The following is a 72,089-nucleotide window of genomic DNA, read 5'->3' as shown; positions in this document are numbered from 1 at the left end:
TCGATAGAGCCTGGAACTAGACGGGACACGTAATAAAACTAGATACAGGGCAGGGGACATTGCATTCACATACCATGGGGGAATCAAAATAATAATCACATTTTAGCTACATATAAGTTGCCTAATTTTAAATTTAGGTAAGTTGATTTTCCATTGTTGATTCTTTTGTTCGGATTTATGTTTTTTGCTTCTTAAACCGATTTTTGACTTGCCCTTGTTTTGGGGTAAGTCGATTTTTCTTAGGCTGAATTTTTGACTTGCCCCTTACACATTGCTTTTTTAGGCGTTTTTGCTTTTGCTTTTCATTTTCAGGGGGATTTTTCGTAATGGGTATTTTTGGATTTGGATGAGTAGAATTGTATGTACGCAAGTATTATACAATATGCGTGTAAATTATACTATTATATACTTATTCTTTGCATATTAAAAAAGTGTAATTTCAGTGCAATATTGTGTGTAATTTTTTTATATGTTGTTTATTTATACCCGCAAAAAACACTTCTTAAAGGGTAATATCAATGCAATCGGCTCATTCTTTCTTATAAAACTTTATTATTTCGATCATTAAGGGTAATACTAATGCCACTAATTCATTTTTATATGAAACTTTTTTTTTGTAAAATTTCACTATTATATGCTTATTCTTGCATTATAAAAAATATGCAATTTCTATGTAAATTATGTGCAATTTTTTCCATTATTTGTTTCTAATTTTTCCATTTTCTTTCATCTGAAAGAGTAATACCAATGCAACTAATTCATTCTTCCTTAGAAACCTTTCTTATTTTAATCTTATTTCCTTTCTCCTTTAAGAGTAATACAAATGCCACTAATTCATTCCGTTACAAAACTTCTTTTTGCAAAGAATCCACTTTTATATGCTTGTTCTTGAATATGATAAAAAGTTTAATTTCTACGTAAATGGAGTGCAAATTTTGTCATTATTTGTTTTAGTTTTTTCATATTCTTCCTCTTAAAGGGTAATACCAATGCCACTGATTTTTTTCTTAAAAAACTTTTTTATTTTGATTTGATTTGATTTTTTATTTAATTTTATTTGCATAGAATACCAATGCTACCAATTCATTTATTCTTTGGAAACTTCTTTTTTTGTGTGTAAATTCCATTATTATATGCTTATTCCTGCATATTGGGAAAGCCCAATTTCGATGTAAATTTTGTCATTATTTGTTTCATTTTTTCTTCTTCTTAAAGTGTAATACAAATGCCACTAATTCATTCTTACTTAGAAATTTTTATTATTTTGATTTTATTTTAGTATTCCTTTCATTTTCCCCGTTTAGAAAACTACACATATTATAGGCCTACCTACGCATTTGATCATCATCCTCATGTGAAGACTAATTGAACTCTGAGTTCGTATCCTATAGAAGACTCAGTTTGTGATGATGGTGTGTCTGGCATCCGTCAATTCAGACCATCCGATCTGCATCTAACGCATGTGAAGTAAGTGGCATTTTTGCAACAAGACCCCACCTCTATTCTCCAATCTAGAAAATCTATTCAAACCAACCACATCTCTCACCTCATCCAAATAGCCACAAATAATACATTTTTAGTGAAACCTAACATATTTTTTAGTGATATATACCAAAGCTAGAGTGTTTCTTCTTTCAAGTTTGTGAACATGTATTATTATACTTTGATCCGTTGCAATGCACGAGCACATTGCTAGTATACCTAAATAGTTGATCCTCACTAACTCAATTACATTAACATGCAACTATGCCAACTCATCATGTCACCATGCATGCTTCAGTAACTTTAATTCTCTCAACATGCAACTATACCAAATCATCATGCCACCATACATGGAAAATTTATCACACCTTAACATGCACCATGCATGCTATTCATATATTCAAGAAATATTATGTAAGTATATAATGATAAAATATAATAAATTTTAATTCCTAATATTGTAATCCAAATACTAAAGTTTCATACTGGCAAATCTCATATGAATAACCGCATCCAATTCTCACAGCAACACGCGGGATATCATCTCTAGTGTATACACAAACCTCGTATCGTAATTAAGCTCCACTGCATTGGTCGATCAAAACTTACACATGGAAGATATATCTATGAACTCAAACAAAATATAATACTATAGCTAGCTAGCTTGTGTTCTGAGCCAAGGAAGACATGTGTCCAAAGCATGCACCCTCATGCCGGTCGCCGCCGGCTAGTACGTAGGCACCCCCTCTTGTCAAAGAAGAAAAATTGACTGGCCGAAATTCTAAATTCATCATTTCTTAGAAAACTACATCTCTATTCCTCTTTATTTATAGCCGTTTTTGTCTTGCGTCTTACCAAGTATCATATCAGTTTCTATTATGTTTCAGACAAAGCCCAAGTACCCGATGGCCTTTTGTTTTGTGGTTCCAAAGGGCCGAGTGCTCCTCCAAAACAATTTACTCACCCAAAATAAAAATAAAAATCAACTTGCATCAATTTGGGTACTCGTCCCTAGCTGAGCCCTAATATTCAGGTGCTTAGAGTGCCAAACAAACTCCGCAACTGTCTCCGGCTCTGCCTGACAGTGCGACGCTGTCGAGTTTTGTCTTCCAATTAAGACCTTGAACTTATATTAAAAACTTCCAATGATGCAAAAATCTCAGAGAACCAGGAAATAACTCTCAAGCACGAGCCACCCACTGCCAATGCTCCACTGCTCGAGCCAGCCTAACATTGTATCATGTGGCCAGAAAGTCATTGTGTTAAGGTTCATTTTGACCAAAGTTTCAGAGAAGAAGCTACCATCGTACTAGCCTTGCTTGCATTTGGAATCTCAGAGCCGAACCATTTCCCGAACAGAACTTTTGCCAGCTTCCGGCGAAGACAATGCCGCTAAATCAAGGAAGAAACACGAACCCCTATCGAACGATCTATTGCATCAGGGAAACACCAAGGGGTGAAAATGAGGCACACCGACGCCGCTTGCACAAAAATGTCCGGGGAACATTTCGCTGACCCCCAACGCGTACTAGGGCAATGTTTCATTGATGTCTCTGACTGCTCACAACACGACCATTGTAAGGAGCAAGACAGTGAGGGCCATCTTGATGCCAACACCATGACACATAGTGCACCCGTCCAGATCTAAAGGACGCCATCACATACCCCCTCCCAAAGATCCGATACTAATAGCGGCAAGATCCATCGCTTTGAAGGGAGATCTAGAGGACACCTATTCACGGCCGCCATCACCACAGCTGGAGCCGAAACTATACATAGTCAAAACCCTAACTAAGAATCCCTAGACTACTTGATGCACGCGGAACACGGTTCCAGGTTTTCCCTTCCTCCCGTCGCCGCCGGAGCAACCCATGGAGGTGAGGAACCTGAATGATGTCGGTGACCGGGTCGCGTTCTCCCTCTCTCTAGATCCATTCTTGGTAGCTAGGGTTTAAGGGCATCTACAACCACAATGGGCAAATTTGGCTACAGAGCTATGCCCCCACTTTCCCCTATATGTTGGGTCACACACAAATAATTGATGAAGAGAGAGAGAAGGAAGAAAGAATAAAGAAATAGAAAACGTGGTCCGTAGTGGGCCAAATACTATGTGACACACTGCACGAACATGACCGGACATCCCCATACACTTTTCATATTGGGCTGGATACAGAGATATGTGGATAACCTAGACATACAAGGACAAAGTGAAGGCGTCCGGTTGGATGATTTTTTTTTTCTTATCGAGCATTGACCGGACCTTCCCCCTGGATGTCCGAGGACCGTTTGAGAGGACCGATTGTAGATGCACTGGTAGCTGCGACACTGTCGACTTTGCAGAACATTAACTCCAAATGATGTGGGCTGCCTGAATAAGTTGTGTAAGACTTGGTTTTCTATTTCCCCACTACTTTGTATTCGTGACATTATCGCGGCCGGGGCTGCTTAGTTTAATAAAGGGCAGCATTTTCCAAAATAAAAAAACTCCAAATGATATTATTGGACACTGCCGAGTTTGCAGAACATTAACTCCAAATGAATCTGTACACGTATTCACAAAAATCGAGGGTGATCGTGCGAGCAAAACAAAGAAAGAATGAACACGTACATATACATGTGATCGATCGATGCATTAAGTGAACATCATATCTGTCTAGAAAAATGCCAAGAAGAGAGTCGATGATCAGGCCATCATCATGACCTGGAACTCATCGAACGAGAGGGCACCGTCGCCGTCGAGGTCGAATCTGCAGATCATTGCCCTGCAGTCGTCCACGCCCAGCTTGTGAGAGCCCAGCCTGCTCAGCGTTCGCCTCAGGCTCGCCGGCGTAATCATCGTCGTCGTCGTGGCTTCCGTGGATGATGACGCGTACATCCCGAACGCCTCCCTCAGACAACGTTGCCTCACGTCGACGTCGTCCTCTTCGTGGGTACCGGCGGCTAGCCTCGAGAACTCTTCTTGGCTCAGCAGCCCGTCGCCGTCGGCGTCCACAGCGGCCAGGATCACCGCCGCCTCCTCCCCCGATACGTCCTCGCCCAGGATCGCCGCCATGCCGCACCGCAGGTCGGACGCTGACACCTTGCCGTCGCCGTCCTTGTCGAAGGCGGCGAACACCGACGGCACCACCATGGCCACCATGATCGAGTGAGTATTCGTCGGTCTTGCTTCCTTATCACTGAGTTTTGCAGCTGACTAGCTAGTTGGGATCTGGCAGCTTGATTTGTGTGCCTTGATGCGGTTGATGATAATATGGAGCGCGTGGCGGGGTATATATATAGAACGCACGCGAACATAAATCAACATGAAGCATGAAGTTGGTTAGCTAGACAGCTGAGTTTCCGTGTCATTCTTCTACAGCACATATATGCGTGTTTTTGTACTCCGTACGCGTATAATTGCCTTGACCAAATTTATGATCGACGATGGAAACAATGCGTTAGCAAGGACACCTTAATTTCCTTATCATTCTGGTAGTAGTTCACGCGTACACCATGATGATAGATCATGGAGTATCGTGGCGTCGTGCGTCGGCCTCTAAATTCCCAGGAAAATATATTAATAACCCAGGGTCAAATGCTTGCTCATGTGTCGAAAAAAAGAAAGAAGAACACAGCATGGATACGTAGACCATAATGGTGTTGAACATGTGGATTGATTGATATGAGGTGGTATTGGTAATGAGGCTGGCAACGCGGACATCAACGGTCGGCACCGCCGTGGGCGCTTTCACTATTGACGCAGGTGAGGTGTGCACGGCGCAAAAATGCTACACCTATATAATTCATCTACAAAATCCTACGTAACCTGCCTAATTAATTCTATAGGCCCATGATTTTTACGGGTGTGGGCCCCTCCCACCCCTTCAATCAAATCCTAAGTCTCCACGTTTACTATCACGTAAAAATTGTACATTACTAAGTTGGTCTAGCATTAGGCTCGTAATTAGAGTATCATAGGTAGTATCATGCATGTCAACTAGGCAAATTTGATGAGATGATATAGAATTAAATGAAGAAAGAGAGAGTTGACTATCATATCATAATACCGTATCATATTAAATGTTATATTACTATGTGTCATGCATGCTAATAAATAAAGTCATCTATGATACTAGCATATGATACTATGCACTACGGATGTAGTATCATATGCATGATACTAGTATATGATACTTGCCATTACGACCAGCCTTACTCGTGCACTGCGTGCGGCAGCGGTATGTAGCTCCCTAGAGCTTAATTGCACGTCAACTGCCTAATAATTTCGGTCAACAGGAACCGGATTCAGATAGAAGAAAAAGAGCCCTCACCACCGCGTCACCTACCCTAGCGGCACGGAGGAACCCTAGCCGCGGCCGATACCGCTATGCCCTCCCCCTCCTCTCATCTTGTCTTGTCGTCACTCGAGGGCTACCGACAAAGCCCGAGTAGGCGCCAGGGAAGGTGGGGGCGAGGCATTTCTTGCGGGCGGCTTGCGGGGAGGCTTGCCTGGTGATGTAAGGGCGGCAGCGGTGTGCGACTCTCAAGAGAGTGGCGCGAGCGGATGTCAGGCGCAGAGGTGCGGTGGCGTGGTGCCGCGCCAGGATGCTTGTGGATGCGATGGGGTGCATTCATGGTGGCGGCGACCGTTGGATGAGAGTGTGGCCCAAATCTGGCGGTGCTGTAACGGTTGGCGGCGCGATGGCTCCTCTCGTCGGCGTGGTACTTGGGGTTGTTGCGGCTGCGCTGATCGCCTGGTCCGGCATTTGGTGGCGTTACTCCGGACGTGCGATATATGAACGACGACTTGAGTTGGAGGGCATGGATGTGCAACCGTGACGACGATTTTTCTGTCCGGGTCGACGGTCTCTAGGGGTGAGACGTCGGTGACCACGATTCCATTAGCAGGTACACAGGCTGACAGAGGCGTCGTCCCACCATGTTCTAATATGGGGGTTCACTGTTCAGGCGCGCATGTGATGACAATGGTCCTGCGCTACTAGGTGATTGCCGTGACGGGATGGGGGATCTTAGATCTTCAGATCCAGCGACAAAGACGAGTGTTTTGCCGACTAATTTTGCCGCCATGGACAAGAAGGACGGAGCATGAGGATGGTGTGGGATTGCCAGAGCGTCCCGAATTGGGATTTGGCTGTGCCGGTGACATTCCTCCCCACTCTCCGTCGCAATATGCGACATCGACATTCGTTGTTGGAGTCTTTGGTGGTGACTGACTCTTGTCAAAGATCAATTGTCTAGTTGTGCGAGTAGGGTATTTACTTGCGTGACATCTCACGTCAATACAATGTTATGCACATAGCTGCTGCGATTGCAGGAAGTGATGGCGAAAACATATCTTGATTAATTTGGTGGTGCTTCTCAAGTACCAGTCTCGAGTTCGGGGTGAAAACCTGAGGTTGGACCCTATTTGGTTATATCTGGCAATGGTGATGTTGTTGGGGATCGTTGCAGAAAATAAAAAAATTCTACGCATCACCAAGATCAATCTATGGAGTTATCTAGCAATGAGAGAGAGATGATTGCATCTACATACCCTTGTAGATCGCGAGCGGAAGCGTTCAAGAGAACGGGGTTGATGGAGTCGTACTCGTCGTGATTCAAATCACCGATGATCCTAGCGCCGAACGGACGGCACCTCCGCGTTCAACACATATACGGAGCAGAGACGTCTCCCACGCCTTGATCCAGCAAGGAGGAGGGAGAGGATGAGGAAGAGAGCTCCAACAGCAGCACGACGGCGTGGTGGTGATGGAGCGGCAGTACTCCGGCAGGGCTTCGCCAAGCTCTTAGGAGGAGGAGAGGTGTTGGGGAGGGGAGGGGCTGCGCCTTTGGTGTGGTGTGCAGCCCTCCCCTCACCCCTCTATTTATAGGGGAAGGGGGAAGGGGGCCGACCCCCTCTAGATGAGATCTAGAGGGAAGGGGGCTTGCCCCCCAAGCAAGGGGGGCGCCCCCTCTAGGGTTTCCCCCCCCCCAACCCTGGGCGCATGGGCCCAAGGGGGGATGCGCCCAGCCCTCCAAGGGATGGTTTCCTTTCCTCTACGGCCCACGAGGCCCTCCGAGAGAGGTGGCCCCTCTCGGTGGACCCCCGGAACCCCTCCGGTGGCCCCGGTATAATATCGACATGCCCCCGAACTTTTCCGCTGATCGTATGACAACTTCCCATATATAAATCTTCACCTCCGGACAATTCCGGAACTCCTCGTGACGTCTGGGATCTCATTCGGGACTCTAAACAACATTCGGTAATCACATACAAGTCTTCCTAATAACCCTAGCGTCATCGAACCTTAAGTGTGTAGACCCTACGGGTTCGGGAATCATGCAGACATGACCGAGACAGCTCTCCGGCCAATAACCAACATCGGGATCTGGATACCCATGTTGGCTCCCACATGTTCCACGATGATCTCATCGGATGAACCACGATGTCGAGGATTCAAGTAATCCCGTATACAATTCCCTTTGTCAATCGGTACGTTACTTGCCCGGGATTCGATCATCGGTATCCCAATACCTCGTTCAATCTCGTTACCGGCAAGTCACTTTACTCGTTCCATAATGCATGATCCCGTGACCAAACACTTGGTCACATTGAGCTCATTATGATGATGCATTACCGAGTGGGCCCAGAGATACCTCTCCGTCATACGGAGTGACAAATCCCAGTCTCGATTCGTGCCAACCCAACAGACACTTTCGGAGATACCTGTAGTGTACCTTTATAGCCACCCAGTTATGTTGTGACGTTTGGTACACCCAAAGCACTCCTACAGTATCCGGGAGTTGCACGATCTCATGGTCTAAGGAAATGATACTTGACATTAGAAAAGCTCTAGCAGACGAACTACATGATCTTGTGCTATGCTTAGGATTGGGTCTTGTCCATCACATCATTCTCCCAATGATGTGATCCCGTTATCCATGACATCTAATGTGCATGGTCAGGAAACCATAACCATCCATTGATCAACGAGCTAGTCAACTAGAGGCTCACTAGGGACATGTTGTGGTCTATGCATTCACACATGTATTACGATTTCCGGATAACACAATTATAGCATGAATGATAGACAATTATCATGAAGAAGGAAATATAATAATAACCATTTTATTATTGCCTCTAGGGCATATTTCCAACAGTCTCCCACTTGCACTAGAGTCAATAATCTAGTTACATTGTGATGAATCGAACACCCATAGAGTTCTGGTGTTGATCATGTTTTGCTCGCGGAAGAGGTTTAGTCAACAGATCTGCGACATTCAGATTCGTATGCACTTTACAAATATCTATGTCTCCATCTTGAACATTTTCACGAATGGAGTTGAAGCTACGCTTGATGTGTCTGGTCTTCTTGTGAAACCTGGGCTCCTTGATAAGGGCAATAGCTCCAGTGTTGTCACAGAAGAGAGTTATCGGGCCCGACGCGTTGGGAATAACTCCTAGGTCGGTAATGAACTCCTTCATCCAGATTGCTTCATGTGCTGCCTCCGAGGCTGCCATGTACTCCGCTTCACATGTAGATCCCGCCATGATGCTTTGCTTGCAACTGCACCAGCTTATTGTCCCACCATTCAAAATATACACGTATACGATTTGTGACTTGGAGTCATCCAGATCTGTGTCGAAGCTAGCATCGACGTAACCCTTTACGACGAGCTCTTCGTCACCTCCATAAACGAGAAACATATCCTTAGTCCTTTTTAGGTACTTAAGGATATTCTTGACCGATGTCCAGTGTTCCATGCCGGGATTACTTTGGTACATTCCTACCAAACTTACGTCAAGGTTTACATTAGGTCTGGTACACAGCATGGCATACATAATAGACCCTATGGCCGAGGCATAGGGGATGACACTCATCTTTTCTCTATCTTCTGCCGTGGTCGGGCATTAAGCCGAGCTCAATCTCACACCTTGCAACACAGGCAAGAACCCTTTCTTGGACTGATCCATATTGAACTTCTTCAATATTTTATCAAGGTATGTGCTTTGTGAAAGACCTATGAGGCGTCTCGATCTATCCCTATAGATCTTGATGCCTAATATGTAAGCAGCTTCTCCAAGGTCCTTCATTGAAAAACACTTATTCAAGTAGGCCTTAATGCTATCCAAAAGTTCTATATCATTTCCCATCAAAAGTATGTCATCTACATATAATATGAGAAATGCTACAGAGCTCCCACTCACTTTCTTGTAAACGCAGGCTTCTCCATAAGTCTGCATAAACCCAAACGCTTTGATCATTTCATCAAAGCGAATGTTCCAAATCCGAGATGCTTGCACCAGCCCATAGATGGAGCGCTGGAGCTTGCATACCTTGTTAGCATTCTTAGGATCGACAAAACCTTTTCGGCTGCATCATATACAATTCTTCCTTAAGATAGCCGTTAAGGAATGCCGTTTGGACGTCCATTTGCCATATCTCATAATCATAGTATGCGGTAATTGCTAACATGATTCGGACGGATTTCAGCTTCGCTACGAGTGAGAAGGTCTCATCGTAGTCAACCCCTTGAACTTGTCAATAACCCTTAGCGACAAGTCGAGCTTTATAGATGGTAACATTACCATCTCAGTCTGTCTTCTTCTTAAAGATCCATTTATTTTCTATCTCTCGCCGATCATCGGGCAAGTCTGTCAAAGTCCATACTTTATTTTCATACATGGATCCTATCTCGGATTTCATGGCCTCAAGCCATTTGTTGGAATTGGGCCCGCCATTGCTTCTTCATAGTTTGAAGGTTCACCGTTGTCTAACAACATGATTTCCAGGACAGGGTTGCCATACCATTCTGGTGTGGAACGTGTCCTTGTGGACCTACGAAGTTTAATAGCAACTTGATCCGAAGTACCATGATCATCATCATTAACTTCCTCTCTATCCGGTGCAGGCACCACAGAAACATTTTCCTGAGCTGTGCTGCTTTCCGGTTCAAGAGGCAGTACTTCATCAAGTTCTATTTTCCTCCCACTTACTTCTCTTGAGAGAAACTATTTCTCCAAAAAGGACCCGTTCTTGGCAACAAAGATCTTGCCTTCGAATCTGAGGTAGAAGGTATACCCAATGGTTTCCTTAGGGTATCCTATGAAGACGCATTTTTCCGACTTGGGTTCGAGCTTTTCAGGTTGAAGTTTCTTGACATAAGCATCACATCCCCAAACTTTTAGAAACGACAGCTTACGTTTCTTCCCAAACCATAATTCATACGGTGTTGTCTCAACGGATTTAGACGGAAAGTGAATGTAGCTGTCTCTAGAGCGTATCCCCAAAATGATAGTGGTAAATCGGTGAGTGACATCATAGATTGCACCATATCCAATAGAGTGCGATTACGATGTTCGGACACACCGTTACGCTGAGGTGTTCCAGGCGGCGTGAGTTGTGAAACGATTCCACATTTCCTTAAGTGTGTACCAAATTCGTGACTTAAATATTCTTCCTCACGATCTGATCGTAAGAACTTTATTCGTCGGTCACGTTGATTCTCTACCTCATTCTGAAATTCCTTGAACTTTTCAAAGGTCTCAAACTTGTGTTTCATCAAGTAGACATACCCATATCTACTTAAGTCATCAATGAGAGTGAGAACATAACGATAGCCTCCACGAGCCTCAACGCTCATTGGACCGCACACATCAGTATGTATGATTTCTAATAAGTTGGTTGCTCGCTTCATTGTTCCGGAGAACGGAATCTTGGTCATTTTGCCCATGAGGCATGGTTTGCATGTGTCAAATGATTCATAATCAAGAGACTCCAAAAGTCCATCTGCATGGAGCTTCTTCATGCGCTTGACACCAATGTGACCAAGGCGGCAGTGCCACAAGTATATGGGACTATCGTTATCAACCTTACATCTTTTGGTATTCATACTATGAATATGTGTAACATCACGTTCGAGATTCATTAAGAATAAACCATTGACCAGCGGGGCATGACCATAAACATATCTCTCATACAAATAGAACAACCATTATTCTCCGATTTAAATGAGTAGCCATCTCGTATTAAACGAGATCCAGATACAATGTTCATGCTCAAAGCTGGCACTAAATAACAATTATTGAGGTTTAAAACTAATCCCGTAGGTAAGTGTAGAGGTAGCGTGCCGACGGCGATCACATCGACCTTGGAACCATTCCCGATGCGCATCGTCACCTCATCCTTCGCCAGTCTCCGCTTATTCCGCAGCTCCTATTTTGAGTTACAAATATGAGCAACCGCACTGATATCAAATATCCAGGAGCTACTACGAGTACTGGTAAGGTACACATCAATTACATGTATATCACATATACCTTTGGTGTTGCCGGCCTTCTTGTCCGCTAAGTACTTGGGACAGTTCTGCTTCCAATGTCTGCTTCCCTTGCAAAAAAAGCACTCAGTCTCAGGTTTGGGTCCATGCTTTGGCTTCTTCCCGGCAACTGGCTTACCAGGCGCGGCAACTCCCTTGCCGTTCTTCTTGAAGTTCTTCTTACCCTTGCCTTTCTTGAAACTAGTGGTTTTATTGACCATCAACACTTGATGTTCCTTTTTGATCTCCACCTCCGCTGATTTCAGCATTGAAAATATCTCAGGAATGGTTTTCACCATCCCCTGCATATTGTAGTTCATCACAAAGCTTTTGTAGCTAGGTGGGAGCGACTGGAGGATTCTGTCAATGACCGCGTCATCCGGGAGATTAACTCCCAGCTGAGATAAGCGGTTGTGCAACCCAGACATTTTGAGTATGTGCTCGCTGACAGAACCATTCTCCTCCATCTTACAACTGTAGAACTTGTCGGAGACTTCATATCTCTCGACCCGGGCATGAGCTTGGAAAACCATTTTTAGCTCTTGGAACATCTCATATGCTCTGTGCTGCTCAAAACGCTTTTGGAGCCCCGGTTCTAAGCTGTAAAGCATGCCGCACTGAACCAGGGAGTAATCATCACTACGCGACTGCTAGGTGTTTATAATGTCTTGAGTTGCTGGGAAAACGGGTGCTTCACCTAGCGGTGCATCTAGAACATATGCTTTCTTGGCAGCTATGAGGATGATCCTCAAGTTCCGGACCCAGTCCGTATAGTTGCTGACATCATCTTTCAGCTTGGTTTTCTCTAGGAACGCGTTGAAGTTGAGGGCAACATTAGCATGGGCCATTTGATCTACAAGACATATTGTAAATATTTAAGACTAAGTTCATGATAATTAAGTTCATCTAATCAAATTTTATAATGAACTCTCACTCAGATAGACATCCCTCTAGTCATCTAAGTGATACATGATCTGAGTCAACTAGGCCATGTCCGATCATCACCTGAGATGGACTAGTCATCATCGGTGAACATCTTCATGTTGATCGTATCTTCTATACGACTCATGTTCGACTTTTCGGTCTCTTGTGTTCCGAGGCCATGACTGTACATGCTAGGCTCGTCAAGTTAACCTAAGTGTTTTGCATGTGTAAATCTAGCTTACACCTGTTGTATGTGAATGTTAGAATCTATCACACCCGATCATCACGTGGTGCTTCGAGACAACGAACTTTTGCAACGATGCACAGTTAGGGGGAACACTTTCTTGAAATTATTATGAGGTATCATCTTATTTATGCTACTGTCGTTCTAAGCAAATAAGATGTAAAACATGATAAACATCACATGCAATCAAATAGTGACATGATATGGCCAATATCATTTTGCTCCTTTTGATCTCCATCTTCGGGGCGCCATGATCATAATCGTCACGGGCATGACACCATGATCTCCATCATCATGATCTCCATCATCGTGTCTTCATGAAGTTGTCACGCCAACGGTTACTTCTACTACTATGGCTAACGGTTTAGCAATAAAGTAAAATAATTACATGGCGTTATTCAATGACTCGCAGGTCATACAATAAATAAAAACAACTCCTATGGCTCCTGCCGGTTGTCATACTCATCGACATGCAAGTCGTGATTCCTATTACAAGAACATGATCAATCTCATACATCACATATATTTCATTCATCACATCCTTTTGGCCATATCACATCACAAGGCATATGCTACAAAAACAAGTTAGACGTCCTCTAATTGTTGTTGCATGTTTTTACATGGCTGCAATAGGGTTCTAGTAAGAACGTTTCTTACCTACGCCAAAACCAAAACATGATATGCCAATTTCTATTTACCCTTCATAAGGACCCTTTTCATCGAATCCGATCCGACTAAAGTGGGAGAGACAGACACCCGCTAGCCACCTTATGCAACTAGTGCATGTCAGTCGATGGAACCTGTCTCACGTAAGCGTACGTGTAAGGTCGGTCCGGACCGCTTCATCCCACGATGTCGCCGAAACAAGATAAGACTAGTAGTGGCAAGTAAATTAACAAAATCGACACCCACAACAATCTTCTGCTCTACTCGTGCATAGAAATTACGCATAGACCTAGCCCATGATGCCACTGTTAGGGATCATTGCAAAAAATAATTTTTTTCTACGCATCACCAAGATCAATCTATGGAGTCATCTAGCAACGAGAGAGAGAGATGATTGCATCTACATACCCTTGTAGATCGCGAGTGGAAGCGTTCAAGAGAACGGGATTGATGGAGTCGTACTCGTCGTGATTCAAATCACCGATGATCCTAGCGCCAAACAGACGACACCTCCGCGTTCAACACACGTACAAAGCGGAGACGTCTCCCGCGCCTTGATCCAACAAGGAGGAGGGAGAGGTTGAGGAAAAGAGCTCCAACAGCAGCACGACGGCGTGGTGGTGATGGAGCGGCAGTACTCCGGCAGGGCTTCGCCAAGCTCTTAACGAAGGAGGAGAGGTGTTGGGAAGGGGAGGGGCTACGCCTTTGGTGTGGTGTGCAGCCCTCCCCTTGCCCCTCTATTTATAGGGGAAGGGGGAAGGGGGCCGGCCCCCTCTAGATGAGATCTAGAGGGGGGGCCAAGGGGAGGGGGCTTGCCCCCCAAGCAAGGGGGGCGCCCCCTCTAGGGTTCCCCCCCCCCCAACCCTAGGCACATGGGCCCAAGGGGGGGATGCGCCCAACCCTCCAAGGGCTGGTTCCCTTTCCTCTACAGCCCATGAGGCCCTCCGAGAGAGGTGGCCCCTCCCGGTGGACCCCCGGAACCCCTTCGGTGGCCCCGGTACAATACCGACATGCCTCCAAACTTTTCCAGTGACCGTATGACCCTAGCGTCATCGAACCTTAAGTGTGTAGATCCTACGGGTTCGGAAATCATGCAGACATGACCGAGACAGCTCTCCGGCCAATAACCAACATCGGGATCTGGATACCCATGTTGGCTCCCACATGTTCCACGATGATCTCATCGGATGAACCACGATGTCGAGGATTCAAGTAATCCCGTATACAATTCCCTTTGTCAATCGGTACGTTACTTGCCCGGGATTCGATCGTCGGTATCCCAATACCTCATTCAATCTCGTTACCGGCAAGTCACTTTACTCGTTCCATAATGCATGATCCTGTGACCAAACACTTGGTCACATTGAGCTCATTATGATGATGCATTACCGAGTGGGCCCAGAGATACCTCTCCGTCATACGGAGTGACAAATCCTAGTCTCGATTCGTGCCAACCCAACAGACACTTTCGGAGATACCTGTAGTGTACCTTTATAGCCACCCAGTTACGTTGTGATGTTTGGTACATCCAAAGCACTCCTGCGGTATCCGGGAGTTGCACGATCTCATGGTCTAAGGAAATGATACTTGACATTAGAAAAGCTCTAGCAAACGAACTACACGATCTTGTGCTATGCTTAGGATTGGGTCTTGTCCATCACATCATTCTCCCAATGATGTGATCCCCTTATCAATGACATCCAATGTCCATGCTCAGGAAACCGTAACCATCCATTGATCAAAGAGCTAGTCAACTAGAGGCTCACTAGGGACATGTTGTGGTCTATGCATTCACACATGTATTACGATTTCCGGATAACACAATTATAGCATGAACGATAGACAATTATCATGAAGAAGGAAATATAATAATAACCATTTTATTATTGCCTCTAGGGCATATTTCCAACAGTCTCCCACTTACACTAGAGTCAATAATCTAGTTACATTGTGATGAATCGAACACCCATAGAGTTCTGGTGTTGATCATGTTTTGCTCGCGAAAGAGGTTTAGTCAACGGATCTGCGACATTCAAATCCGTATGCACTTTACAAATATCTATGTCTCCATCTTGAACATTTTCACGAATGGAGTTGAAGCGACGCTTGATGTGTCTGGTCTTCTTGTGAAACCTGGGCTCTTTGGCAAGGGCAATAGCTCCAGTACTGTCACAGAAGAGAGTCATCGGGCCCGACGCATTGGGAATAACTCCTAGGCCGGTAATGAACTCCTTCATCCAGATTGCTTCATGTGCTTCCTCCGAGGCTGCCATGTACTCTGCTTCACATTTAGATCCCGCCACGATGCTTTGCTTGCAACTGCACCAGCTTATTGCCCCACCATTCAAAATATACATGTATCCGGTTTGTGACTTGGAGTCATTCAGATCTGTTCGAAGCTAGCATTGACGTAACCCTTTACGACGAGCTCTTCGTCACCTCCATAAACGAAAAACATATCCTTAGTCCTTTTCAGGTACTTAAGGATATTCTTGACCGTTGTCCAGTGTTCCATGCCGGGATTACTTTGGTACCTTCCTACCAAACATACGGCAAGGTTTACATTAGGTCTGATAAACAGCATGGCATACATAATAGACCCTATGGCCGAGGCATAGGGGATGACACTCATCTTTTCTCTATCTTCTGCCGTGGTCGGGCATTGAGCCGAGCTCAATCTCACACCTTGCAACATAGGCAAGAACCCTTTCTTGGACTGATCCATATTGAACTTCTTCAATATCTTATCAAGGTATGTGCTTTGTGAAAGACCTATGAGACGTCTCGATCTATCCCTATAGATCTTGATGCCTAATATGTAAGCAGCTTCTCCAAGGTCCTTCATTGAAAAATACTTATTCAAGTAGGCGTTAATGTTGTATAAAAGTTCTATATCATTTCCCATCTAAAGTATGTCATCTACATATAATATGAGAAATGCTACAGAGCTCCACTCACTTTCTTGTAAACGCAGGCTTCTCTATAAGTCTGCATAAACCCAAACGCTTTGATCATCTCATCAAAGCGAATGTTCCAACTCTGAGATGCTTGCACCAGCCCATAAATGGATCGTTGGAGCTTGCACACCTTGTTAACATTCTTAGGATCGACAAAACCTTCCGGTTGCATCATATACAGTTCTTCCTTAAGATGTCCGTTAACGAATGCTGTTTTGACGTCCATCTGCCATATCTCATAATCATAGTATGCGGCAATTGCTAACATGATTCGGACGGACTTTAGCTTTGCTACGGGAGAGAAAGTCTTCATCGTAGTCAACCCCTTGAACTTGCCGATAACCCTTAGCGACAAGTCGAGCTTTATAGATGGTAACATTACCATCCGCGTCCTTAAAAGTCCATTTATTTTCTATCTCTCGCCGATCATCGGGCAAGTCTGTCAAAGTCCATGCTTTGTTTTCATACATGAATTCTATCTCGGATTGCATGGCTTCAAGCCATTTGTTGGAATCTGGGCCCGCCATCGCTTCTTCATAGTTCGAAGGTTCACCATTGTCTAACAACATGATTTCCAAGACAGGGTTGCCATACCATTCTGATGTGGAACGTGTCCTTGTGGGCCTTCGAAGTTCAGTAACAACTTGATCCAAAGTACCTTGATCATCATCATTAATTTCCTCTCTATCCGATGCAGGCACCACAGGAACATTTTCCTGAGCTGCACTACTTTCCTGTTCAAGAGGTAGTACTTCATCGAGTTCTACTTTCCTCCCACTTCTCTCGAGAGAAACTCTTTCTTCAAAAAGGACCCGTTCTTGGCAACAAAAAGGACCCGTACTGAGTTGAATGAAGTTGGCACCATGGGTGCCTTTCCCCATTCAAAAAAAAAGCAACTTCTACATAAGAACGTACTCGTATCATCTTTGTCTAGTTTAAGCTTACTTGAGACATCATCGCCACCGTCATAAATATTTTCATCAGACGTCCAAATGGAGCAAAAGATACAAGTTTGCTCAGGCGAACTACTGACCATCAACAAAATACAAATACAAATACACCGTGTCGTTCAACAAAAGCATTCTTCCAGGTACAAAACCCAAACCTCTGAACACAGTGTAACATATAACATACAGGCAGTGTTTATGTTCACGGGTGGCAACACCAACACGGAGGAGTGTACACCCAAAATGTCTAGTCTTTTTATCACACAAGCTATACAAATGGTACCAGTCTTCCACCTCTCACTCTTCAGCCGGAACCTAATCTCATCCTCATCCTACCCGATCATAATATATAGCAACCAGTAAATTTACTCTACCTCGGCTAGAGATATTGCTCGCCAAAATTGCCCTGGTACCAAAAGAATATTAACTGAAACAACCAATAGCCCAAATCAATCTACAACTTGAAAGATACCTTTGGGATCCTCATGCTCCCTCTGTAAAAAAAGACTGAAACAATCGACATCATCTATGTTCTTCAAAAGCCAACTCAGTAGTTTCCCATTGGAGGCATCCCATATGCCGGCATCGGTCCAGGACCCATCGGAGGCATACCCATCCCACCCATCGGAGGCATACCCATCCCACCCATCGGAGGCATACCCATCCCGCCCATTGGAGGCATACCCATCCCGCCCATCGGAGGTGGACCCCCCATACCAGGCGGAGCAGGCAAGGCGAGAGGGAGCAATTGAGCGTACATGTTCTGTATAACAAAACACAACTTGTTATGCTGACTGCTTAAGAACGAATAACAGGACACTGAACAAAAAGAAGAGCCCTTCAGATTACCTGCTGAGCAACGACGTCCTTCTCTTCCTGCTCTTTGGCTTTTTCTTCTTTCTGCAATTCAATCCTGTCCTTCACCAGGTCATCTACCTTGCTTGTGTACTCACGGATGAACTGCATACATAGCAAGAATGCTATTATAACAAAACTGTACGTTTCTGAACATTTCCAAACATGCAAACGGACTTAATATACCTGTAATAGGTAGGGGAAAGCAAAGTCCAGCATGTTGTTTGTCCATGCAAGCTCGAGAGCAACATCCACACGAATCAAGTCGTAACAGATGAAGAGGCAAGAAGCAAAACATTCTTTCTTTCCCTGCAATAGTCAGAGATGCTTAATGATTAGAAATGCAATACTGCACAGACAACACTGGTCTACCAAAACAATAAAGGTCAGATTAGTTCTTAATTTGCATGTTTCCTGGATTTATCTACTCTTAGCTAGTTGATATGCACTGGATGCAACAGTCAGAATTGGGAATCTTAGAAAGGTGATCACGGCACTAAAACCAGCACGAAAGAAAATATCTGCTGCAATTATCTAAGAAGGAAACAATATTAGCACAGTTTGCATACTCATGACTTGATTCAAAAAAAGAAATCCAATCATAAAATATATTTTTACACTAACCTGCTCGATAAAATAGACAAGTAAATCCTCCGACAGCTCACGGTCACCAGACTGTGAGCATGTTTCCATGCAATCCTTGTACATGTTGTCTATCTTCGATAGGGCAATAGATTGCTTCCATCTGCCAGCTTTCTTGTAAATGTAAGCAGCAATCCTCCTCATCTCAAGCAATTCATGTTTCTCAAGCTGATCAAGAGTTAAGCAACTGATTATAAAAACAATAACACCATTAACAAGCATTACATATTCATCTATTTATTTACTGTACCTTCTGGGCAAGACCTATCTGATCAAAGTTATCATGCATGTCAACCGACTCACGGAGCCTCTCATAGTCCTCCTCCTCAACATAAAGCTCATTCAATGCTTCATTGACAGCAGAGACATTGTTGCTCTGAACAGCAACCATGTATGGTTTCACAAGATGCAACTGACCAGCCTGTAGAAGGAATAAAAATAGTTCAGACTTCTAGATTAGAACATAAAACGGAGACATCAATAGAGACCCTTCCCATAATCCCATATACGACATTAAATATTCATTTTGAGGCAAACCTTGCGCATTATGTCTACAACTCTTGTGTGATCCAAGCGAAGCGCAAGCACATTGAGAAGATCATTGATGAGATCAGGGTGTTCTTGCAAATAGAAGTGCACAGCCTTGTAATATATCTCAACATTTGCAACCTTAACAGCAACATCCTTAAATTGCATATGATCCCATGCATCTGGAGAATGGTTCATAATAGTGGTAGCAGCATTGTCAAATTCATCATATTGGATGTATAGGTACGTAAGCTCTTTCCAGTGTTGTTGTTCATCACAAGCACGGATAAGCTTAGGAATATTCAGCCGAGTGGAGAAAAGCTTGATGTGTTCCATGAGCTTCTCAGGGCGGTATCTGGCATAAAGGACTCCAAGTTCTGTAAAGATGCCCATGTGCGCGCGCTCAAGTCCAAGACCACTCTCCATGAGAGAAATAAGTTCATTGAAGCATCCTCTGTTCTGATAGTATTCACTCACTTCTTCCAAGTCATCAACCTAAACAAAACAAGGCATATCAGAAAGAACTATATAAAAGTGCCTCAGGACTCTGAAGATTTTTTATAGAACTAAAAACATGTGTTGAAGCATAATTTTGTTGCTTCACAGAAATTTTTCCAGCTTATATATACCTGAATGATGATATTGAGACCGCATATTTGTGCTAGACGGAACTCCTCAGCATCAACACAAGCAAAGCAGACCTCCTTCCATGTTTTAGCGCTGTTAGCCTTGCGAGCAGCATCTACAGCGCCTTGGAACTGCTTCAGCTTGACCAGGGTGACAGCCAACTTAGCCCAGTTTGAGATGAAGGCATAGATGATCTTTGCAGCTTCACAAAGTTCTTCATCGTAAAGCCGGTCACCAACATTTTGGAGATTAGCAACATTTGGCATAAGAATAAACTCTTCAATGTCGCTGAGCCTATCAATCTTCGCATATGCAAAGATGAGCTCTCCATCGACTTTGGGCTCCCTTGCCTTTTGCCTTACCATAAGCAAGTACTTGACAAGATCATGGTATACATCAGCTTCCTCAGCAGCACGGATGACATCAAGGAAATGTGTTGCATCATCTGCACGGATGAATGACTCAATTGCTTCACTGACTAGACCTTCACGCAACTGGGCCTTGGCAACCTGGCTCCAAACAGCATCTTCTTCAACACGGAATGCAAACTCTTCAGCTCTTTCTATGCTTCGGATGTTATCTAACAGAACATCGACAGCCTGAACATTTAAGTTGAACTTCTTAAATATGGCAAAAGCCTCCTCATACAGTTGTGCCTCGACAGCTACTTCTCCGACAGCAGGGCCATCAAAGTTGTCCAGTCTGTTAACATAGTCCATGACCCTGGATGGGTCTGCCTTAATGGCTGTCAAGATGAGCAGGTTCTGAAGATTAAAGTTTCCACTGAATGCAGAATTCTGGAGGACAATCTTTTCAAGAAGTTCAATCAGCTCATGCGGGAGGTCAGCTTCCATGAAAGCCTTAACAGCAGCAGAAACTTGCTCAGGGCTCTTGCTTTCAGGCAGTGCGGTAGAAACAACTTGGTCGATGAACTGCCTTCTGTATTCATTTTCAGGCAGTAGAACTTTATCCCAAAGATCACCATCCATTCTTTCAACCACATACCTGACAACTCAAAACATTGGACTGAACGTGTAAGCAATGACGCAACAGATATAATGATTCAGAAAAATAACATATTTACATGGCATCAAAAGGACAATAAACCATAAACATACCTAGCTTGCAGCTTGAAAAGTGAGTTTTTGTTAGTGACGTTAATAAGTTCATCATCACATTGTCCACGCCTGTAAGCAACAACGGCAAGTGTAGGATCCCGCTTTTCACAGTATTTACCAACCACACGAGAGTCATAAAATGGATTGGTAGTAAGGAAATGCTCTGGGTTGTTGTTGCTATCGATGATAATTTTCCCAAGAGCATTATGGACATGCACATCTTGGCTACCCTCGCTCACTAAGTGCTCCAAGAATTGTGTAAGCAGACGTAAGCGGTTCCTGATTAAAAGACCAAAGAATGAGACCAGCTAAAAAGGCAGGCATGTGCAAAATGTACAGAGACAATGATTAGAATGAAACCTCTTCTCGCACTCGTCTACTAGTGGCTCAACAGGAAGGAGAGAGCGGACAGATAGAATCAAACCCTTAATGAAATCTTCAGGGCATTCATCATCAAGTAGCTGCCCCACTACCAATGGAGCATTCCCAGGGTTAACCTACAAACCAGATAAATGGAAACAGCCATTAGTATAATGAGTATATCAGAAGAAGTACTAAGATAAACTAAGTTTGAAGAGTTACATACCTTCTGTACATAGCCTTCAATATACCTGAGCATGTTATTTGTGTACAGATAGTGAGTCAGATCTGGAACAAAACCAAAGCGGTCACAAACATTAATCAGTGGGCGGGCATCAGGTAGTTTTGCTTCCATCAGAAAGTTCTTTGTCTTCTCAGCATCATAGAAATTAGACTCTCTGGTTACACGCTCAACTTCTTTGATTTGTCCAGTCCTTGCAGCTGATTCTATGTACTTGAAGTGGATATCTGGATCCTCACTGTTGGATGTAAAGAAATATAATGTTTAAGTGTGCTACGTTAAGAAAACAATGGTTGAAAGATATCATCAACTGGGGTAAATACCTGGAGCTCAAATAGGATCCCAAGAAGAAGTACAGGCCCTCGTAAGATTTAAATTGCTCAAATAGTTTTATGCAACCATCGACACCTAGCTGCTCAGAGTATTCTTTGGCGGCCTTCAGATGTGTTGCAGGATTAGAGATGATTAGAACCGATAAGAAAGAAGAACAAAACCACAAGAACGGAAGTTAAAGGAACGGAGAAAGATTACCTGCACAACTATTTGAAGGTTTCCTCTCAGATTGACCAGTAGAAGGTCTTTCATGCACTCTAGTGCCCATTCTTTTGAAAGGGTTCCAAAGAACTCAACGAGTGCCTATGAAAGGAGGTTGTTAAAAGGCCAGGTAATAATAAATAGACAGTCAAACATAACCGAAGAAAACAAACCTGTGGTTCAATGGCGTGGGTATTTACAATGACACGTTTGATATCATGCAACTCTGCATAGTGCTGTATCACAATATAAGACTTGTTAAACTGCAAGACAATTGAGGATAGATCACAACCAAAACCATGCAAAGATACGGACCTGGAGGGCTCGCAAGTACAAACCAGCCTTTTCACACAGTTGAGCAATGCGTGGGCGGTCGTAATGACTGAACATACCGTTAGCAAGGATGGCATCAGCAACGTTAGGGTAAGTCACCAAGTTGATCTCCAAAACCTAAAATAAATTCAAACAGAAGCTACTGAGTAACAGGGAGGTCTATATTGTAACGATTCACAATTAAATAAAAACTAAATGCTGACCTTGGTTTGCAGAAAAGCATGTTCTTCCAAGTTTGGTTTCAGAACATCCAGCAGAAAAGCTGTTGCCTCTCGTATCATATTTCTCTGTTAACAAAAGACGCATAAGGCAGGATGTACAACCAAATTTCGTAGTAAAAAGGAAAAAAATATAAACCTACCTGAAGGAAGAGATCGGTTATGGTATTATAATCTAATGGACAACCACCCTCCATTTGTGACATCATGAGAGCAAAATTTACAGCTCCCTGGTAAAGAATATATATAGGATATACAGTTAGGCAAAGTCATATAAATATCAAACCCCACAACCAGGTACCAAATGTTTCACCACAACCCAGTTTGTCTTTAAAGGCCTTAACAATCTTATTACCTGTGGATCTGTACGTAGGATGGTCTGGAGGAGGAAAAGGTAATCGGGAGTGTATCCAACCTGGAAGAGATAATTAGACAGCACAGTCAATGTTCAAGCTGAACTGGGTACGGCCTGCCAAAAAGAAGAATTCAGCAGTACCAACGCAATATACCTGCTTTGAATATATAAGGATCTTGTCAAACTCCCTCCTTTCGGCAAAAGCAGCAACGACTTTAGGCGTTGCCCTAGCCTTTATGTATATTTTCAATGCAAGGTCATTGTCTACCGTCTACACCAAAGTACCAATTGGATTAGTAAACAATCCAGACACAGGCAGCGAATGAAATTAACTGACGCACAATGAGATTTGTGCAATCAACAAACACAGCAGAGCACCCATATTACCTTAACAAGATCTCCTAGCTCTTCACTGCATTCCAACTTGTCTTCTGCCAACCAATTTTCTAGAAGGTTCTTTTTGTTCTGATTGACAACAAGTCGAGATAACTCAAGGGACTCGTAAGCATTGAGCTTCCCTCGAGTTAGCAATGTGCCAAAGTACTGCAACAGTGGAGGCGTTTGCCCAGCTTGAACAGGAACACTCTGCATTTGATGAACACAAATCACATGTCAGACAAGCAGAAACCTACACTTTCCAGCGAGGGAACAGTTAACTATGAAACATTTCTATTATGTGGTAAGCAGAACCCATCGGCTTAAATTAAAGAAAAAAAACAGCCCTAAGCATTTTAGCACAGCAGTCTTTCGCTGGAAATTTCATAAGAGCAGGATGATCTAGGGTCGGATATCAAGCACACTTTGTAATTCTGACAGTTGGGGCTATGAAGAATGCCTGGCTCATTGAGAAAGTATAAATGCAGGAAATGAGCTGTGAAAAGGCGGTGAATTCACATTAACAGCTCATGGGCAACAAGAACAGGCAGGCACCTGAAATTTTGCAACAGTCTCAGGGGTTCGCAGAAGACCCTGAGGGGATTCTGCAGCGAGCTCCGCCGCTTCCTTGTATTTTGTTTGCGAAAACAGTTCCTGAAATCTTTGCACAACCTGCAATTCAGAATAACAAAAAGTAGTGGTTAGTCCCTCTACACATCAAATGAGATAGGCAAGTGTAAGAATGGAATATTCCTTGAATTTTAAATCCAATATGAAGAATTAACATTAACATGGCTGCAAGCGAAACGGTACATGTGGTGTTTGTGAGCCACTAAAATACCCACAGCACAAGCACATTTATAAGTTATTAGTACATTCAGAAGTGCTCATTCAGAACTGCATAAACGTTCCACTTACAGAAAATGGTTACTGGAACAAGATATACAAGCAAAAAATGACATGACATTCAGAAGTGCTTATTAGGCAGGAACATAGGTGCATATTGAGAAAATTGCATAAGCATGTCGGCACGCGCTCTTATGGAACATAATGATACTAGCACATAGTTAAATGATCTAGCAGGGAAATACTGATTCAACTCGTACAAAGACATGCAAAAATAGAAGCATGGGCAACAATCAAGCAAATTCTGCAAATGTAAACACCATTCAAAAAAAGGATAGTAGTTATGGAGCTTACCAAGTTCTCCGCCCCAGGAAGGTTAGCTCTTTTGGCAAGATTCACAGCTAGCTCAAGGTTATTTAACTGCATGAACCAAAATGTATTAGAAATTTAAAACAAATATCTACAGTATGCATCAGCAGAAGAATTTATGAAATGCCAGAATCATACTTGGCCGCTGACAAAAGGCACAACAGTCGCATCATTAACTGTGGCATGTAAGACCTGCCCTCTTCTGTTGATGGCATAAAATCCACCAGTTGTAGAAGACTCTGCTGTCAAGAATATAGGATCTGGACTGATTCTATTTCTATAAACTGCTGCGGCAGTTTCCAAGTCATACACAAACAAAAGGCCAAGCTTCGTAATTACATAGACAAGTCCATACTTTTGAGAGATCTGTAATAAAGAAGATAAAACGAGTTAGATATATGTGATATCTAACAGGGTATACTACATGTGGGACCTAAAATATATACACCTGCATGGCTACAGGAAAATCATCCTGAAAATCTGGTGGGAAGAAGAGATCGGCTTGCTTCTTGGAAAAACCAGGTTTCCCTGCAATAAATGATTTGAAAGGGTAAAAAAGGAGAATGACTTTAAACAGAAAAAAAATCACTTGAAAAGGGTAGCCTGTAAGGAAAAACATCGGTAGCTAGATGACATACTGCCACATTTACAAGACTGGAATGCAGAAATAATGATAATCAAAAATAGAACATGGTGGTTCTTTATGCAAACCTGGCTGGGCCCCCAGTTCAATAACATGTAACTTAGAAGTAATCTGTCCAGCATTAGTTGCCTTCGAGGCAAAACAGATGAGTGTTGATGGATTCTCGTTGCCAGGAACCTGGACAGGAGAAGTAAAGCACGGTTGACAAATACTAGAAGAGGACTAATAATTATAACCTCCACAAACTAATTGAATAATACCTTAAAAGTTGCAAAAGATGCTGCATGGGCTTCAAGTGCCTGGCTACGCTGCTGATCAACAGAGAAAAGTTGCATATTTCCCTTCACCAACTGCGGCCTCTGCTAGGTGAAGTAGAAAGCCCATGAATATAAGAAGCATGCATAACAAAGTACCATTTACTTAGTGCATATATCAGCTGCATCTGTAGCTCAACATAGTAGACTAGATACTTGGAAATTTGTGAAATCATAATTTATAACATTTAACACCAAGAATAGTCAAACAACCAGAGGGACAGAACAGACCATAGCAGGAAGGGACACAACAGAATTTTGATCATCATATCACATTCAATTACAGAACAACAGTGCATCAGGTTATGATGATGCTAATTAAGAATGATCTTTGCAAGCATACCTCAGGAGCACCAGGTGCAATTCCAATAAGCACGAGCCACTTCTCTGCCGGGTCACAACGGTAGTTAATAATCTGATTATTAGCCAGATTAGCTGTCCTATCAAACATCTTGGTGGGTTCAGAATCTCCTGCGTTCCAACATCAGCAAGCAATAATTATCTTAGTTCCTATGAAATCATGCAAATCTGGAAATGGTGCTTAAGCAGAGAACAGCTGTGATTTGACAGATGAGTAACCTTCAATTGACCAGTGATAAACAGATGTCTGTGTTACCAAGCCCAACAACTTGGGGGTGATCCATTTCCAGAACACAACCTGTGATTGTAGACAAGAAGACATGTAAGATAATATGTCAAGTAAGATTGCAGATAATCAATTAAATAAAGTTACCAAATATACTAGATAACTAGAAAAGACTTAGAAACTTCACCTGCTCAGGCATCTGGTGCGACTTTACTTTTGTTTTAGCTTCAATATTGAAGATCTGCAGGTGATCCTGCGTTGTTCCAGCTATTTGGGCTGCAAAATTTTGCGAAAACTTGTTACTGCTATTTGTAAACTCCGTCATATTCAGATTGAGGTGAACAGATGGTAAATGCTGACTCTGAGATATACAGTTCTTATAGATTATTTGCCAATCAAACATATAGCAGCAATACACTATGCTGTCAATGTATAGAGCAGTCATTCCAACTTAACCAACTGAAGTAAGACTGATTATGGGAGAACAGTTTCTTGCTGCTATCACTTTGCTTGCATTTGAGATGTCAAGGAAGCATGTTACACAGAAAAACACCATAATCATTTATCGCATCACATGGGTAGATTAGTGTATGTTCCAGAACAAATTACTTCAGTTTTATATTCAAAGCTCCACTCCATCACAACTAGCTACCCAAAGCAAACTGCAGAGGTAACAAGAGGGCATTTCTTTAATAAAAATAGATAGTAAGCAACTACCGTAGAGCCAATTTGTGGATCGGCAAAAAAACTCACAATTAGATATTAACTCTTACAGCCCCTCATCCTAGGACCAAACTATGCTCAATCGAAGGGATTCAATGTTTTGGGCATGGTAACATTATCAACATAATAGATACATTCTTTGAATCCTAATCATTCGCAAGCACATGTAAACTATGATCTCATTAGAGAACTGATAAGCATATATCATTTACTTTTAATCTAAAGAAAATTTGGGTGTGTGATCTTTCATTAGAGGATGTACTGTACTAATAATTATAAAACGCGTCTAATCATCGAGATTTATCATTGAATTTCACATAATAGATGACCAACCTATTATTGTGTGCTCTGCATACAAGCAGAATGCAGGTATCGATATCAACATTTAGGCTCACAACTTCGCAAGATCATCCGAACAGTAAATGTGTTACTAAAACACACACAAAATGCAACTGACACGCAAAACTACCAGATGTCTAGCTAAAACTTGATCTCAGTTATTAAGCAAATCCGTAGCCCCTCTCCAAGATATGTGTACTGAGCTGAGATGGAAGCTGAAATCGTCGCCCAACTATTCCAGATCCCAGGACGCGGTGACTGGACTAGGATGGCAGCAGTTGTAGCACGGGCGGTCATGAGAATGAGATCCCGTAGAGCTCGTATAGAGATCTAGTGAGGCACATGCCTTTGAGCGCGAGGATCCTGGTGTTGGGGTTCATGAGCGCGGAATCGGCGGTGATAGGCCTGCGGAGGGGCTGGCTGGGCATGACCATGTCGATGATAACGACGCTGTTCTGCGGCGAGGTCTCCCGGACGCAGATGTACCTGTCCGACTCCATGGTGACATGGGTGAAGGTGACGAACTGTGGCGCGATCCCCAGGCTCGTCAGCTGCAACAAGCAACAAAGCCACCGCCATGGCGACCGTACCAGTCAGTAAGTCGCAAGGCCTAGCTAGTCCCTCCTCAGAGATCTGATCTGACTTCCGAGAGAGGGAGAAAGAGAGAGAAGAATGATGGACGAGTATATGCGATGGTGCTGTAGTTACCGTGAGCGCCTCACGCATGGCGATGGGGGCGTTGGCCGCCGCCATGGCGGCAGGCGGCGGTGGCGAGAGCTCCCTGGAGCGAGACGGCGGAGGAGGGCTCGTGGTGTGTGCCCGTGTGTTGGAGAGATCGGATCTGAAGAGGGAGGGAAGGAGGGGGGTGGAACCAACGGGGGAGAGACGATGCAGTGTTCGGGAATTTTAATTAGTCGTGGAGGTGGAGGGTGTGCGTTGGAGATGTTTCCCCGATTAGTCCTCCGCCATCTCTCGAATAACTGCTGACGCCATTTAAAGTCACAACGCATCTACTCATAGACTTCTTCATGGCGAAGTATCTTTCAGATAATAAAGTTCTTCATGGTGAAGTATCTTTCTTTTCTTTTTTTGGTTGTTTTTTAGGGGATTCTTTTTTATTGATGATGATAAGTTCTCCACGGAGAAGTAACTTTATTTAGTTACCTAATAATATTGAAAAAGTTCTTCAGCCAGCGGTGAATGGTAACAACTTAAGAAATGTTTGTTGTCAAAAAAAAATAAGAAATATTAACGATGAACCATAAAGCATTTCACAATATATAGGACAATTAAAATCGAGCACCATCACCAACATTTTGGTCGTTGGGTCATAAGTCGCTCCAAGCCTTTAGATGCATGTGTAATCCTGCATCGGTCTTCAAATTTAGGAATTTAGGCCAGTAAACTGAACCATTTCTGTCTATCCCACGCACTAAGTGAATTTGGCCATCAGATCACATGTATTGATCTTTTCTTTATCATCAGATAGATGTCTAATCATGTGATTAACTACCGAGTGGGTCGGATGTCACTATTCATGTAGAAAAAACGGGTTAACTGGGTTGTGTCACCGCATAGAGTCCAGGGTGACCATCCGACCCCAACCCTCCTGATGAGCTTGGTGCAAAACCTAGGTACGTCATCGTTGTCATCTTCACTGCCAGAGAGACCATGAGTGGTGATGGCAACGACAGAGAGATTGCGACCTCGACCACTCCCTCTCTCACTCTGCATCATGGCTAGACGGGCACGCAAAACTCTCATCGGTCCTCTCTCTCTCTCTCTCTCACACACACACACACTCTCTCTCTCACACACTCTCTCTCTCTCTCCAGCCTCCCCGTTGCTATGGATTTCAGTATGCTCTTGATGCAGGGGGTCACCGGGTCAGTGCCCTGGACGGGGCTCACCTTAGTCGCCATGTGGTTCACATACTAGTAGACCAGTCATCATCAACCCCGACCTGTTGGGCGGAGCGCTTGATGCACTGTTTGGTGGGTTCAATGGAGACCCCATGGCATGGCGACTCCCCAATACCATTGACACGTCAAAAGTATCTATAATTTTTTATTGTATTCTATATTTCTATCACTTTGGCATAGTTTTGGTGCCTATTATTTTTCTAGACTAATCTATTAATTTAGTGTCTAGTGACACTTGTTGTTTTCTGTTGTTTTTGGACTTCAGGGGAAAATAATTTTTAGCTGACTCAAGAAGATCCACAAAAAATTCAGCGAAAGGTTCAAGTCCACAAGCTTTTAGGGGTAACCCACACATACCGAGGGTTGTATGTGTCCCCCACGCGCCCAGGGGCGCGTGGCCTACCGCATGGTCACCCCAGTGCTCTAATCCATCGCCTCTCGGTCCTTGTGCCTTTATGTACTTTCGAAACCCCTCTGGGTTTTTGCACCCAAAATTTTCCAATCGCCGCACACCTCTGTTTCTTCATGGTCCAATCTGGAGGCCTTTCTCGCAACACTGTCGTATAAGGGATTCTTTACGGCCATCTGCATTAACTTAAAGCCCATCATGATTCCCCGTGAGTAGTTTCCTTTGGACTATGGGTCTGTAACACTAGCTAGATGGTTTTCTCTCCCTTGCTTTTCAATACAAAGATGACATGAGCTCCACTACATGATTGTGATTCATCTTATGTAATTTAGTGGTGCGTTTGTTGGGATATGATGAATTGTCACTTTATGATCAAATTTTTTTATGAGTTCTCTTGTGGTCTATTTGGTTATTTTGTTGTATACTTATTCATATATGCTCTCCGATTTATTCTCTCTTTGTTTGGCCAAGTATGGGGTTTGATCTTCAGATGGAGTTGTGTATAAGGTTCAGTCGTGCAAGCAAGCTACTGCAGTGATGGAAAGTGGAAGAGGCTTGTATTTTTTTGTTGTTGCTGCTAGGGATAAAAAGATGGTTGCACAGTTGTCTTTTGAACGTAGGGTGAAGACAATATATCATCTACTTCATGCCATCATACTCATTGCAATACTTTGTTTTTAACTTTATACTTTAAGATGCACACTTGAAAACTGTTTTGCGGGAGTATTAGCTATAGATGCAGTCTGACAATGGTCTATGGATTTACGAATGGGATACCCATATGTTAATTATGCTATCAATAGCCATACTCGTAAATATTGCAAATTAATCGTTGCCCAACTATGAAATGTTACCACGCCATGTTTTATTTTGGGAGAGGCCTCTAGTGAACATATGAACCCCGGTCCATTTTCTCCATAAAGTTTCAATCTCAATCGACTTTCTTTCAATCCCTCACTTTTAGATTCTTGCTTATTTCCATCAACTCTTTCCACACTTGTGTTTTATTTCCTTTGTAACTCACAAAGGTAGGTAGTGAGATTCACAACCTCACTGGTCATGTTGGGGGCACGAGGATGTTTTGTTTTGTGTGTGCAGGTATTGATAATTGGTTGTAATCGCTTAGCTCCTGTTAGTTCAATAAACCTTCACTTAAGGGAAATTGTTGCTTGCTATAAACCCTAGCACTTGGAGGCCCAACAACTTCCTAGTAGAGAGAAAGCAAGCCTTTTTCTGACGCCATTGTCGGGGAGTTAAGGTAACACTAGCGAAGAAAATTATTGTCAACTTCCCAGTAAGGCCAAGCCTTTTTCTGGAGCCATTACCGGGCAGCTGTAATCACAATCATAGGTCCTGCACTCCATTAGTTTACTTCCTTGTTATTTACTTTGCTTAGTTACTTTTTCTTTATCATGCTAGATGGAAATTTCTGATCTTCTCAAAGGTATTACATACTTTGGGCCAATAAATAAAGAATGGGCTAGTTGGCTATGCTCATCAAATGATAAATATGATTTGAATAAACATGATGAAATTCATAATTCAAGTATGAAAATGATAAGTTGGTAGCTAAGAATCCTAGGGAGGAAACTACCTTAAAGTTTACTACTACAAATAACTACACACTTGATGAAAGTATTGTTCTTAATGGTGATGATATGTCAGTAGGCATGATACGTCTCCGCCGTATCTACTTTTCCAAACACTTTTGCTCTTGTTTTAGACTCTAATTTGCATGATTTGAATGAAACTAACCTGGTCTGACATTGTTTTCAGCAGAACTACTATGGTGTTGTTTTTGTGCAGAAACAAAATTTCTTGGAATTGGACGGTTTTTTTGGAGATTTTTTATGGAATAAATAAAAATTATTGGAGCCAAGACCCACTAGAGGGGGCCCACCCTCTACCCACAAGGCACCAGGCCTACCCCCCCCCAGGCGCGCCTTGGTGGGTGGTGGGGCACTCGTGGCTCCGCTGACCCTAATCTGGATACTATAAATTTCTATTTCCCGAGAAAAAAATAGGAGAGGAATTTTCATCGCGTTTTACGATACGGAGCCGCCGCCACATCCTGTTCGTCATCGGGAGGCCATATCTGGAGTCTGTCCGGGGCTCCGGAGAGGGGGGGCTTCCATCTTCATAATCATCAACCATCCTCCGTCACCAATTTCATGATGCTCATCGCCGGGAGTGAGTAATTCCTTCATAGGCTTGCTGGACGGTCATGCATTGGATGAGATTCATCATGTAATCGAGTTAGTATTGTCAGAGCTTGATCCCTAGTATCCACTATGTTCTGAGATTGATGTTGCTATGAATTTGTTATGCTTAATGCTTGTCACTAGGGCCCGAGTGCCATGATTTCAATCTGAACCCTTTATGTTTTCAGGAATATATTTGTGTTCTTGATCCTACAATGCAAGTTATACGCACCTATTACGTGTTATGATCCATATACCTCAAGGTGACAATAATTAGAATTCTTTCCGGTGATTACCGTAATTTGAGGAGTTCATGTATTCATCATGTGTTAATGCTTTGTTCCGGTTCTTTATTAAAAGGAGGCCTTAATATCCCTTAGTTTCCTTATGGACCCCGCTGCCACGGGAGGGTAGGACAAAAGATGTCATGCAACTTCTTTTCCATAAGCACATATGACTATTTACGGAATACATGCCTACATTATATTGATGAATTGGAGCTAGTTATGTGTCACCCTAGGTTATGATTGTTATATGATGAATATTATGTTGGGGAACGTTGCAGAAAATTAAAATTTTTCCTACGGTTTCACCAAGATCCATCTATGAGTTCATCTAAGCAACGAGTCGAGGGAGTGAGTTTGCATCTACATACCACTTGTAGATCGCGTGAGGAAGCTTGCAAGGTGATGATGGAGTCGTACTCGACGTGATTCGAATCACCGATGACCAAGTGCTGAACGGACAGCACCTCCGCGTTCAACACACGTACGGGACGGGCGACGTCTCCTCCTTCTTGATCCAGCAAGGGGGAAGGAGAGGTTGAGGAAGACAGCTCCACCGGCAGCACGACGGCGTGGTGATGGTGGAGAAGCAGTACTCCGACAGGGCTTCGCCAAGCACACAACGGAGGAGGAGAGGTGTTGGGGAGGGGAGGGCTGCGCCTTGGAGGGTGGTGCCGCTGCTGTCCCCTCACCCCTCTATTTATAGGGAGAAGGGAGAAGGGGGCCGGCCCCTCTAGAACCCATCTAGAGGGGGGGCGGCGACCAAGGGGAGAGGGGGAGAGGGTGGCTTGCCCCCCAAGCCAAGGGGGCGCCCCCTCTAGGGTTCCCCCCTCAACCCTAGGCGCAAGGGCCCAAGGGAGGGGGTGCGCCCAGCCCACCAGGGGCTGGCTCCCTGCCCCACGCAGCCCATGTGGTCCCCCGGGAGGGGTGGCCCCTCCCGGTGGACCCCCAGAACCCTTCCGGTGGCCCCGGTACAATACCGGTATGACCCCGAAACTTCCCGGTGTCCGTTTGACAACTTCCCATATATAAATCTTTACCTCCGGACCCTTCCGGAGCTCCTCGTGACGTCCGGGATCCCATCCGGGACTCCGAACAACATTCGGTAGTCACATACTAGTCTTCCTAATAACCCTAGCGTCACCGAACCTTAAGTGTGTAGACCCTACGGGTTCGGGAGACATGCAGACATGACCGAGACGCTTTCAGATCAATAACCAACAGCGGGATCTGGATACCCATGATGGCTCCCACATGCTCCTCGATGTTGTCATCGGATGAACCACTATGTCGAGGATTCGATCAAACCCTGTATACAATTCCCTTTGTCAATCGGTACGTGACTTGCCCGAGACTCGATCGCCGGTATCCCAATACCTTGTTCAGTCTCGTTACCGGCAAGTCACTTTACTCGTACCGTAATGCATGATCCCGTGTCCAACACCTTGGTCACATTGAGCTCATTATGATGATGCATTACCGAGTGGGCCCAGAGATACCTCTCCGTCATACGGAGTGACAAATCCCAGTCTCGATCCGTGTCAACCCAACAGATACTTTCGGAGATACCTGTAATGCACCTTTATAGTCACCTAGTTACGTTGTGACGTTTGATACACCCAAGGCACTCTTACGGTATCCGGGAGTTACACGATCTCATGGTCGAAGGAAGAGATACTTGACATTGGCAAAGCTCTAGCAAAACGAACTACACGATCTTTTATGCTATGCTTAGGATTGGGTCTTGTCCATCACATCATTCTCCTAATGATGTGATCCCGTTATCAACGACATCCAATGTCCATAGTCAGGAAACCATGACTATCTGTTGATCACAACGAGCTAGTCAACTAGAGGCTCACCAGGGACATATTGTGGTCTAAGTATTCACACGTGTATTACGATTTCCGAATAATACAGTTATAGCATGAACAAAAGACATTTATCATGAACATTGAAATATAATAATACTTTTATTATTGCCTCTAGGGCATATTTCCAACAGTCTCCCACTTGCACTAGAGTCACCAATCTAGTTACATTGTGATGAATCAAACACCCATAGAGTTCTGGTGTTGATCATGTTTTGCACGCGAGAGAGGTTTAGTCAGCGGATCTGCGACATTCAGATCCGTGTGCACTTTGCAAATCTCTATGTCTCCATCTTGAACATTTTCACGGATGGAGTTGAAATGACGCTTGATGTGCCTGGTCTTCTTGTGAAACCTGGGCTCCTTGGCGAGGGCAATAGCTCCAGTGTTGTCACAGAAGAGTTTGATCGGCCCCTGACGCATTGGGTATGACTCCTAGGTCGGTGATGAACTCCTTCACCCAAATCGCTTCATGCGCTGCCTCCGAGGCTGCCATGTACTCCGCTTCACACGTAGATCCCGCCACGACGCTCTGCTTGCAGCTGCACCAGCTTACTGCTCCACCATTCAACATATACACGTATCCGGTTTGTGACTTAGAGTCATCCAGATCTGAGTCGAAGCTAGCGTCGACGTAACCCTTTACGACGAGCTCTTCGTCTCCTCCATAAACGAGAAACATGTCCTTCGTCCTTTTCAGGTACTTCAGGATATTCTTGACCGCTGTCTAGTGTTCCTTGCCGGGATTACTTTGGCATCTTGCTACCAAACTTACGGCAAGGTTTGCATCGGGTCTGGTACACAGCATGGCATACATAATAGATCCTATGGCTGAAGCATAGGGGATGACACTCATCTCTTCTTTATCTTTTGCCGTGGTCGGTGACTGAGCCGAGCTCAGTCTCACACCTTGTAAGATAGGCAAGAACCCCTTCTTGGACTGATCCATTTTGAACCTCTTCAAAATCTTATCAAGGTATGTGCTTTGTGAAAGACCTATGAGGCGTCTCGATCTATCTCTATAGATCTTGATGCCTAATATGTAAGCAGCTTCTCCAAGGTCTTTCATTGAAAAAACACTTATTCAAGTAGGCCTTAATGTTGTCCAGAAATTCTATATTATTTCCCATCAAGAGTATGTCATCTACATATAATATGAGAAATGCTACAGAGCTCCCACTCACTTTCTTGTAAACGCAGGCTTCTCCATAAGTCTGCATAAACCCAAACGCTTTGATCATCTCATCAAAGCGAATGTTCCAACTCCGAGATACTTGCACCAGTCCATAAATGGATCGCTGGAGCTTGCATACTTTGTTAGCGTTCCGAGGATCGACAAAACCTTCCGGCTGCATCATATACAGCTCTTCCTTAAGATGTCCGTTAAGGAATGCCGTTTTGACGTCCATCTGCCATATCTCATAATCATAGTATGCGGCAATTGCTAACATGATTCGGACGGACTTCAGCTTCGCTACGGGAGAGAAAGTCTCGTCGTAGTCAATCCCTTGAACTTGTCGATAACCCTTAGCGACAAATCGAGCCTTATAGATGGTAATATTACCATCCGCGTCCGTCTTCTTCTTAAAAATCCACTTGTTTTCTATCGCTCGCCGATCATCGGGCAAGTCTGTCAAAGTCCATACTTTGTTTTCATACATGGATTCTATCTCGGATTTCATGGCTTCAAGCCATTTGTTGGAATCCGGGCCCGCCATTCGCTTCTTCATAGTTCGAAGGTTCATTGTTGTCTAACAACATGATTTCCAGGACAGGGTTGCCGTACCACTCTGGTGCGGAACGTGTCCTTGTGGACCTACGAAGTTCAGTAGTAACTTGATCCGAAGTACCTTGATCATCATCATTGTTTTCCTCTTCAGTTGGTGTGGGCATCACAGGAACATTTTCCTGAGCTGCACCACTTTCCCGTTCGAGAGGTAGTACTTCATCGAGTTCTACTTTCCTCCCACTTACTTCTTTCGAGAGAAACTCTTTTTCCAGAAAGCATCCGTTCTTGGCAACAAAGATCTTGCCTTCGGATCTTAAGTAGAAAGTATACCCGACAGTTTCCTTAGGGTATCCTATGAATATGCATTTTTCCGACTTGGGTTCGAGCTTTTCAGGTTGAAGTTTCTTGACATAAGCATCGCATCCCCAAACTTTTAGAAACGACAGCTTAGGTTTCTTTCCAAACCATAATTCATACGGTGTCGTCTCAACGGATTTAGACGGTGCCCTATTTAAAGTGAATGTAGCTGTCTCTAGCGCGTATCCCCAAAATGATAGCGGTAAATCGGTAAGAGACATCATAGACCGCACCATATCCAATAGAGTGCGATTACGACATTCGGACACACCGTTTCGCTGAGGTGTTCCAGGCGGCGTGAGTTATGAAACGATTCCACATTTCCTTAAGTGTGTACCAAATTCGTGACTCAAGTATTCTCCTCCACGATCTGATCGTAAGAATTTTATCTTTCGGTCACGTTGATTCTCTGCCTCATTCTGAAATTCCTTGAACTTTTCAAAGGTCTCAGACTTGTGTTTCATTAAGTAGACATACCCATATCTACTCAAGTCATCAGTGAGAGTGAGAACATAACGATATCCTCCGCGAGCCTCAACGCTCATTGGACCGCACACATCGGTATGTATGATTTCCAACAAGTTGGTTGCTCGCTCCATTGTTCCGGAGAACGGAGTCTTGGTCATTTTGCCCAAGAGGCATGGTTCGCATGTGTCAAATGATTCATAATCAAGAGACTCCAAAAGTCCATCAGCATGGAGCTTCTTCATGCGCTTGACACCAATGTGACCAAGGCGGCAGTGCCACAAGTATGTGGGACTATCGTTATCAACTTTACATCTTTTGGCATCTACACTATGAACATGTGTAATATTACGCTCGAGATTCATTAAGAATAAACCATTGACCATCGGAGCATGACCATAAAACATATCTCTCATATAAATCGAACAACCATTATTCTCAGACTTAAATGAGTAGCCATCTCGTATTAAACGAGATCCAGATACAATGTTCATGCTCAAACTTGGCACTAAATAACAATTATTAAGGTTCAAAACTAATCCCGTAGGTAAATGTAGAGGCAGCGTGCCGACGGCGATCACATCGACTCTGGAACCATTCCCGACGCGCATCGTCACCTCGTCCTTCGCCAGTCTCCGTTTATTCCGTAGCTCCTGCTGTGAGTTACAAATATGAGCAACGGCACCGGTATCAAATACCCAGGAGTTACTACGAGTACTGGTAAGGTACACATCAATTACATGTATATCAAATATACCTTTGGTTTTGCCGGCCTTCTTATCTGCTAAGTATTTGGGGCAGTTCCGCTTCCAGTGACCCTTCCCCTTGCAATAAAAGCACTCAGTCTCAGGCTTGGGTCCATTCTTTGACTTCTTCCCGGTAACTGGCTTACCAGGCGCGGCAACATCTTTGCCGTCCTTCTTGAAGTTCTTCTTACCCTTGCCCTTCTTGAACTTAGTGGTCTTATTGACCATCAACACTTGATGTTCTTTCTTGATTTCAGCCTCTGCTGACTTCAGCATCGAGAACACTTCAGGAATGGTCTTTTCCATCCCCTGCATGTTGTAGTTCATCACAAAGCTCTTGTAGCTTGGTGGGAGCGACTGGAGGATTCTGTCAATGACCGCCTCATCTGGGAGGTTGATGTTCAGCTGGGTCATACGGTTGTGCAACCCAGACATCTTCAGGATGTGCTCACTGACAGAACTGTTTTCCTCCATCTTACAACTGTAGAACTTGTCGGAGACATCATATCTCTCGACCCGGGCATGAGCTTGGAAAACTAGTTTCAGCTCTTCGAACATCTCATATGCTCCGTGATGCTCAAAATGCTTTTGGAGCCCCGGTTCTAAGCTGTAAAGCATGCCGCACTGAACGAGGGAGTAATCATCAGCGCGAGTTTGCCAAGCATTCATAATGTCTTGGTTCTCTGGGACGGGAGCTTCACCTAGCGGTCCTTCTAGGACATATTGTTTCCTGGCAGCTATGAGGATGATCCTCAGGTTCCGGACCCAGTCCGTATAGTTGCTGCCATCATCTTTCAGCTTGGTTTTCTCTAGGAACGCGTTGAAGTTCATGTTGACATTAGCGTTGGCCATTGATCTACAAGACATATTTGCAAAGGTTTTAGACTAAGTTCATGATAATAAAGTTCTAATCAAATTATGAACTCCCACTCAGATTAGACATCCCTTTAGTCATCTAAGTGTTACACGATCGGAGTCGACTAGGCCGTGTCCGATCATCACGTGAGACGGACTAGTCATCATCGGTGAACATTCTCATGTTGATCGTATCTTCCATACGACTCGTGTTCGACCTTTCGGTCTCCGTGTTCCGAGGCCATGTCTGCACATGCTAGGCTCGTCAAGTTAACCCTAAGTGTTTTCGCTGTGTAAAACTGTCTTACACCCGTTGTATGTGAACGTAAGAATCCATCACACCCGATCATCACGTGGTGCTTAGAAGCGACGAACTGTAGCAACGGTGCACAGTTAGGGGAGAACACTTCTTGAAATTTTTGTAAGGGATCATCTTATTTACTACCGTCGTCCTAAGTAAACAAGATGCATAAACATAATAAACATCACATGCAATTATATAATTGTGACATGATATGGCCAATATCATATAGCTCCATTGATCTTCATCTTCGGGGCTCCATGATCATCTTGTCACCGGCTTGACACCATGATCTCCATCATCGTGTCTTCATGAAGTTGTCACACCAACGACTACTTCTACTTCTATGGCTAACGCGTTTAGCAATAAAGTAAAGTGAGTTACATGGCGTTCTTCAATGACACGCAGGTCATACAAAAAATAAAGACAACTCCTATGGCTCCTGCCGGTTGTCATACTCATCGACATGCAAGTCGTGAATCCTATTACAAAGAACATGATCTCATACATCACAATTCATCATTCATCACAACTTCTGGCCATATCACATCACATGATCAATCGCTGCAAAAACAAGTTAGACGTCCTCTAATTGTTGTTGCATCTTTTACGTGGCTGCAATTGGGTTCTAGCAAGAACGTTTTCTTACCTACGAATAACCACAACGTGATTTTGTCAACTTCTATTTACCCTTCATAAGGGCCCTTTTCATCGAATCCGCTCCAACTAAAGTGGGAGAGACAGACACCCGCCAGCCACCTTATGCAACTAGTGCATGTTAGTCGGTGGAACCGGTCTCACGTAAGCGTACGTGTAAGGTTGGTCCGGGCCGCTTCATCCACAATACCGCCGAAGCAAGAAAAGACCAGTAGAGGCAAGTAAGATGACAAAATCCACGCCCACAACAAAATTGTGTTCTACTCGTGCAAAGAGAACTACGCATAGACCTAGCTCATGATGCCACTGTTGGGGAACGTTGCAGAAAATTAAATTTTTTCCTACGGTTTCACCAAGATCCATCTATGAGTTCATCTAAGCAACGAGTCGAGGGAGTGAGTTTGCATCTACATACCACTTGTAGATCGCGTGCGGAAGCTTGCAAGGTGATGATGGAGTCGTACTCGACGTGATTCGAATCACCGATGAACAAGTGCTGAACGGACAACACCTCCGCGTTCAACACACGTACGGGACGGGCGATATCTCCTCCTTCTTGATCCAGCAAGGGGGAAGGAGAGGTTGAGGAAGACAGCTCCACCGGCAGCACGACGGCGTGGTGATGGTGGAGAAGCAGTACTCCGACAGGGCTTCGCCAAGCACACAACGGAGGAGGAGAGGTGTTGGGGAGGGGAGGGCTGCGCCTTGGAGGGTGGTGCCGCTGCTGTCCCCGCACCCCTCTATTTATAGGGAGAAGGGAGAAGGGGGCCGGCCCCTCTAGAACCCATCTAGAGGGGGGGCGGCGGCCAAGGGGAGAGGGGGAGAGGGTGGCTTGCCCCCCAAGCCAAGGGGGCGCCCCCTCTAGGGTTCCCCCCCTCAACCCTAGGCGCAAGGGCCCAAGGGAGGGGGTGCGCCCAGCCCACCAGGGGCTGGCTCCCTACCCCATGCAGCCCATGTGGTCCCCCGGGAGGGGTGGCCCCTCCCGGTGGACCCCCGGAACCCTTCCGGTGGCCCCGGTACAATACCGGTATGACCCCGAAACTTCCCGGTGTCCGTTTGACAACTTCCCATATATAAATCTTTACCTCCGGACCCTTCCGGAGCTCCTCGTGACGTCCGGGATCCCATTCGGGACTCCGAACAACATTCGGTAGTCACATACTAGTCTTCCTAATAACCCTAGCGTCACCGAACCTTAAGTGTGTAGACCCTACGGGTTCGGGAGACATGCAGACATGACCGAGACGCTTTCAGATCAATAACCAACAGCGGGATCTGGATACCCATGATGGCTCCCACATGCTCCTCGATGTTGTCATCGGATAACCACTATGTCGAGGATTCGATCAAACCCTGTATATAATTCCCTTTGTCAATCAGTACGTTACTTGCCCGAGACTCGATCGTCGGTATCCCAATACCTTGTTCAGTCTCGTTACCGGCAAGTCACTTTACTCGTACCGTAATGCATGATCCCGTGTCCAACACCTTGGTCACATTGAGCTCATTATGATGATGCATTACCGAGTGGGCCCAGAGATACCTCTCCGTCATACGGAGTGACAAATCCCAGTCTCGATCCGTGTCAACCCAACAGATACTTTCGAAGATACCTGTAATGCACCTTTATAGTCACCCAGTTACGTTGTGAAGTTTGATACACCCAAGGCACTCTTACGGTATCCGGGAGTTACACGATCTCATGGTCGAAGGAAGAGATACTTGACATTGGCAAAGCTCTAGCAAAACAAACTACACGATCTTTTATGCTATGCTTAGGATTGGGTCTTGTCCATCACATCATTCTCCTAATGATGTGATCCCGTTATCAACGACATCCAATGTCCATAGTCAGGAAACCATGACTATCTGTTGATCACAACGAGCTAGTCAACTAGAGGCTCACCAGGGACATATTGTGGTCTAAGTATTCACACGTGTATTACGATTTCCGGATAATAAAGTTATATCATGAACAAAAGACATTTATCATGAACATTGAAATATAATAATACTTTTATTATTGCCTCTAGGGCATATTTCCAACATATTATCCAATGTTATTACCGATACAATGCCTACGAGCTTTTCACATATTGTTATTGCTAAGTTACTATTACTATTGCTACTGTTACGACTGCTACAAACTATTGCTATTATTGTTACCGTTACCATTGCTATCGTAACTACTACTATCAAATTACCATACTACTGTGCTATTGGTTACTTTGCTGCAGATCTTTAGTCTCCAAGTGTGGTTGAATTGATGACTCAACTGCTAATACTTACAAGTATTATTTAGTTCCCCTTGTGTCGAATCAATAAATTTGGGTTGAATACTTTACCCTCAAAACTGTTGCGATCCCCCATACTTGTGGGTTATCAAGACCTTTTTCTGGCGTCGTTGCCAAGGAGCATAGCTATATTTGTTGAGTCACTTGGGAATTATATCTGTTGATCTCTATGAAGAATCTTAAGGATGATAGAACCAAAATCGTTCCCTCTAAGACGAGGGGAGGTAAGGAACTGTTATCTAGCTCTGCACTTGATTCACCTTCTGTTTTGAGTAAGCTTGCAACACCACCACTTGCTATTAATTCAGATATGTCGCAGGTAATTGATGATGTTACTTCGGCTATGAATGATGTTGTTGATGATGCTAGTACTTTGCTTGTTAAGAATGTGACACTAGGTGAATTCCTTGATGAACAACTTGCTAGGGCTAAAGAAATTGAGAATGCTGAAACTGATGAAGTTCTTGAAACTAAAAATTATGAAACACCTATTAGACCTAGCTCTTCTATATATGAATTGCATAAGATACCTGAGGGTTATGTTATGGATGGAGAGGTAGCTAGGGACTTCTTGCTTGTAAGGTTAGAGAAGATCTTAAGAAATTACTATGCAAGTTGAAAGAAAAATCTTTGAATGCTAGAATGAAATATGATCCTAAGTTTGCTACTTCACCTATATTTGTTACTAATAAGGATTATGAGTTCTCTGTCGACCCAGAGTTAATTACTTTGGCTGGATCTGGTCCTTTTCATGGCTATAAAACTGAAATTGTTGTGGCACATCTTACTAAATTAAATGATATAGCCACCATATTTGCTCATGAGGAAAAAAACTACTATTACTATATTCTTAAGTTATTCCCTTTCTCATTAAAGGGTGATGCTAAAATATGGTACAATACTTTTGCTCCTATTTGTGTGCGTAATCCCTAGGATATGATTTATTACTTCTCTGAAAAATATTTTCCTGCTCATAAGAAACAAGTTGCCTTACAGGAAATATTCAACTTTGTGTAAATTGAAGAAGAGAGTCTCCCACAAGCTCGGGGAGGCTTCTCCAATTACTTAATGCTTTGCCAGATCATCCTCTTGAGAAAATGAAATACTTGATATCTTCTATAATGGACTAATCGATGCTTCTAGGGACTACCTAGATGGTTGTGTTGGTTGTGTTTTCAGGGAACAAACTATTGAACAAGCTGAGGAACTATTGAACAATATTTTGAAGAATGATAATGATTGGACACTTCCTGAACCACTATCTAAACCCACTCCGAAGAAGAGAGATATTTTATTTCTCAGTCCTGGAGATATGCAAGATGTAAAGAAATGTATGAAGGAAAAAGGTATTAAAGCTGAAGATGTTAAGAATTTACCACCCATTAAAAAAATACATGGTCTTGACACGCCACCATAGGTGGCAGAGGTAAATTCTCTTATAGAATTTGATGAAGGTGACATTCCCTACAATAAATCTCCTAGTCAATGTTTGTATGAATTTCTCAATTACATTATTGAGCAAGATCATTCCAATGCACATGTTGTGGAACAATTGAAATGGAATGCATACATGATTGATCGCTTGAGTGACTTGTTGTTTAGAATTATTAATGATGTCAAAGGTGTTAGTAAACATGCTTCTATGGTCCAAACTCAGTCAGAACAAGTTGCTAAATTTCAAGGTGAATTGCTCAATGAAATGAATAATAATATGAACGATCATGTTGTCAGAGTAATGACTAGAAGAGGTAGAATGACTCAGGAGCCACTTTATCCTAAAGATCACCATAAAAGAATTGAACAAGACTCTCAAAGAATTAATATTGGTGCACCTAGTCCATCTAAATAAAAAATAAAAAAAAGATAGGACTTTGCATACTTCTAGTGAGCCTGAGCTAGAAAAACCTTCTAGGCATGGTAATGATGTTTCTATTTCTGATGCTGAAACTCAATCTGGTAATGAACATCCCCCTAGTTATAATGATAATGATAATGACAATGACAATGATGATGTTCATGTAGATGCCCAACCAGACAATGATAGAGAACCAGGTAATGATGTTGAAACAGAACCAGCTGTTGATACGTCTCCAATGTATCTATAACTTTTGATTGTTCCATGATGTTATATTATCAATCTTGGATGTTTTGTATACATTTACTAGCAACTTTATATCATTTTTGGGACTAACCTATTGACATAGTGCCCAATGCCAGTTGTTGTTTTTTGCTTGTTTTTTACTTTGCAGAATATCAATACCAAACAAAGTCCAAATGCCATGAAACTTTTTGGAGATTTTTTTCTGGCAGGAAGACACTCAAGAAGCATCTAGAGGGCATGAGGGGACGCTCGTGGGGCCCACTAGGCACCAGGGCACGCCAGGGGCCTCCGACGCGCCCTGGTGGGTAGTGGGGCCCACGGGCACCCTCTTGACCTACCTCCACCTCTATAAACACTCTAAAATCCCAAAACCCTAGGGGAGTTGACGAAATACTTTTTTCGCTGCCGCAAGTTCCAAAACCACGGGATCCAATCTAGAGGCCTTTTCCAGCAATCTGCCGTAGGGGGCAATGATCACGGAGGGGTTCTTCATCATCCTTGCCGCCCCTCCGATGGTGCGTGAGTAGTTTACCACAAACCTATGGGTCCGTAGTTGGTAGCTACATGACTTCTTCTCTCTTTTGATCTTCAATACAATGTTCTCCTCAATGTTCTTGGAGATCTATTTGATTTAACTCTTTTTTGCGGTGTGTTTGTTAGGATCCAATGAATTGTGAGTTTATGATCAGTTCTATCCATGAATATTATTTGAGTCTTTGCCGAACTCTTTTATGCATGATTATTGTAGCCTCATATTTCTTCTCCGATTTATTGGTTTACCAACTAGATTGATTTATCTTGCCATGGGAAGAGGTGCTTTATGATGGGTTTGATCTTGTGGTGCTCAATCTCAGTGACAGAAAGAGACATGACACACACGTATCGTTGCTATTAAGGGTAACAAGATGGGGTTTAATCATACATGACTCTATTTTGTCTACATCATGTTATTTTTCTTATTGCATTACTCTAATTTTCCATGAACTCAATACACTAGATGCATGTTGGATAGCGGTCGATGTGTAGAGTAATAGTAGTAGATGCAGGCAGGAGGCGTTCTACTAATCTTGGACGTAATGCCTATATACATGATCATTGCCTTGGATATCGTCATGATTATTCGTCGTCATGATTATTTGCTTTTCTATCAATTGCCCAACAGTAATTTGTTTACTCATTGAATGCTATTTTCTTGAGAGAAGCCTCTAGTGAAAACTATGGCCCCAGGTCTATTTCCTATCATATATTAAATCCAAAATACCTTGCTGCATTTTTTCTTTCTTTAATTTATTTTGTATTTTTGTTAGATCTATTTATCAAAACCTATACAATTTAATCTATCTCAACACTATTGCAGGATGCCGCTAACGCGACACTACGATTAGAGACCCTTCGAGAAATTGTGTGCGATGCAATAATCGCAAACGGTGTAGTAAGAAAACCGTCAAAATGTGCAAAACATTTGCGATGAAGGATGTATCAAACACGGTTCAGATTTTAGTTGCATGTGCGATGCAGGGCATACGGTTCAGTTCAATTAACTGTTTGCGATGAGGAGGAACAAAAGAAACCGACAACCAAATGAAGGCGTGTGCGATACACGGCATACGATTTACTCGGATGAACTGTTTGTGATTAGACAACACAAAAGAAACAGTCAGCCAGATCAAGGTGTGTGCGATATACAGCATGCGGTTCACTCGGATGAACTGTTTGTGTTGAGACAAGAGAACAAAAACGGTTCAATATAACAAGATGTGTGTGATACGCGGCAAACATGTATGTAATCGAAAATGTGTGCGAAGACCAATAATAACACAAACGATTGCTTCTGATAAGACGTATGTGATATGCTTTGTCTACACAACATGTATTGGCCATTGGGGGACGGGTGGTCATTCGGATACACCATAAGGATGCGAAGAGGCATCCTATATCAGCAAGGACTAGCTGCTCCACCAGTAGCTCATCTAAGAGAACTCTCAAGTTAAGTGTGCTCAGGCTGGAGCAGCCATCAGATGGGTGGCTGGATGGGAAGTTGTGTCGATATTAAATTAACTGATAGGATGGGTCATTTCGGTTCAAATGACCGAAATGACCCATTCCCTCAGCTAATTTAACCTCAAGGTCCTTTTTTATTTTTATTTTATTTTTTAACATATGTTAAAGAAGGTCTACCGCGTTACTTTTTGACAATGTGTATATGTGGCATACAGTTGATCCATCCGACCTTTTTGTGATGGAATAAGTCGTGTGTGTTGCGGGCAAACGCTTGCTAGTGTACAACCGTTTGCGATTGATGAATTCATCACCGACTGGTTCCCTAGTGTGGTTCGTGTTCATCTCATCATCATCTACTTCTTGTGCTAGCTCAATGTTCCTTATATGCTAAGTTTCCATTAATTGATGGTGTTCTATGAACACGCCACCGTTTCCTGCCATTTCCTCACATGTTTCCCGCCACCCAGCGATATTGCACATAAACCTAGGCGCGGCGCGACGCACAGAGGCAACAAGCACAACCTGTAGCACATCCACGTTTTCCAAGCATGCTAACACACTAAAGCACCGCCTCTACCATCAACCTCGTCGACAAGGAAAACCAGAAGGTGCCACGGCCCGTCGAGGCCGCGGCAGTCCCCGGCAACGCGATGGACGACACCGTGATGCGCATCATCGCCAGGGTTGAGCAGACCTTTGGCGCATGGCGCTTCAGCGTCGCGTATCAAGATAGGCATGTCAGCGCCGATAGGTTGCAGCTCGTCGCACGACATGATCGATGGCGCGCCGCAAAGCAAGCTAGGCGTCGCCGCACGGGGAGAGCGTTGGAGCGCCGCAGAGCGAGAGGCGCGGTGCGCTGCACAGCAAGAGCGGATCCATCGGTGCTTGCCTGCTGTCGACAGGGCGTCGCAGCTGGGTACACGTCCCGTCAGTACCCCCATTCCTCGCCAGGAGTGGCCACAGGCCCTTTGCGTCGTACTTGCACCAGACGCCCGCCGCGCCGTTCACATGGGTCGTGTCGTTCGCCTTGACCGCGGCCCGCTCGATGCCAACGAGCTGGTCGGTAGGCTCGACCGCCTCCTCGACCCAGGTGGACATCTGGGCGCAGTAGAGGAACATGGTCGTCACATCCTCAAGGTGATGATCTCCGATGAAATAGACAACTTGGAGCTTGAGATCGCGCTCCAAATGTACCGCGAGCGTGTCGATCGCTTGGACGAATGCCTACACGAGTTCAGGCAGAGCCAAGAGCTACCATAGGCAAGGGATGCTAGTCATGGTCTCATGGACGTGTTTTATTTTGTTGAGTCGTTTCGACGTGGATAGCTATGTATTCATAACAATCATACTATTGCTCTGTTTATTGCTCTGTCTCAATGTGTGTACTCTATTTTCCATTTTTATATGTTCTGTTTCAATGTGTGTTTATACGCTTTCCATTCTATATATGTGGATGATAACAGATAGATTCAAATTAGTATACAAAAATAGATTAAAAATATAATTTATAATATATATAATATTAATTGTTCATTAGTTCATTACAGAATATATATAATATCATCACATATACATGATGATACTTAACTACTAGGTACAGTGCACAAAATTGAAAACGAACAATACTAAAACTAATAATCCCTCCTGGGGCCAGTATTCCGGCAGCCCCTCGCCAGCAGCTCCCTGGTGCGCGGTGTCTTCCCAGAGCAGAGGCAGTACTCCGCCTCCTCCGCCTCGCAGCGCTTGATGTGCCGATCTGCCTCTTGCAGGTAGACACGCGCGAACGATCTTGCCATTTCGTTGGGCGCCCACCGAAGCTCCTCGTCGGTGGCACGCTGGAGCTTATCGACCCATCTCCATGCAGCGACGAGGCGCCTAGCGCCTCTGGCTTTCATCGCGAAGTACTCGTCTTCGTACACCTCCTCCGCATGATGACGCGCCCGCCCCCAAAGCTCCGTCACCTCCTTTTTCTAGGCGGCATCAAGGGCTTCATAGGCCGCCTGGTACCTGGGATCCTCCTCCGCCATCTCCTTCTTGAAAGCCACTTGCCTAGCTTTCTCAGCCGGCGGCAGCGACTTCCAAAGAGAAAGATCGTACTGGCCCCAAAACCAACCCAAAGTTAGGGGTCCGACGCAACCTCATCCGGCGGCGCGTAGGTGTCCTCGTCGCTGCTCTTCGAGTGAGCGTCCTCGGGGGGTGGCGACTCCTCGTCGGCGTGTGGGCATACCGGCGGCGCCATGGCAGAGATTTGAGAGAGAGAGAGAAAGAAAGAAAGAAAGAGAGAGAGAGAGAGAGAGAGAGAGAGCGAGCAAGGGGAGGATCTAGATGAGAATGTAGGCGGGATGACGTAAGCAAGGTACTATTTATTGGCGGACGGAATGTAGATCGACGGGAAGAGTACATGCGCCGGTCGCCGGAATTTATGAGTACTGTAGTGTGAATTACACACGATTCCTACAGCAAAATCCGTGTGTGAACATAATAGCTGACGGTTCACAATGCAGAACCGTGTCTGATTAATAAAGCCCGCCACTCACCTTCCAAACCTCGAGGCGCAAAATAGAGTGCCAATCATGTGGGGCCGGTTGTCTTGCCAGATTTTACATTTTCTTTTTTGAACACCAGATATTTACATCGTCTGATGATTTTTTAACTCGCACACAAGTATACAAATATGATTTTTCAAACTGTTATGGTTAGACGTTGCATGTAGATGTAGTTCAAATTTGAATTACGGTCACTAAATGGCTAGAAAATCACTTAAATGTCTTCAAAAGGTCAAATGACCCCTGAAATTTTCCAAATTTTCACATGACAGTTGTGTTAGTGCACGTTACACGTAGAAAAAAATTGAAGGCCGTAAGAGGAAGATATCTGCCGTTCGCCATCAAACATGCATTGTTCCCTTCTGGGACCCATGAGCCTTCTAGTGAGTTGCTTCGGTTTGTGAGGGGTGTGTGTCCAAACTTTCGTCAAACAAACCAATTTTTGTATCACATCATCTTGGTGGCATGACATTACATTAAGCAAGGTTTCATATTTTTCTGATCATTTTTAAATTTTTTAGAATAAAAATGTCATGGCACTCCATGCATGTGCATGTGTCCATGCCGTGAGACCAGTATGTTTAAAAATTTCTTCTAATTTACTACACATGAAATTAACTCGCACACAAGTACACAAATATGATTTTTCAAACTGTTATGGTTAGATGTTGCATGTACATCTAGTTTAAATTTGAATTACGGTCATTAAATGGCTAGGAAATCACTTAAATGTCTTCAAAAGGTCAAATGACCCCTAAAATTTCCAATTTTTCACATGACAGTTTGTATCAGTGCACATTACATGTAGAAAATTTTTTAAGGCTGTAAGAGGAAGCTATCTGTCGTTCGTCATCAAACATGCATTGTTCCCTTCTCGGACCCACGAGCCTTCTAGTGAGTTGCTTCGGTTTGTGAGGGTGTGTGTCTAAACTTTCGTCAAACAAACCAATTTTTGTATCACATCATCTTGGTGGCATGACATTACATTAAGCAAGGTTTCATGTTTTTCTGATCACTTTTATTTTTTTTTAGAATAAAAATGTCATGGCACTCCATGCATGTGCATGTGTCCATGCCGTGAGACCAGTATGTTTGAAAATTTCTTCTAATTTATTGCACATGGAATTAACTCGCACACAAGTACACACACATGATTTTTTTAAACTGTTATGGTTAACCGTTGCATATACATCTAGTTTAAATTTGAATTACGATCATTAAATGGCTAGGAAATCACTTAAATGTCTTCAAAACATCAAATGACCCTTGAAATTTTCCAAATTTTCACACGACAGTTTGTATCAGTGCACATTACACATAGAAAAAAATTTGAAGGTCGTAAGAGGAAACTATCTGCCGTTCGTCATCAAACATGCATTGTTCCCTCTCGGAACCACGAGCCTTCTAGTGAGTTGCTCCGGTTTGTGAGGTGTGTGTGTCCAAACTTTCGTCAAACAAGTCAATTTTTGTACCACATCATCTTGGTGGCATGACTTACATCAAGCAAGGTTTCATGTTTTCCTGATCATTTTTTATTTTTTGGAATAAAAAAAATGCCATGGCACTCCATGCATGTACATGTGTCCATGGAGTGAGACCAATATGTTTGAAAATTTCTTCTAATTTACTACACATGGAATTAACTCGCACACAAGTACACAAATACAATTTTTCAAACCGTTATGGTTAGCCGTTGCATGTACATCTAGTTCAAATTTGAATTACGGTCATTAAATGGCTAGGAAATCACTTAAATGTCTTCAAAAGGTCAAATGACCCCTAAAATTTCCAAATTTTCACATGACAGTTTGTATCAGTGCACATTACATGTAGAAATTTTTTTAAGGCTGTAAGAGGAAGCTATCTGTCGTTCGTCATCAAACATGCATTGTTCCCTTCTCGGACCCACGAGCCTTCTAGTGAGTTGCTTCGGTTTTGTGAGGGGTGTGTGTCCAAACTTTCGTCAAACAGGCCAATTTTTGTATCACATCATCTTGGGGCATGACATTACATTAAGCAAGGTTTCATGTTTTCCTGATCATTTTTTATTTTCTTGGAATTAAAATGTCATGGCACTCCATGCATGTACATGCGTCCATGTCGTGAGACTAATATGTTTAAAAATTCCTTCTAATTTACTGCACATGGAATTAACTTGCACACAAGTACACAAACATAATTTTTTCAATCTGTTATGGTTAGCCGTTGCATGTATATCTAGTTCGAATTTGAATTACATTCATTAAATGGCTAGGAAATCACTTAAATGTCTTTAAAACGTCAAATGGCCCCTGAAATTTTCCAAATTTTCACATGACAATTTGTATCAGTGCACATTACACGTAGAAAATTTTTGAAGGCCGTAAGAGGAAGCTATATGCCGTTCGTCATCAAACATGCATTGTTCCCTCTCGGAACCACGAGCCTTCTAGTGAGTTGCTTCGGTTTGTGAGGTGTGTGTGTCCAAACTTTCGTCAAACAGACCAATTTTTGTACCACATTATCTTGGTGGTGTGACATTACATCAATCAAGGTTTCATGTTTTTTATTTTTAGAATTTAAATGCCATGGCACTCCATGCTTAATTGTATCATAGCGGTTAGACCAATATGTTTGAAAATTCCTTCCAATTTACTGCACGTGAAATTAAATTGCACACAAGTACACAAAATATGACTTTTCAAACCGTTTTGGTTTTTCAATTACGGTCATTAAATGGCTAGAAAATCACTTAAATATCTTAAAAGGTCAAATGACCCTGAAATTTTCCAAAATTTGACATGACGGTTGTATTAGTAATACAAGTTTTCTCGTACATTTAAAACACCATCCATTGTCACTTTACTCCAAATTCGTCTTTCACAGCTCATAAAAAATATCTACAACATCACACACAGTTGTTGTAGGAATCGTTTGCGATGAAAAATTCTGGGTCTATTTAAGTCTTCCTCCTTAAGCTTCGCCGGCTTGTCTGCTCCAGTGCCGGCAACCCCCGAATCCACAAATCCCGATCCCCATTCCCGCACCCCCTTCTTGCAAAGATGACATCATGGAAACGCTTCGTGAAGGCCCGTACGATGGTCGTGTCCCCCCGAGCGCTGCCGCTTGCACCGAGAGCGCGGTCGCCTACACCGAGAGTGCCGCCGCATCCGCATTGTGCGTCGCCGCTTCCGCCGAGAGGGCGTCTGCGGCAGCCGATAGGGCAGCTGCAGCAGCCAAGACAGCTGCAGCTGCTGCTGCGACGATGGCTGCAAACATCAAGAGTGCTCGAGCTGCCGTCTATGCCGCCGATGTCACCCTGGCCTGGGTCAAGACCCTCCACGCCAAGATATTCCAGGCCACCTCGAGATCCAGCATGCAACCCACGTCCTAAAAGACGATGGTGGCCATGGAGCACCTGCCTCCTCATGAGGTCACCGTGCGGGAGCTGGAGATGCAGGAGGCGGTGGAGATCGAGGAGCGCTGGGAGGAGGAGTTGCGCGTGGCCTGGGTCGAGGTAGAGAAGAGTCTGTCCATCGAGGAATCGGCGGTGGAGTACCAAGGCGAGCTCTAGAGCAGCCACTACTACGAGTACTACAACCTTGAGGGCGGCGCCGAGGACGAGGATGTGGATGCGGTTGACTTTAGCAGGGGGGATGCGGAGTCCACCAACGGTGGCATGTCGCCAGGACAAGTCATCAACGTCTCATCTCACACCGGCGATGCATAGGCCGGCACGGCGGCGAATTTGTTAAAATAATTCGTACTTAGACTTTGTTTTTAATGCTGGTCTTTTATTAGAGCAATGTTTACGTGAACTGTCTCTGTTTAATTACTAAAATTGCTTGATTTAGTAAGTCTGGTCTATGTGTTGTATGCTCTTTTTTATGCCCAAATTAGCAAGCGATGTTAAATTATGGAATGACATACACGAGGAAATTTCCACCAAAATTTCAATTATAAAACTCATCCCATGCGCGTTAAGTAGAAGAATCATTTGCGATGCACACTATCGTTCAAATTGAATGGTGTCCGGCGGCACCGCGTGCAAAGTTTCCCTCCACATTTTGAAATTTTTGGCCTACCGCCGAAATATCTGCCGGCCCCTTCCCCATCCCCTTTTTCCCCGACCACAAGTCACATTTCCCTTGTTTCCCCATTCCTTCTTTCTTAAGCTATAGCCGCTTCCTCGCTCTCTCCGTCTCGCATCCTACCGCTGATGTCTCCATGGTCTTCTTGAAAGACCTCTCCAGCGGTTCCTCCTCCTCCGACGACTCCTTCACCACCCGGGTATGCCTCTCTTCTCTCTCTCGGGCTATGACTTGGAATGAAGGATTTTTACCCGGTGGTCAATTTGAGTCATTTCTTCCTCTTGTAGTTCCCTAGGACCATCAGTTGCAACGAATGCAGGGCTCGGAGTTTGGGTCCCTGATTTTTTCCACTGCATCGGCTCGCCGGTGCAGGGCACCGGTGCAAGATGTAGCAACAGTTGTCTTTACACTGGATTTGGCATACATAGTGGACGCCTTAATGCTATTAGTTCTATGTTACTAAATTGTGCATGTACACACCTGTTAGTATCAATTTGCTATCATCCAAACACTGTCGCTATGCTGTTGCAGTTATATTTACCTTCCTCTTAAAATGTTCAATTGGTTATTTATAGTACATGAGTAAGAACTTGTAGCGTTGTTATAGTTAATTAGCTTCTGATGTTTCAAAATTTGGTTGTTGTGTCAGTAGCAATTAATTCATTTGCCCATTGATCTTTTTGAGAAGATATGTCATAGTTAACCTGTTTCTTCAGTTTTTCAAAATAAGTATTGGTGATTTCCCAAGTTGTTATAAACCCATTTTCCCTACAATTGATACTGATCTAGTTTTAAATATATAGGATGAACGAAAGTGTCGTGGAATTGTCACGTCAGATGTCCTAGTGAAAGGACTTAGTCGTGGAGCCATCGCAACTAGGAAGCTTAAAGGGGTTAAGCGGGACAAAGGACACGAGGTTTATACTGGTTCGGCCCCTTACGGTGAAGGTAAAAGCCTATGATCCAGTTTTGAGTGGGATTGCTTATGTCTCGATTACTAGGGAGCGAATCCGCTTGACCTAGTTCTCGATTTTATGTTACTTGCGTCGGGTCGTCCCTTTATATACAGAGGTCGACGCCCAGCGGCTCTCAGAGTCTCGGTTGGCTCATAAATAGTGTCCGGCTCGGTCTTTGTCTATTCCTGCCTTACAATACAAGTTACATACATATGGCGGTTTATCTCTACGGGCCTTAAATCGCCTTTGGGCTTTGGGCCCTTAACTGAACCGCCATCTTCAAGTGTCGTCTTGGGCTTCATACTCTGAGTCGCCATAGGTATAACCCGGCCCCTCCTGGGCGGGTCATACTTAATAGTTATATCCCCAACATTAGGCCCCATGTTGATTTGAAGTGGTTCATGTTAATCTTCAACACTTATAAAAATCTTCTGCTCTTCATTACACAAGATTTTGTAACCCGCCATGACGTCATCCTCTGGATCTATGGCAACCCGCCATGACGTCATCTGCCTTTAATTCACACTTTGTCCAACATATCTTAATGGATCCTTATTTTAATGACCATCCCGAGAATCAAGGCGTCCTAATAGCTGGATGACCATATTTTTGGCCTCCTCGTTTTTTGCACCCACTTATCAGTCTTTCCTTATAAATAGGCATGACCGATCTTTCCTCATTCTCTCTCTTTCCAGCGTCTTCCTCCTCTCGCAACCCTTCTGCCGCTCGAGCTCCGCCGCCGCCGAAGAGCACCTCGTCTTCCTCAACCTCGGCCGCTACATCAACCTGAGTCGGTCCAGAGAACGGCGCTGACCCTCCGTAGTAGATTTGCAGCTGTAAGTTCCTGCCTTCCTGTACCTTAGATCCGCATTAGGGTTTCTGCTTGTTCTTCGTGTTCTTCACTGTTTCTTCATAGTTCCTCCACCACAACCTCTTTTGATCCAAGAGTAATATAGAACTCATGCGGTAGTTGTTTTGCGGCCATTTTTGGTACTAGCGGATCCCTTTTTCTATAAAGAGGCCTCATTAGAACTCACGAACTTATCTGAACTGGTTTTTTAGGTCTAGATTATTTCCTTTTCCTGAACAGTCGTTGCTCCAAAATAATAACTGCAGCCTGTGAAACTTGTTTATGTAACACTTAGGCAAAAACTGTATTTTGTTAGATCCACCTAGCCATGGCGACTCTTATCACCCGCTTAAAATTGCAATGCTCAATTGATAATCTTAACCACTCATGGCAGTTTAGATAACTTGATTGCTCATGGCACTCATGGCGGCTTAAATAACTTGACATAATTAGCCATATACCATTAGGCCCCTTTATAAGCCGCCATCTTGAATATGCACTGTAATGTTTCTCTCCGGCTTAAATTTGAACCAGAAATTTTACTCTTTGTTAGGCTTCCATCACAATGCTGCCCAAACAACCCACTTCATGCAATTGGGTCAAATCCATTGTCACAGATAGTACGCTTGATGACTTTGTGAAGACTGGCTATCTGCTAAAGAAGGAAGTTATGTCATATCGTGCTCCTTACCCAACAGAGGAAAAGCCTCAGCCCAAAGAGGGGGAGGTCATCATCTTCACTCACCATATGAACCGGGGTTTTTCACCACCCAACTCAAAGTTCTTCAGAGACGTCCTGCACTTTTTGAGCTCCGTCCTCAAGACATCGGACCCAACTCCATGCCCAATATTTGCAACTTTCAAGTGTTCAGTGAGGTGTATCTTGGAGAAGAGCCCACCTTACTACTCTTCAGAGAGTTATTTTATTTAAACCGCCAGAACAAATGCCAATGGACCTAGCTTGGAACTTGGCGGGGTCTCAATCCAACGACGGAGAGACATCATTTTTCCTTATGCCAATCCATCAAGTCACCCCAAAGACTGGAACCAGACATGGTTCTACTGCCAAGACACTTCTCCGGCTAATGGGAACCCTCTGCCCGGCTTTAGTGCTCTGCGTCTTGACTCCAATCATCCGCTTCCTGATAAGGTGACAGCTGCCGAACGCCAGACGCTCGCCCCCACTATGGCTAAAATCAAGGCTCTTTTAGGAAATGGGCTAAATGGTATTGACTTGGTCCGGGTTTGGCTTGCCTGGCGGATCATTCCGTTGAGCCGCCGCTCCGGTCTGATGTGCACCTACACGAGCAAGAACAATGATCCTCTGCAGCACAGCTCTAACGATTTACCAGACCATGTTGTTGATGACATGACAAAGTCACTCCTGAATGAAAGCCTAGCAGATTGTGGTAAGGTGGGCTTAAGCCCCTTCTGCGAAGCTAACCCGGCTCCAACGGTAAGTCGCCAATCTGAGTAAATTACCTTTAACCTTGATGTTTGTCTGTACTCAACCTTTGCTAATTTTCATAGGCTGATGATAAATTTTGGAAGGCAGAATATGATCATGAGGCTGCGAAGAGAGCCAGGAAGGCCAAGAGAGCTGCCAGGAAAGAAGCCGCGGAGAAAAGAGGAAAGAAATCTAGCACTTCTGAGCTGTTTAAACTGGAGGACTCTTCTGATTCAGAGGTAGCTCTTGACTCTCTTGGCTCATTCTTTGATCACCTTATTGATACCGATTATGATCAGGATGACACGGGAACGAGTCATGGGGTAGATGAAGAGGTAACTATTATTTCCTCCGACTCAGAGCCTTTGCCCAGGCAAAAAATCTAAAGAGTAACCCGGAAAGTAAGATTTTCACATCCCTTAGCTTATCAAGATCCTCAATTTCTTTTGAAGCGACAGATTCATGAGAGCCGGAGGCAGACCAGGACCAACAAAAACGTGGAACTCTCCTCCGGCTTACCAAATACACCGAAGAAGCGCCGGAACGAGGTCACCTCCGATTTAAATCCCTTTTATCCTTTGGCGGGTCTCACTCGTCAACCACTCAACTCTTCTGACTCGAATTATCAGGAAACTTCACCTTCCTCCGGCGACTCAATCCAGTCCAACTTGCTGGCTTTCAAGACCGCTCCAGGGTAATGATGACTTACTTATCCTGTATTCATTTCAATTCTTTATATTTGTATTGATCTTTTGATCTTATGCAGCGGAAAAGTAAAGCCCAGCAAAAAGGCAAAGAAAAACAAGCTGGCCGAAGAGCCGATCTTCAAAGAGCCGGAACTCCAGACGACCGCGCTTGAGGCCTCTGTTCTTGAACCGCCACCTGAACCGGCTCATGACACGCCGACGCTGACTGCTGACGCGCCTGTCGAGCAAGGCTCTGATGGTTCTGAAAACCCTGAAGTTTCTAGTCTGGCCAAGACAAACGACCCCCAAGACGCTGATGTTGACATTGCCAAGACTGGCTACACTGAGCTGGGGAGACCTACGGTGCTGGACAAATGTTCTGCCAAGGAGGAGGACCTGGAATGCTGCAAGGTCAGGTTTGATGTTGCTGATTATACTCACATGAGTATTGGGGAAGTTTTTTCTGGCTATCTTAGCCAAGTACACAACATCCGTGACGTCGAAATTGATATGGTGAAGCAAATGCACCAGAAGTTTAAGGTATAATCTCTTCCCTTCATTGAATTATCCTTACTATGCTAGCCCCCAAGTCTATTGCTTATTATGAATATGCTGTAGACTTAGAACATACATGTAAGCATCAGTAATATCCTTTGGTCAAATCTGTAAAAAATACGGCTTAATCCGTAGTCCCCAAGGGCCGGTTTAATCAACATGAATAAGCCAGTCCTTCATCTGCTGGTATAGAGTATAGTACTTGTGTAGATTGAACAACAATATGCATTAGCCCCCAAGTGCCAAGTACTCTTGCGTGCAAAGTACTTGGGACTTACTCTCATGAACGACCACTTAGATAAAATTCTTTGGTAGACATTAGCCCCCAAGTGCCAAGTGTTGTTGCTTGCAAAAGGCTTGAGACTTAATATTGTATGCTAACAGTCATGATTTTGAACCGGTATTTGTAGAGGCCACCACCACTCAACTTCAATCAGAAGTGTCTGACTTTAAGAAACGCCTGGAAGCACAGGAGACTGAAACCCAAAGAGCCAACTCCAAATTTGAATTTAGTGTATCTGAACAAGAGAAACTGAAAAAAGACTTTGAAGTGGAGAAAAAGGCCTGGGCTAAAGAGAAGATCGCCTTAACCAATCGGGCTAAGAAAGCAGAGGCGGGTCTTGAAGAGGTGACAGCCGAATTATCCGGCTTAAAACGCCATGTATCTCGGATGGTCTTAGCAATCTTTTGTAAGTCGCCCTGCTAGTGTCGAATATTTGAATCTTTCCAGTGATCATATGAATTAGCATTAACCCACCTGATATTGCTATGCAGGCCTCAGGAGCACAAATCTTAACCAAGATATGCTGATAAAGCTGAAGGCGGTTTATACGCTGGTGGAATAACTCTACACCGGATCTCAGCATGCCTTAGCCACAGTGGCCCTGTCAAATGAAGTTCCCACACTCCTGGTGGATGTGCTAAGGAAGCTTTCTGTGCTGCCCCAACGGTTCAATGAATTAAGGCGGTCATCTGCAAGAGCCGTAGTTGTGGCTTCCTTAAGCCGGGCCAAAGCTTGGCTTCCAGAATTAGACCCGACCGACATCGCCATTGGGTATCCAAGCCTTAAGGAGGATGGCACTCCATTTGAACAGGAGGACTTTGCTGCTTGTGTGAAGGAAATACGCCCTGTGGCCACACTGATTGCTGATGAGGCCGATCTCACCAGGTACCAGCCGGGTTATGACGTGGAGAACCGGAGGATACCAACACCACATTATAAAGTGACCAGCCTGATCCCACCAATCTGTAAGCATACCTTCGACCCTGAAGTTGACCCAGCCAGATTAATTGATGATGAAGTTGAATTTGAAGCTTTGAATGGCATTGACTGGTAACCTTCCAGGATAGGGAACAGGACGAAGAAGCAGAGAGGGCTGACCCGGAAGCGTCAGGTCAACAAGAGAATTGATCCACTGGGCGGCTCATATTTGTAGCCTGCTGAAAAACATCTTAATTATTTGGACTCGGGGAGTCATGTAATAGGGTAGAAATGACTTTGCTTTGTCGTGCCATCATGCACGTTTTGGCGCTCAATACTGTTAAGCCACTGTCTTATATGCGCTCCTTTTATACTTATCATCTGTTTTCCTTATGCTTAAGAAAGTTTCTGAACTGTCCTGCACACAGAAATAGATCACAAAAACCCTTGGCGGCTTACCGCAGGGCGGGTCATAATATCTTAAATATAACCCTTAATATAAAAAGAGTCACAGATAAGCCTATTATGAACTATAGCTTTGAAACACAACTATAATATCATACCTGTGACTTTGAATTTTCACTGCCGGTTCATGTGACCTGAACTGTAAGGGTGATAACCCAATCCTTAGAAGCCAACACTTTCAAATATATGATGATTGTCATATGCTGGCAACTTATTGTCCAAAACCAAGCCAGGTGAAATTTCAACCACACTTATACTTAGATCTGAACAAAAAAGTCTCAAGACAAAACAAAGGTTGCTTTCAAACAAAACTTAAGCCAAATAGAAAGAAAAAATTGAGGCTTCTGATTCGAATACGATCAGTAAACCGTTCCAAAGGGGTTAAGCTAGGATTCGAATACGATCATGTAGCCCCCAGTGGCTTGGGCGTTGCACCGATCAAGAGGGTACCGACAGCTATGTTCTCTTTGGTTCGAATACGACCTATGTTTGAATAGGAAGCCCCCAAATGACCTTGAGAGTTTTTTTAACGGCTCTGATTCGAATACAATCGAAGTCGGACCCAAAAGGGGTTAAGCTATGATCCGAATACGATCAAGAAGCCCGCTAGTGAGTTTGGCAGTGTGCTGATCAAGAGGGTACCGACAGCTATGTTCTCTTTGGTTCGAATATGACATATGTTTGAACAGGAAGCCCCCTAGTGATCATGAGGTTTAACGGCTAGATTCGAATACGATCATGAGCTAGACCAAGAGGGTTAAGCTAGATTCGAATACGATCAGCCCCCAATTGGTCGTTTGAAATGATTATGATGAAGACATATGATCATTGAGGATGAAAAGGACAGAGGTCCTCCTTTATTACTTATCATAATATATACATCGTCAAAATATGTACATCATGAGAGCCGGTGGCTCAAGTGTAGTAAGGCCGAAGATGAGCGATATTCCATGGCCGGCGGGTCTCTTCCTCCGACTTACGTGAGTCTTTGTGCTCTCGAACGTCGATAAGATAGTATGACCCATTGTTCAAGTTCTTGCTGACCACAAAGGGCCCTTCCCAAGGTGGGGATAACTTGTGTGCATCAGTCTGATCCTGGATGAGCCAGAGCACCAAATCACCTTCTTGAAAGGTTCTGGACTTAACCCAGCGGTTGTGATAATGGCGCAGGTCCTGTTGGTGAATCGCCGAGCAGGCTGCTGCCAAGTCACGCTTTTCATCTAACAAGTCAAGTGCATCCTGATGGGCTTGTTCGTTATCAGCTTCAATGTAAGCCGCCACACGGGCAAGTCATGACGGATGTCACTAGGTAGAACCGCCTCTGCTCCGTAAACCATGAAAAAAGGCGTGTAACCCGTAGATCTGTTGGGGGTAGTATTGATGCTCCATATCACAGAAGGTAACTCCTCCAGCCAACAACCCGGTGTCCATTGCAAAGGAACCATAAGCCGGGGTTTGATGCCTTTCAAGATTTACTAATTGTCTCTCTCATCTTGACCATTGGATTGAGGGTGAGCTACTGATGAAACATCAAGCCGGATATGCTCATGTTGACAGAACTCCACCATGGCACCCTTGGACAGATTAGTACCATTGTCAGTTACAATGCTGTGTGGAAAGCCAAAGCAAAAGATCACCTTTTTCATGAATTGAACCACCGTGGCTGCATCACACTTACTAACTGGCTCTGCCTCAACCAACTTTGTGAATTTGTCAACTGCCACCAAGAGGTGGCTCCTTTTATCTTTGGATCTTTTGAAAGGCCCAACCATGTCAAGTCCCTAGACTGCAAACGGCCAAGTAATTGGGATCATCCTCAATTCTTGAGCCAGCACGTGAGCCCGTCGTGAGAATTTCTGACAACCGTCACATTTACTGACCAGATCCTCTGCATCAGCATGAGCCGTCAGCCAATAAAACCCATGAAGAAAAGCCTTGGCCACAAGGGACTTTGAACCGACATGATGGCCACTATCTCCTTCATGAATCTCACAAATAATTTCTTGACCCTCCTTAGGAGAAACACCACGCTGAAACGCCCCGGTGACACTGCGGTGATGCAACTCGCCATTGGCAATTGTCATTGACTTAGACCGCCGGGTTATCTGCCTGGCCAAGGTTTCATCCTCAGGCAACTCGCCCCGGGTCATATAAGCCAAATATGGCACTGTCCAATCTGGGATGACGTGAAGAGCCGCCACCAATTGTGCTTCTGGGTCAGGAACGGCCAAGTCTTCCTATGTAGGCAACTTGACAGAAGGGTTTCATCCTCAGGCAACTCGCCCCGGGTCATATAAGCCGCCATGAGAGGATCCTTGGAATCCCACTTGCCTGATACTTGTTGAGCCACCAAATCGGAGTCGCCAAAGCACCTTACCCGGCTTAAGCTCATATCCTTAGCCATCCGAAGACCATGGAGCAAGGCCTCATACTCAGCTGCATTGTTAGTATAGTGAAACATCAACCGTAGCACATAACAAAATTTGTCACCTCGAGGGGAAGCTAAAACAACTCCAGCCCCCGAGCCCTCCAACTGCCTGGACCCATTAAAGTGAATAGTCCAATATGTGTTGTCCGACTTCTCTTTAGGCATCTGCAGCTCTGTCTAATCGTTGATAAAGTCCACCAGTGCTTGAGACTTGATAGCAGTGTGTGGCACATACTTTATACCATGAGGCCCAAGTTCAATGGCCCACTTGGCGACTCGTCTTGTGTCTTCTCTGTTTTGAATGATATCTTCCAAAGGAGCAGAACTGACCACAGTGATGGGATGGCCCAGTAAATATTGCTTAAGCTTCTGGCTTGCCATGAACACCCCATAAACGAGCTTCTGCCAATGTGGATACCTTTGCTTGGACTCAATAAGTACCTCACTGATGTAGTAAACCGGCCGTTGAACCGGATGTTCCTTACCAGCCTCCTTGCGCTCCACCACAATGGCCACACTGACGACACATGTGTTAGCAACCACATATAACAATAATGGCTCCTTATCAATGGGAGCAGCAAGGACTGGCGGCTCAGCTAGTTGGGTCTTCAAATCTTCAAAGGCAGTGTTAGCAGCATCACTCCAAACAAAGTTGTTTGTCTTCTTCATCATCTGATACAGCGGTATGGCCTTCTCACCTAACCGGCTTAAAGCGGCAATGTGACCCACCAAACACTGAACATCATTGATACACGCTATCTTAGCCAAAGAACTGATTGCCTTGATCTTCTCCGGGTTAGCCTCAATGCCTCTGTTAGAAACCAGAAAACCCAAAAGCTTGCCTGCTGGCACACCAAAAACGCACTTGGCCGGGTTAAGCATCATCTTGTAGACCCGGAGATTATCAAAGGTTTCCTTCAAATCATCTATCAAGGTCTCCTTCTGTCTGGACTTTACCACAATGTCGTCCACATAAGCATGAACATTGCGCCCAATCTGATTGTGCAGACAGTTCTGCACACATTGCTAATAAGTCGCTGTGCACTCTTAAGCCCAAAAGGCATAGACACATAGCAGAAGGCTCCAAACGGAGTAATAAAAGTCGTCTTTTCCTGGTCCTTAACTGTCATCTTGATCTAATGATAACCAGAATAAGCATCCAAAAAGCTCAAACGCTCACAAACCGTCATAGCATCAATGATTTGATCAATACGAGGGAGAGTGAAGGGATCATCCGGACAAGCCTTGTTTAAATCCGTGTAATCCACACACATACGCTAGGTGTCGTTCTTCTTAAGCACATGCACCGGGTTAGCCAACCACTCTGGGTGAAAAACTTCAACAATGAACCCGGATGCCAAGAGCCGGGCCACTTCCTCACCAATGGCCTTACGCCTCTCTTCATTGAACCACCAAAGAAACTGCTTGACCGGCTTAAATTTTGGATCAATATTGAGAGTGTGCTCAGTGAGTTCTCTCGGTACACCTGGCATGTCAGAAGGCTTCCATGCAAAGATGTCCCGATTCTCACGGATGAACTCGATGAGCGCGCCTTCTTATTTGGGATCTAGATTAGCACTGATACTGAACTACTTAGATGAGTCGCCTGGAACAAAATCAACAAGCTTGGTGTCATCGGCCGACTTAAACTTCATCACCAGCTCATGTTCTATGGTTGGCTTCTTTAAAGACGTCATGTCCGCCGGGTCAACGTTGTCCTTGTAAAACTTCATCTCCTTTGTTGCACAAACAGATTCAGCGTAAGCAGCATCACCTTCCTCACATTCCAAGTCTATCTTCCGACTCCCATGCACTGTGATGGTGCCCTTATGACCCGGCATCTTGAGCTGCAGATAAACATAACACGGTCGTGCCATGAACTTGGCATAAGCCGGCCGTCCAAACAGGGCGTGATACGGGCTCTTGATTTTAACCACCTCAAAAGTTAACTTCTCAGCCCTAGAATCATGCTCATCACCAAAGGCCACTTCCAGTTCAATCTTGCCCACTGGGTACACTGACTTACCAGGCACCACTCCATGGAAAACAGTGTTGGACGTCTTAAGATTTTTATTAGTCAACCCCATGCGACGAAAAGTCTCATAATAGAGGATATTGATGATGCTGCCTCCATCCATGAGTACCTTAGTGAATTTATATCCACCAACATGAGGTGCCACCACCAAGGCCAAGTGACCCGGATTGTCAACCCCGGGAGGGTGATCTTCCCTACTCCATAGGATAGGCTGCTTAGACCATCTCAAATAACAAGGAACTGTCGGCTCAACAACGTTCACAACCCTCTTATGAAGCTTCTGGTTCCGTTTGAACAAACTAATGCTAAACACATGATACTGTCCACTATTCAGCTTCTTTGGATTACTCTGATATCCAGATTGCTGCTGCTGCTGACCTCCCTGGCCAGATTGCTGATTATAACCACCTTGATTACCTTGAGAGCCTTGAAAATTGGAATTTGAACCGCCGCCCGGGCCATGAAAACCGCCGCCACCTGAGCCGCCGCCCGGACCATGATTGTTGTCAAACATGTTAGAGTTTTTGAAAGCCTTCATGATCGTACAGTCCTTCCATAGGTGAGTGGCCGGTTTCTATTGAGTACCGTGCCTTGGACAGGGCTTATTTAGCAACTGCTCAAGAGTGGGACTTGACCCGCCAGACCGAGGAGGTGGTCTCCCCTTACGTCGTTGGTTGTTGCCCTACGCATTGGTGTTAGCCACAATCTCCAAGCTACCATCAGCCTTACGTTTATTATTGCCTCCTTGATTTGCCGGGTTATGCTGAGGACCCTTGGCATTGCCGTTCTTCTTTCCCTTCCCTGTCTTCTCATCATCAGACTCGGGATCCTTGGTACTATCAGAGTCGACGTATTTGCCTAGAGCCGCCATCAGCTGGCCCATGTCATTACAATCGCGTTTGAGCCGCCCCAGCTTCATTTTCAGAGGCGTAAAACGGCAATTTTTTCTCCAACATTAAGACTGCAGAGCCGACATCCATCTTATCAGATGAATGTATTATGGCCTTGTGATACGTCTCCAACGTATCTATAATTTTTGATTGTTCCATGCTATTATATTACCCCTTTTGGATGTTTATGGGCTTTATTTTACATATTTATATCATTTTTGGGACTAACCTACTAACCGGAGGCCCAGCTCGTATTGCTATTTTTTTGCCTATTTCAGTATTTCGAAGAAAAGGAATATCAAACGGAGTCCAAACGGAATGAAACCTTTGGGAGCGTGATTTTTGGAACGAACGTGATCCAGAGGACTTGGAGTGCAAGTCAAGAAGCAATCGAGGCGGCCAGGAGATAGGAGGGCGCGCCCACCCTCTTTGGGCGCGCCCCCTGTCTCCTCGGCCCCTCAGGCGGCCACCGACGTACTTCTTCCTCCTATATATACCTGCGTACCCCGAAAACATCCAGGGAGCCAACGAAAAACAATTTCCACTACCGTAACCTTCTGTATCCGTGAGATCCCATCTTGGAGCCTTCGCCGGCGCTCCGCCGGAGGGGGAATCGACCACGGAGGGCTTCTACATCAACACCATAGCCCCTCGGATGAGTTGTGAGTAGTTTACCACAGACCTTCGGGTCCATAGTTATTAGCTAGATGGCTTCTTCTCTCTTTTTGGATCTCAATACCATGTTCTCCCCCTCTCTTGTGGAGATCTATTTGATGTAACTCTTTTTGCGGTGTGTTTGTCGAGATCCGATGAATTGTGGGTTTATGATCAAGTTTATCTATGAGAAATATTTGAATCTTCTCTGAATTATTTTATGTATGATTGAGTTATCTTTGCAAGTCTCTTCAAATTATCAGTTTGGTTTGGCCTACTAGATTGATCTTTCTTGCCATGGGAGAAGTGCTTAGCTTTGGGTTCAATCTTGCGGTGTCCTTACCCAGTGACAACAGGGGTTGCAAGGCATGTATTGTATTGTTGCCATTGAGGATAAAAAGATGGGGTTTATATCATATTGCTTGAGTTTGTCCCTCTACATCATGTCATCTTTCTTAATGCGTTACTATGTTCTTATGAACTTAATACTCTAGATGCATGCTGGATAGCGGCCGATGTGTGGAGTAATAGTAGTAGATGCAGGCAGGAGTCGGTCTACTTGTCACGGACGTGATGCCTATATACATGATCATGCCTAGATAATCTCATAATTGTTCACTTTTCTATCAATTGCTCGACAGTAATTTGTTCATCCACCGTAATACTTATGCTATCTTGAGAGAAGTCACTAGTGAAACCTATGGCCCCCGGGTCTATCTTTTATCGTATAAGCTTTCAATCTACTTTTATTTGCATCTTTACTTTTTGCATCTATATTATAAAATACCAAAAATATATTTATCTTATCATACTATCTCTATCAGATCTCACTTTCGCAAGTGGTTGTGAAGGGATTGACAACCCCTTTATTGCGTTGGTTGCGAGTTCTTTGTTTGTTTGTGTAGGTGCCTGGGACTTTTGAGGAGCCTCCTACTGGATTGATACCTTGATTCTCAAAAGCTGAGGGAAATACTTACGCTACTATTACTGCATCACCCTTTCCTCTTCAAGGAAAACCAACGCAAGCTCAAGACGTAGCAAGAAGGATTTCTGGTGTCGTTGCCGGCGAGGTCTTCGCTCAAGTCAAGACATACCAAGTACCCATCACAAACTCATCTCCCTCGCATTTACATTATTTGCCATTTGCCTCTCGTTTTCCTCTCCCCCACTTCACCCTTGTCGTTTTATTTGCCCTCTCTTTCCCAATCTTCTCCTCTCTTTTTCGCTTGCACTTTTTCTGTTTGCTCGTGTGTTAGATTGTTTACCTTGTCGTAATGGCTAGTTCTTTATCCGCTCCTATGTCTCCTGAGTTTGAAGTTCTTCACTTCAAGCAAAGGCAAGGAGAAAACTTAAAAGATGCTTGGTATAGGATGATGGAATCTTATCGCAATTGCATAGAATTCTTCTTCACAATTTTTATGTTGGTCTAAACATGATGCATAGACAACTCTTGGACTGCATTGCCAAGGGAAATTTTATTGAAATTGATCCTAGTATTCCGCATGAAATTATTGAGGGAATAGTGGGAACACTACCTCAAAAGGGAGGACCACATCCTACCCAAGAAGAAACACAAGTGTTTGGAAAAATTTGCGAAGTAACAAAAATATTACAAAAGTCTCTTGAGCCTCTTGAAAGTGTTAGCGGAAATCTTCACCGCATGAACATGTTGATTACTCTTTGCAATAAGCGGTTGGATTCTTTAGATCTAAAAATTTCTGAGTATGAAGGGAAATGTAAAGAACCTCCCGGATTCGAGCATGACTCCGCTAAAAAACTGAAAATTAAAGATCGCACTACTTAGATCTATCTTCGCTTTTATGCCTAGCTAGGGGCGTTAAACGATAGCGCTAGTTGGGAGGCAACCCAATTTTATTTGTGTTTTTTTGTTTTTGTTTCTGTTTAGTAATAAATTTTTCTTCTACCTTCTATTTAGATGTGTTTTTATGTTTTAATTAGTGTTTGTGCCAAGTAGAACCTATAGGATAACCTATGATGATAGTTAATTTGATTCTGCTGAAAAACAGAAACTTTGCGCACACGAAATTAGTTTTGTTAAATCATAGAAATTTGCTTTTGCGTTGATTCATTTTGATGATAATCAATAGACAAATTGTACAGGACTTCCTATTTTAGTAGGATTTTTAGAGTTCCAGAAGTTTGCGTTAGTTACATATTGCTACAAACTGTTCTGTTTTTGGCAGATTCTGTTTTTCGTGTGTTGTTTGCTTATTTTGATGCATCTATGGCTAGTATTAAGTGGTATGAACCATAGAGAACTTGGAATACAGTAGGTTTAACACCAAAATAAATAAAGAATGAGTTAGTTACAATACCATATGTGTTGGTTTTGTTTTCTTTCACTAACGGAGCTTATGAGATTTCCTGTTGAGTTTTGCGTTGTGAAGTTTTCAAGTTTTGGGTAAAGATTTGATGGACTATGGAATAAGGAGTGGCAAAAGCCTAAGCTTGGGGATGCCCATGTCACCCCAAGATATTCAAGAGTAGCCAAAAGCCTAAGCTTGGGGATGCCCCGGGAAGGCATCCCCTCTTTCGTCTTTGTTCATTGGTAACTTTACTTGGAGCTATATTTTTATTCGCTACATGATATGTGTTTAGCTTGGAGCGTCGTGTATGATATTAGTATTTGATTTTTAGTTTACCACAATCACCCTTGCTGTACACACCTTTTGGGAGAAGCCTACTTGATTAGAATTTATTAGAATATGCTATGTGCTTCACTTATATCTTTTGAGCTAGATAGTTTTTGCTCTAGTGCTACACTTATATCTTTTAGAGCACGATGGTGGCTTAATTTTGTAGAAATTGCTAGTCTCTCATACTTCACTTATATTATTTTGAGAGTCTTTTATAACAGCATGGTATTTTCTTTGCTTATAAAATTGGTCCTAGAATGGTAGGCATCCAAGTTGGGTATAATAAAAACTATCATAGGAAGTGAATTGGATGTTATGATCAATTTGATACTTGATAATTGTTTTGAGATATGGAGGTAGTGATATTAAAGTCATGCTAGTTGGGTGATTATGAATTTAAAGAATGCTTGTGTTGAAGTTAGCAAGTCCCGTAGCATGCACGTATGGTTAAAGTTGTGTAACAAATTTGAAACATGAAGTGTACTTGGATTGTGCATCCTTATGAGTGGCGGTTGGGGACGAGCGATGGTCTTTTCCTACCAATCTATCCCTCTAGGAGCATGCGCGTAGTGCTTGGTTTTTGATGACTTCTAAATTTTTGCAATAAGTATATGAGTTCTTTTGACTAATGTTGAGTCCAAGGATTATACGCACTTTTACCTTTTCATCATTGCTAGCCTCTTCGGTATTGTGCATTGCCCTTTCTCACCTTGAGAGTTGGTGCAAACTTCGCCGGTGCATCCAAACCCCGTGATATGATACGCTCTATCACACACAAACCTCCTTATATCTTCCTCAAAACAGCCACCATACCTACCTATTATGGCATTTCCATAGCCATTCCGAGATATATCGCCATGCAACTTTCCACCGTTCCGTCTATCATCATGACACACATTACTTTTGTCATATTGCCATTGCATGATCATGTAGTTGACATTGTATTTGTGGCAAAGCCACCATGCATAATTTTTCATACATGTCACTCTTGATTCATTGCACCATCCCGGTACACCGCCGGAGGCATTCATATAGAGTCATATCTTGTTCTAGTTTCGAGTTGTAATTCATGTGTTGTAATCAATAAAAGTGTGATGATCATCATTATTAGTGCATTATCCCAAGGAAAAAAAAGAAAGGTCAAAAGAAAGGCCAAAAGAAAAAAATAAAAAAGAAAAAAATAAAATAAATAAAAAGGGGCAATGTTACTATCTCTTTTTCCACACTTGTGCTTCAAAGTAGCACCATGTTTTCCATATAGTGAGTCTCATATGTTATCACTTTCATATACTAGTGGGAATTTTTCATTATAGAACTTGGCTTGTATATTCCTACGATCGGCTTCCTTAAAAGCCCTAGGTCTTTGTGAGCAAGCAAGTTGGATGCACACCCACTAGTTTTCTTTTGTTGGAGCTTTCATTCTTTTTTAGCTCTAGTGCATCCGTTGCATGGCAATCCCTACTCTCATGTTGACATCAATTGATGGGCATCTCCATAGCCCGTTGATTATCCTCGTCAATGTGAGACTTTCTCCTTTTTTGTCTTCTCCACACAATCCCCATCATCATATTCTATTCCACCCATAGTGCTATATCCATGGCTCACGCTCATGTATTGCGTGAAAGTTGAAAAAGTTTGAGATTGTTTAAGTACGGAACAATTGCTTGGCTTGTCATCAGGGGTGTAGAATTTGAGAACATTTTTGTGTGACGAAAATGAAGCATAGCCTAACTATATGATTTTGTAGGGATGAACTTTCTTTAGCCATGTTATTTTGAGAAGACATGATTGCTTTGTGTAGGACCTTGAAGTATGTCTAGAGGGGGGTGATTAGACTACTTGACCAAATAAAAACTTAACTTTTCCCAATTCTAGAGTTTGGCAGATTTTAGCAATCTTTGGACAAGTCAAGCAATCATCACTCAAATCAGGCAAGCATGCAAAGAGTATATAGGCAGCGGAAATTAAAGCATGCAACTTGCAAGAAAGTAAAGGGAAGGGTTTGGAGGATTCAAACGCAATTGGAGACACAGATGTTTTTGTCGTGGTTCCGATAGGTGGTGCTATCGTACATCCACGTTGATGGAGACTTCAACCCATGAAGGGTAATGGTTGCGTGAGTCCACGGAGGGCTCCACCCACAAAGGGTCCACGAAGAAGCAACCTTGTCTATCCCACCATGGCCGTCGCCCACGAAGGACTTGCCTCACTAGCGGTAGATCTTCACGAAGTAGACGATCTCCTTGCCCTTACAAACTCCTTGGTTCAACTCCACAATCTTGTCGGAGGCTCCCAAGTGACACCTAGCCAATCTAGGAGACACCACTCTCCAAGAAGTAACAAATGGTGCGTTGATGATGAACTCCTTGCTCTTGTGCTTCAAATGATAGTCTCCCCAACACTCAACTCTCTCTCATAGGATTTGGATCTGGTGGAAAGAAAATTTGAGTGGAAAGCAACTTGGGAAGGCTAGAGATCAAGATTCATATGGTAGGAATGGAATATCTTGGCCTCAACACATGAGTAGGTGGTTCTCTCTCAGAAATGGTAAGTTGGAAGTGTAGGTTTGTTCTGATGGCTCTCTCCACGAATGAAGAGGAGGTGGAGGGGTATATATAGCCTCCACACAAAATCTAACCGTTACACACAATTTACTAAACTCGGTGGGACCGAATCAACAAACTCGGTCAGACCGATTTAGTAAACCTAGTGACTGTTAGGGTTTTCGGTGGGACCGACATCCAACTCGGTAAGACCGATATGGTTAGGGTTAGGGCATAACGTAATCTCGGTGAGACCGATTACACAAACTCGGTGAGACCGATTTTGGTAATTAGCTAACCAGAGAGTTGGTCAGGTAAACTCGGTGGGACCGATTTGCTCTTTTCGGTGAGACCGAAATGTTACAAAAGGGAAACAGAGAGTTTACATTGCAATCTCGGTGGGACCGATCGCTCACTTCGGTTAGACCGAAATGTTACGAAGGGAAACAGAGAGATTACAATCCCATCTCGGTGAGACCGAGATCCCTATCGGTAAGACCGATTTGCCTAGGGTTTGTGGCAGTGGCTATGACATATGAACTCAGTGGCGCCAGATAGAAAGAATCGGTGTGACCGATTTTGGCTTTAGGTTTGGGTCATATGAGGATATGAGAAAGTAGTTGAGGGTATTTGGAGCATATCACTAAGCACTTGAAGCAAGAGGCTCATTAAGCAACACCTCATCCCTCCTTGATAGTATTGGCTTTTCCTACAGACTCAATGTGATCTTGGATCACTAAAATGTAAAATGAAGAGTCTTGAGCTTTTGAGCTTGAGCCAATCCTTTGTCCTTGATATTTTGAGGGATCCACTTTCATCATCCATGCCATGCCATTCATTGAGCTTTCCTGAAATAATAGTCTTGGAATAGCATTAGCTCAATGAGCTATATGTTGTTATGAATTACCAAAACCACCTAGGGATAGTTGCACTTTCAATCTCCCCCTTTTTGATAATTGATGTCAACATATAGAGCAAAGCTTCGACAAATGATAATAAGATTGAAAAACATTGTCGCTTTGAGAAGTATGTGATAAGCAAGAGCTCTCCCTAAATTTGTGCATAGTTTAGGATTTGCTTTGGACTGCAAATGCACAAGGAACTAGGCTCATGGGTTACTCTTCCATGTCACATACATCTTGGTGGAGCGCTCAAAATAATAAAGATTGAATACATGCACTCATCACCAAGCAAAGTGAATGATCATATAAGGATAGGTAAGATAATATCATCAAACAGGCATAAGTGTAGCTTATGATCAAACACATGATCATAAATGTCTCACAGATAATAGCATAGTATCTCAAGCAATCAAAAGCAAACAAAGTTTAACCACCAAAGCAAGAGAGAACAAAAGCAACACTCTCTCTCTCGAAGCCTATGATCTATACATTTGTCTCCCACTTTGGCAACAAGTTACCAAAAAGTTCATAGAAAATGCATAGTGCTAGATCGACTCTCAGGCTTGATCTTCAGGTGGTGGGTCCAAGATGGTTTCGGCGGAAACCTAACCCTAAATTCTCAAATCACACCTATTATAAGGATTGTTCTGATTGGATAGGAGTGTTTCAATCGTGGCAAGATACATGATGAACACAATGCGATAGGAATCAGACGAGGAAGCACTGTGATCGAGTCCATACCCTAGCTCGGCGATGAACTCGCTATGGCGGCAACGGCGGGGGTGAAATCCATTGACCGCGGCGGAGACCAGCGACAGGAGGCAGTTGGCGACGAGGAGACGATCCGGAGACCCTGGAGGCAGAGTGAGCAATGCGCGGGCGAAGGGGTTTGGAGGAATTTCCAAATTTTTGCCCATGACTATATATAGCCCGACCCTGTCGGTGGGACCGAGTGGAACTACTCGGTAGCACCGAGATACATAACTGTATACAGTTACCGCAACTCGGTGTGACCGAAAAGTTCAAATCGGTTGCACCGAGATTGAAAACCTAGATCGACTTAGTGATCTCGGTGGGACCGAAATGGAGGAATCGGTTAGACCGAGAATTACAAAGAAGTTTTGGAAGTTTAAGTCTCTGACGAATTGGGAACTCCGAGTGCTCCTCACACAGAGTGGTTCGAATCTGACTTGATCAAATTTTGTGATGTAGCATGAATAGAGTTTGAGACGAGAAAAGCATAGATAGCTAGAGAAGGTTCTTAGGCATTCTTGTTAATCCACTTGGCAAAAGAAAAAGAACCCAAACAATCAAAGCAACAAGTGGATGTCCTCGAATGAGTAAAGTATGCAACCAACATGCTCACACAATAGAATGGCAAATGAAATATGTGGCAAAGCATGCACAACCAATTCTAGCATCTATCAAACAATTTGTGATGACTAGGTCATCTATATATGAGTATATTGACTTAGGAGTCAAATGAGAA

The 72,089-nt window shown here is 43.8% G+C and overlaps 2 protein-coding genes across 2 annotated transcripts; both read right to left on the bottom strand.

Annotated features, from left to right (window-relative positions):
* Positions 1–4,057: 4,057 nt before the first annotated feature.
* LOC123094700 (probable calcium-binding protein CML25/26) lies at positions 4,058–4,795 on the bottom strand. Its single transcript, XM_044516641.1, has one exon. It carries the CDS (start codon positions 4,619–4,621, stop codon positions 4,166–4,168), a length of 456 nt encoding a protein of 151 aa, XP_044372576.1. The 5' UTR covers positions 4,622–4,795; the 3' UTR covers positions 4,058–4,165.
* Positions 4,796–17,637: 12,842 nt separating this feature from the next.
* On the bottom strand, positions 17,638–28,477 carry LOC123091708 (clathrin heavy chain 1). Its single transcript, XM_044513307.1, has 30 exons — positions 28,231–28,477; positions 27,869–28,073; positions 26,648–26,736; positions 26,454–26,532; positions 26,218–26,345; positions 25,821–25,919; positions 25,629–25,737; positions 25,366–25,445; positions 25,056–25,283; positions 24,903–24,968; positions 24,258–24,374; positions 23,715–23,912; positions 23,482–23,598; positions 23,328–23,387; positions 23,116–23,202; positions 22,958–23,041; positions 22,737–22,871; positions 22,595–22,657; positions 22,419–22,523; positions 22,211–22,323; positions 21,873–22,125; positions 21,647–21,783; positions 21,287–21,565; positions 20,171–21,173; positions 19,551–20,036; positions 19,264–19,434; positions 18,996–19,181; positions 18,558–18,680; positions 18,366–18,476; positions 17,638–18,279 (listed from the first exon to the last, which is right to left on the bottom strand). The coding sequence occupies exons 1-30, from the start codon at positions 28,273–28,275 to the stop codon at positions 18,064–18,066; spliced, it is 5,172 nt and encodes a 1,723-aa protein (XP_044369242.1). The 5' UTR covers positions 28,276–28,477; the 3' UTR covers positions 17,638–18,063.
* Positions 28,478–72,089: the final 43,612 nt, after the last annotated feature.

The sequence above is a fragment of the Triticum aestivum genome, chromosome 4B, assembly GCF_018294505.1.
Source record: "Triticum aestivum cultivar Chinese Spring chromosome 4B, IWGSC CS RefSeq v2.1, whole genome shotgun sequence".
Classification (NCBI taxonomy): domain Eukaryota; kingdom Viridiplantae; phylum Streptophyta; class Magnoliopsida; order Poales; family Poaceae; genus Triticum; species Triticum aestivum.
The sequence above is the reverse complement of the archived record's forward strand: the minus strand, read 5'-3'. Positions and strand labels throughout refer to the sequence as shown.

Bases quoted from the DNA above. Each gene is read 5' to 3' on its own strand.
- LOC123091708 (XM_044513307.1), bottom strand. From the start codon at position 28,275: ATGGCGGCGGCCAACGCCCCCATCGCCATGCGTGAGGCGCTCACG. The intron at 23,599-23,714 runs GTAATATGGGTG...ACTTTGGTGTAG, and splicing joins AGCTAGGAGATCTTGTTAAG to ACGGTAGACAATGACCTTGC. The intron at 20,037-20,170 runs GTATATATAAGC...TGTTTTGTTTAG, and splicing joins GTCTCAATATCATCATTCAG to GTTGATGACTTGGAAGAAGT.
- LOC123094700 (XM_044516641.1), bottom strand. From the start codon at position 4,621: ATGGTGGCCATGGTGGTGCCGTCGGTGTTCGCCGCCTTCGACAAGGAC.